Raw genomic sequence first — 56766 nt, forward strand, 5'->3', positions numbered from 1 at the left:
GAGGTCACAGGGCTAAGCGCTGGAGATACAAGAGAACAGAGAGATTCCCCTGGAAGGGAACTCATGGGAAGCAATCGTACAGCTGAGGAGCCTGTGTCAGGTTTGACATGCGTTCCAGGATGCCTGCCTGGGCTGGCTGAAGGACTGCTAGGGAAGGCCTCTGCTAGGCCTTGCGCCCAACACAGCCAAGGAGGGGACGGGGCCTGTATCCAGGCAGGCGCTCAGGCCCAGCCTTTGGGAGGGAGCCTGGGGACTGAGGGCTCTGTCAGGCCGCCCCTCTGGGCTTCTCTTCGGGGCAGGGCCTTGAATCTGGCTGGCACCGCAGCCTCTGAGTGGGAGCGCTCTGAGGAAGCGCTGTCAGGCTGTGCCTCGAGGAAATGGGGGCCGAATGGGCCGGCAGCTCCATCTTGCCACCCCCAGGCAGGGAAGACACACCCAACGGACATTTGCCAGCATCGTTTTAAAAGGCACGGTCTCGAAGAGGCCCCCCTTGAGCCGCGACAGAGGGAAAACAGGAACTTTCTTCTTTAAATTTAGTTTTATTTTTCACTGAATGTTTATTGAGGGTTAAAAACCTTTGAAAGGAGTAAAGTCTCCTGAGTCTCAAGGATGAGGTGAGGGGAGAAAACAGAGAACAGCAGTGGAGATCCTCTCTTTGTGTACTAATCTCACACTGAGGTAATCCACCTTGAGAAAGTGAGAAAGGCGGGCTATACATGACACAAACAAACAGAGGGAATGGCGCCTCTCCTCCAGGCCATGTGGTGGTTTTGGCGGGAAAGCGCCAAAGGGAGGAGGGGCGCACCTAGCCTTCTAGAAGGATCTAGAAACATTCTCTGCAGACGGCCTGGCAGTCTCATTGTGGGACTGCACAGAAGCCACAAAGAGGAACTTTTCTTCTTTAAATGTAGTTTTATTCTTTACTATTGATGATTTTAAAAAATCTTTTAAGAGAAATAATTCGCCTCAGCCTCAGGTTGCCAGCTTCCAGGTGGTGGCTGGAGATCTCCTGGAATTACAACTGATCTCCAGACCACAGAGATCACCTGGAGAAAATGGCTGCTTTGGAGGGTGGACTGTATGGAAACCTTCTCCAGGCTTCACTCCCCCAAATCTCCAGGAATTTCCCAACTTGGAGCTGGCAACCCTACTCAAGGATGAGGTGGGGGGGGGACGGAGACCAGTAATGGAGATCCTCTCTGGCAAAAGGGGAAGAGAGGGAATGGCGCCTCTCTGTATCCTCCCAACAGCATTGTGAGGTAGGCCCAAGGTTAGTGGTTGGCCAGTTAGGTCATCCAGTGTAGTGGTTAGAGCATGGATCCGCAACCATGTTGAGCCTATGGTCACTTTTGGATTTTTGCCATAGGAAGGCAAGAATACTCCTCCTCCATTGGGGGCAACTGTTTCCCAGTGGGTACCATCTGCAGACTCGAACGTGATGCTACCTGGGGACTTCTAAAGCACCCGCTGCTCTGTTTCGGTGCAGGAAAGCAGGACTGGCTCTGTCAGAAAGGTGATTTGGGGAAGTAGCACGTGGGCTTCATTCATGGTGGGGAACTTTGGCTTAAGGTACAGGACAAGGACCCGGGGGACCCGAGTTCAAATCTCCATGCCATGGAAACGCCTTATTTGTGTGTGTGTGTGTGTATGTGTTTTATTTGATTTATATTCCGCCCTCCCTGCATCAGCAGGCTCAGGGCGGATTACAATTTGTACAATAATATAAAATACATGTACCTTTAAAAACCAATAAAACTCCTTAAGTATTTAAAACGCACAACAAAGTAATACAGCAGCAGATTTTAAAAACATATAGCAGCAAGTTTCTCCAGTGACCACCCCCCAACTACCTCCAGAGATATTTGGCAAAGGCTGGGTGATAGATACCCTGTGTAGGGGCACGGCTATCTCTAGGTGGCCGGCAGGGAGGCCCAGGGTGTCAACCATATGCCTAGCAGAACAGCTCTGTCTTACAGGCCTGGCGGAAGGATAGCAAGTCCAGCTGGGCCTTGATCTCTTTAGACAGAGTGTTCCACCAGGTTGGAGCCAGGACCGAGAGGGCCCTGGCTCTGGTTGACTGTGGTGACCTAAACTAATTTACAGGTTTATTGTTATGAGATTAAAGTGGAAGAGGGGAGAACCATGGGGGACAATGAAGGAATGAATGAGCAGGAATTTGAAGTTGGGTGTGACCCACACATGAACCCTTGGCTCTTCAAAGTCTTCAGTGAGCAGCTGCTCCTGCCAAGTTCCCCTCTTGGGTCTGGACATCCCAATTCTCCTTCCTACCTGGTTACTCCTGAGAGAAGAATGATGGAGAAATACAGCAATGTCCAAGTCGGTCTCCTTTTGTGGGTTAGGGCTAAGCACATCCTGGGTCCAACCAGGCAATGGGCTGGCAGTGTGCGGAGAAAGGCGCATAGTCCCTGCAAAAGCCTGCTTGAGAGCAGCCAGGTACGCAGCGTATGCCGTCGTTATGTGCTGGAGAGGCCTCCACTGGAATTTTCCATTGAGCACTTTGATAGATTTTTCTTGGCTTTGCGACGCAGGCTACATTCCAGGGGCGAGTATAACATTTGCGGCAAAGACCGGGATGCCTTCGTGTGAGTCTGGATATCTGCCCCAGAATCAAGGTCTACTAATTGGGACTGCATTCTTTAGTGGAACAGGGTAGAGGCAAAGCAATGTTGCCCTGCTAGTGAAAGTTGTTGTGTATTCCTACAGAAAGGAGAAACACAGACTGATAGGAAGAATCCATGCTTGCCGTCCTTTTACTGCAGTGTTCCAATACAATTTAGACATGGGATGCGTTGCCCAGATCTTGCTTTTTTCTGCCAGAGAACATGTTCATAATGAGTCTCTCTCCTTTAGGCGGGTAGGATTGAGGGATAAGTTTTTACCCAGGTGTCCTTAGTCCCATCTGATGGGCCTCCTCTAAAGGGTGTCGTCTACAAAAGTCACAACTAGCATCTTGCGCAATCACTTCAGAAGAAAGGCAGGAATTTGCTGGGTGCAGCTCAGCCGGAGGTGTACATTTCTATGAATTAATGGCAGGGTCGTATGCTTTGGGGGAATGTGGGTTGTGAATGCTGACCCACACCAGGAGGGCACTCAAGTGAGCATCTGAGGACAGCCATGGTGGTCAGACGAGTGGACCCTTTAAGTTTCATTCTCAGAAACCAAAGGTAACAAAAGAGCTGTCCCAAGGGCACCAAAAAAGCAGAAAATACAAAGAGCCCTTAGGAAAATGCAATCAATAATTATCCCAAATTCATATATTTAAGGTGCTAAAAGTGCTCAGTGCGAGTAAGTCCATCGTATGAATTTTTCCATCATACAATTTGTCATATAACAAATATCAGCGATGGGATGAAATCACAAATTTCCTTTAGACATCAACAGTGGTATACAAGTCACAAAATTTCTACAAGCAGAGTACATGTAAACAGTACATAAGGTACTTGGAAACCCTAATAGTCCCATATAAAGCCAGAGTTTTCCACAAGAATGTAGCTTCCAGGTCGTAGAAGTCTTCTCTTGAGTAATGTACGCTGCCTACGAGGTTCGCCAGCATGCAAAAAGTCCAGCCCCGTTTCGCCCCAAAGTCTTCTTCATAGGCAAGATATCAAGTAACAGTCAATCTCATTCCACCATTGCAATTCCTTCCAGGAATTTCACGTAGAGAAACAGCAGGCCAGGGAGAGGCTAGGCTGGACCCTGCTTCCTAGTTTTGTGTGGTCAGTCTTTTCAGAATTGAAACGCCCCTCTCATCCATCGTTCATTTCCAACAGTGGCTAGCCAGATGCTGCCAGGAGTCCCCTCCAGGTCCTCAGCCCTTTCCCAGCTCTGTTTCCATTATGTTTCTCATTGTCAGTGCTCAGGACCCTTGTGCATAAATGTATGCACAAAGTACCCAACTTATGGTGGTTTTCAAGGTTTTGAGGCAAGAGACAAATGCGGTGGTCTGGCATTGCCTGCCTCTGCGTAGCGGCCCTGGATTTTCTCCATTGTCTCCTATCCAAATAGGAACCAAGGCTGACCCCACCTGCGTTCCAAGAGCTAGTGAGATTAGGCTAGCCAGGGCCTTCATAACCTCCCCCCCCCCAAATTTGAGGATAGTAATATTGAGTTAGCTTGATGATCAGCCAGGATTTTTCCTAAGGCTGCAGCCCTCACCAGGTTCCGGAGGACATGAGCCGGGTCCCAGGAAGTCAGCGGACTTTCAGCCAGATATAACGAAGACTGGGATCAGACTGCAAGAGTGCAACATGCTGGGTTTCCTTTGTGGGGGCACCTGTTATAGGAGAGTTCTTGCTGTGCCCACCTGTACCTTGCCACTCTGTGTGGTGGAAACAGTGCCAGGTTGGAAGGCCTGGATTCAAATCCCATTCAGCCACGAGGCTTGTGGATGGATGTTGGGCCAGTCGGTCTTTCTCAGTCCAGTCTAACTCACAGGATTGTTGTGGGGATAAAATAGACATGGGAAACCATGCACCCTACCCCGAGCTCCTTAGAGGAAGCAGCTCCCCCAAACCCAATCCCCTTGGCTTCTGGTGCCCTCTTTGTCTCCAGAGGGCCCACTTCCACTGGAGACAGCATGAAGGGCCTCTTCCTCCAGTGGGAAAGGAAACTGCCTGCGAGCTCCAGAGAGGAGGGTGCCCAAGGAAGGCCGTCCACCTTTTCTGTACTCAAAATCCACCCCATGGACACAGATAATGTGCCTTCAACATATCACAACATCAACTCAACAGATGACATGTGCCAGCCACCCCTTTCCTGGCATTTCAGGCTGCTGTGCAGGTCTTGGGCACAGCGGTGTCCACAAATACCCCCCTGCACACACCATGCTGGCCAAGGCAGTCACTCACCTGGGCAGCTCTCAGATGACTCCAACCAGGAAGGGAAATCAAAGAGGAGCTTGCATAAGAGCGTCAAAGAGGCTCAACAGGTTTCTGCAGCTCTCAAGGAGGCGGGTGCATGCTCTGCGATGCTTAAAGCAGCCAGCAGCAGCACTTAGGGGAGGGTTGTCCTTGACCTGAGTTCTAATCAGCCACAGCTACACCCCATCTCCTCATCCCTCCAAGAGCAAGCACAGCTGCCAAGTTGGATGGGAGGAAAACTCCAAGGTAATCACCATGCCCTGCTCAGTGAGGGAAAGGAGGATGAGACGGTAAGTCAGCTTTTCCCTGGCACCCAGGGGTGAGGTTTCGGGGTCTCAAGTGATATGCCTTTCCGGTCCCTGCTTTGAGCCCCGAGCCAGGCAGCTGGTTTCTAGCAGGACTCAGAGAGAAGCAGGGAGGAAAGGCGCTGGATTTGAAGGTCCCTGGCAAATCTTCACCCACCTCTTGGTTCAAGTTGTGTGCGCTGTTCAGAATAACACAGGCAGGAGAGGGCTCCTAGCACATTCTTAGCTGTTTCTGTCTCCTCTTTTAACAGCTCTGTGGAAGTGCTAGGTGAGGTCAGCTGTGGATGGGGGGGGGGGTGCAGGACCAGATTACAGTCCACGCCAGCTTCTACTTCTGCTTTCCATCTGTACCAGGAGGGGCAAAGACCTCAGGGAAGGAGTGTTTGAGCTCAGCAACAGGCTGGATGAGAAGGACACAAGGAGGTTCAGTCCAGACCAAAGAGGTCCACTGCAGGGGGTGGGTGGGTCAGCAGGAAAGTGCTAGCTCCAAGACAGTGGGATCTCTCTCCCTCTAAGAAACATATTTATGTGTGTTGGGGGGGGGCGGTTCCTGGAGCCAGTGTTCTGTTGGTAACTGAGGTCAGCAGTGCCCCATCATTTAACATAGGAGCTGTGACCTTTGTGGGAACTAAGGACTAGTCATTCTTACGGTCACTGTCCTAACCACTTCATTTGACTACTGTGAGGCACTTTATTTGGGCTGCCCTTGAAGACAGCCTAGACACTTACGTCTGTCCCTAATGAAGCTGCATGTCTAGCCTGTGGCAGCATGGCACGTTTCTCCTTCATGGCTTCCACCCTGGTAAGCTTCTAGGCTCAGCTCAAGGCGCTGAAATCTCTTTGCAAGGCCTCAGACAACCAGGCTCTGGGATACCCAAAGAATCTGTGGGGATGTGGGGAAGACGGACCTTGTGTTTCCTGCACTGTGCAGTGGGTTGGACTAGATGACCCTGGAGATCCCTTACAATCTGATGATTCTACGATAAGCTCCTTGTCCCAGATAAACCCCTTTGCCCTACAAGCTGAGATGAACAAGGGAGGGGACCTGCTGCTCCAAAGAGGTCTTTATCAGAGGTGGCATACGGCCTTCCCTGTCCAGAATCAATTACCAGAGGCGTTCTATTAACCCTACAACCATCTAATCACCTGCTTGTCTGTTATTTTCCAGCTATGTACGTCTCACAATTAATCATTTTTATGGAGTGGTTTTTATGTGTTCAATGTTTCTTTTTTCTGTTGCAAATAGTTTTCCACAGTGAAAAAGTAGTTTATGAATGTAATAATGAATAAAACGTACAGGCTGCACGAAGCAGCCCTACAGCCCTGAGGAAAGATGCCAGGCCTTCAAAGCAACCATTTTCTCCACTGGAACTGGTCAGCGTAGTCTGGTGTCCAGTAGTAATTCAGGGAGGTCTCCAGGCCCCAGCGATAACATACACACAATTAGCCCAAATAGCCCAGTTCAACACATGTTTGCTCAGAAATAAATCCTACTGATAAGTGTGCACAGAATTAGAGCCTCAGCAACAGCATGGATACAAAGCAAGATGCTTATCAAGTGACCTCTGCATCTTCCAAGTACGGTTATCTCCAGACCACAGAGATCAGTTCCCTTGGAGAAAACGGTTGTGCAGAAGTAGGGTGGGGAGGTGGTGGCAGCTGGCACTTACTTCGTGCCATCCACGTGTGTGTTTTCGCACGTGCGTGTTTGCAGCGCTTGCACAATGGTGTCACTTCTGAAAGTGATGTCTTTATGCTGGCTGCGGGAGGGCTTCCACGCTCCGCACGGGACTGATTCTTTGAGAAGCGGCACATTTGGAACCAAAATCAGCCACAAATGAAGAGTTGTACGTATCCTGCTGCATTGTGAATTTTATCAAGAAGAAAGAACTCAGTTGATTATTCCACTTCTCACTAGGTTTAAGCCTTTGCAATATTTTACGAATTTTAAGACCAAAACTCTGCGGAAATATCTCTTAGAAGACACTCAGAAATCTGTCTCATATGCGGTAGCTAAATTCTGTTCATTTGCAATTCCGAAACAAAAATCCTTGATTGATGGGATTTTGAATTAGTGTGCCCTTTTAAAGATTTCAGACGTATAGTTTGATTTTTTAACCTGTGTCTGTTTTTTTAAAAATGTATTTTAAACTTAAACCTTCGGTGGTTAATTTGTAATTGTTGGTCCTATGACCATAATAAATTGAATTTGAAAAAAAAAAGAGCAGGAACACTCCTGCAGCTGGTGCAACGACATCACTTCCAAAAGTGACATTGTTGCGTCTGCTGGGGGCACATGTGCTGTGCATGTTTTCCAGAGTACATGCCAGTGGCAGGTGATCTCTGGGCAATCCAAAGTCTCCTGCTGGTCACCTGTGACAGGTAGACAAGGGGGCAAACCGCTGCGAGTTTGCCTGCTACTAGTGGGTACCTGGAATCTGTATCTGGAGGGTGGAGCTTCAGCCCCTCTCCAAGCCCCATGCACTCCAGGATCCTTCCCCAAATTTCCAGGAATTTCCCACCCAGATTTGGCAGCCCTAAGTAGCATTACTAGCTTCCGAATGGGGCCTGGAGATCTCACACAACTGCAACTGATCTACCAGCAAAGCTGTTGGGTATTTGTGAAGCCACTGGTTTCCAAGAGACATGAAGTGGCTAGCATGTAGCTGCACACACAGACAACAGAGCATGCCATGGTTGATGCCAGTCCAAGATGGTATGCAGTTCTGCTTTTGACTTATTCCCTTTTCAATTTATGTTCTCTGCAGGAGATTTTTGGCTACAAGACCCATGGCTTCCGGAAGGCTATGTGCATTGCTGGGTACATCCTGTCCTGCGGAGTTCTCCTCCTTGTCTTTTACTGGAAGCCGGCCTGGGACGTGTGGGCAAATTGTGTGCCATGTGATTTGGAAGAGGCGGACATTGTGCTGCTCAGAGCCACAGTATGTTCCTTTCTTTCTCTTAGGCAGGGTCACATCTTTGGGCATTGTGTATTCTGTAGGCCTAGGTTTGGTATGCTGCCTCCTCAGACTCTCCTCAGAGGTGAGAGATCTGGTGTGCTGCTCAGTTTGGGAATCTGAATCTTTGGAATATCCTTTTATTGATTTTTGAATTTCTAAGCCTTCTGGCAACACAGACAATCTTGGAAATATGGACATGACTGAGGGAATGTCAGAAGCAGGAAGAGGCTGATTGGCATGATGTGAGCCACTGTCTTCATGCACAGCTGTGGTCATTGTAGCATAGAGTTTCTTTTATTTTATATTTGTTGCAGAGTACCTAAAGCCAGGGCTGTTACTTTCAGAGTGAAAATAGCTCAAGAAATGTGATTATATAGAACCCCTCTTGCTGAGACTTGACCGGTTGGGAGGACTTTTGAGGAACATCCTAGACGGACAGAGCACCCACCCTTTCCAAGGGCTCTGGGCCCTCTTGCCCCCACCCTTGCCCCCAAAGCAATCTTCTTGTGGTGGAAGGTGGGCTCTTTCTAAACAGCCGTTGAGGGGCGACACCCAGTTGCCCGGGCTCCTCTAAAAATTCACACTGGCTTCTGGTAACTTAAAATATTTTTTCTAAGGCGAGTTTTCTACGCTGGTTGTTGTCTGAATGGCGGCCCCGTTGAGGGAAAGGAGGTCTAGATTCCACCTATACAAAGGAACTGTAACTGACCATGATCAGTTCTAAGCAATCACACCAGGTGCTGAGCTAGCCTCTCCCTCCCTCGGCTCTTCCCAAGGAAGGGACCAGAGAGGCTCCACATCCTCTGGGTGGCAAGGAAGCTCTGGATCAAATATTTGGAAACTCCTATTCCTCCCGAAGGAAGTTTGCACCATCACTGGAAACCAAGGCTCTTGGCTTCATCCAAAGAGTGAGGCAATGTTTTGTGAGGCTCTACAAAATTCTTTGTGTGAAAGCTGAGACCTTGCAGAAAACGACTGTCCCATGACGGGAAAGCCTGGACAGCAATGCCACAAACTGGTTTCTGTCCTTTGCCAGACAAAATATATCCAGGAGCTTCTGCAGTCTGCTGTCTTTCTCCTGGCCACTCAGGAGTCTTTGCAATGCAGCACACCCCAGCTGAAGGGTCAATTGTGCTCTCCTTAATCCTGATTATGGTTGAAATGGAGAGGGGGATCCTAACACAGAAACAGACCATTATTAAGATCTGCATGCCAAGAATGTGAACGTTTCCCCCCAGGATGCGTTTCAAAGATACACTCGGAAGAAGGTGATCTGGATTGACTTGCTGAAACTTTTGGACGCAGATAAGCCGAGTCACATCTTTGGTACTGACAAGGATTGCGTCATATCAAAAGCCATAATGAAGCCACAAATGAGAGTAAGTTCCCAGGTCGGGGTTAGCTGCATGCCATAGGGTGAAGGAAGGAAGATGAAGGGGCCTTTCTCCTGACTCTTTTATGAATGACAAAATGGAGGAGGGTGCAGGGGCAACCACCACTGTTGAGACAGCAGCCTTTGCCAAGAAACAGAGGCCTCAGCTGAGCCCCAGCAGGGCAGCAGGGCATTATCTGAGCCCAGGGAGCCCATAAGTCCTTGTCCCATCTGGAGAGCCCAAATCCAGTCCAGACTGCAGCTGGGGAGGAACTCAACAGCAGCCAGGGATTAGATCTGGTTATTCCTGATGGCTGTTTTGTGCCTCACTCTTGTAGGTGAGATACATCCAGGTACAAAAAATACGCTACGTGTGGAACATCTTTGCAAAACAGTTCCAGAGAATTGGGTGAGTTTTGTCTTGCTGGCGCGAAGCTGTGAATGATCAAAGGTCTCTGGTAGCACTGTCATTTGTCTTGGCTTTCCCCTTTTGTAGGTCTCTGGAGGACAGCAACACCTGTTATGAAATCCATTGCAAGTTTGGTGACGGGCTGACCACGCAAGAACGAGATTTCCGGTAAGTCCCCCAGCAGACAGTCTAGCCAGCTGGTGCCTCAGCTCTGAGTGTTTCCCATGGCCCTCTGTTGCTTCCTTCTGGAAGATCCACTCCTGAGTTCCCCCAGAATATCAGCTTCCCCCGCTCAAATCTCATCTCAGCCCCAGACTCATAAAGTGGCCTCAGGCAAGGGCCATTCTTTCCTAGCCTCTCCCAGCACTGACCCACCCTGACAGTGGAAAGATGAAGCATAGTCCCCAGTTGGTTATCTCAAGGAAGCCTTGGATCATGAACAAAGACAGAGAGACTCCTTCTGCAGTGCTTAGAGAATGTTCATTCAGGAATGAGGGGTGATACTTGGCCACCCACCAACACCTGCCCAGTTGAGTTGGCTGCTTCCCACACATACGTTAATGTCCTCTCTCCCTCCTCTCTCTATCTCAGGAGGTTGGTTTGTGGGCCTAACACCATTGAAGTGGAAATCCGACCCATCTGGAAACTGCTCTTTAAAGAGGTAAGTGACGTCTTCACCCTCCCAACCCTTCTGACCTCCGTAGCTTGGCCAGTACAGGCGTGAGGACCCAGCAGAGTAACAACAAACAAAAGGGTTTATTTACAAGGAGGTCAGTTAATACCAAACAAACAAGCAAACAAGAAGCAAGGTGCATTAGCAACAATAGATGGGTGAAAGCAAAATAAACCAAAGGTCCTAGCGCTGACTGAACTCCCTGCCCCTCTGTCTGCCAGGCCTGCCTTCTCACCCTACCTGGATGAGGGCTTCTCCCCCTAGCAGAGACCCCCTCTGGCCTGCTGCTCCCTGGGAGAAAGAACCCAGGCCTGCCCCCTCTCACTTATATTGCACCAGCCCCGTGTTCTGATTGGCCCCCCAAAGGGCGCCAAAATGGCCCGGGGGCTCCTGGGAATTGTAGGCAGGCCTACTCCCTCTGCTAACAGGCTTCTGAGGCCTTACTAGGCCTTCCTGGCACAGCCAGATCATGACAAATTCTAAAAAAATAATTTTATCTTGTCCAATGTCCTTGCAAATTAATTCATATAAGATCAAGTGTGAGATCAGTGAAAACAAGACTACTGGAGCACAAATCACACTATCAGAAATGAAATCACCGAAGCTTCTATGGTGAGCCATTTTCTGGAGAAGGGGCATTCTAAAGATGAATTATGTTTCTGTGTCATTTTTTATTATTCCCCACACCCTTGTAATAGGGTTGGTGTTCAGAAATTATTAGTGAATTGGGAGACTTACTGGATTCATAAATTAGGAACAAGTATGCCAAATGGATTAAATTTGAATGTTGATTTTTCACCATATATATAAAATGTAAGGATTGGCATATAGACCAACAGCTATTGGTATATTGTGAATGCTTATGAAAATAGATTGGCAACGTGGAACACTGAGGCTAGAATATGAAAGGAAAAGGAAAAAATGGCACGGTCTTCCTAATATGGGTGATCTGTGACTTTAAATATGAGAAAGTAGTTCCATCCATGTGCCATCGAGGAAATTTGCAAAAACGAATCCACACCCGTAGCATGTTTGGTCGCTGGGAAGCGAAAGGCTCTCTTCAAACACCCGGAAGCAAGAGAGTTTGGCACTTTTTTGCACTTATCTTTGGAGTGTTGTACTCTCTCTTGAAAGAATTGTGTAAGAATAACATCTGTAAATAGTATTGAATGGTAGATAAATATTTGGAATTTCTGTCTTAGCACGGTGGCTTTTCTTCTAATTAGTTGCAGAACACCGTGGTCCTGTTTGATTTATTTAGATATCCTCCCACTGAAGCCTGGCATTCTCCAGGAACTACAACTGATCTCCAGACTGTGGAGAGTACAGTTCCCCTGGAGCAAATGGGAGCTTTGGGCGGTGGACTGTATGGAGTCTCGTCCCCACTGAACTCACTCCCCTCCCCTATTTATGTCCCCCCCCCCTAATCTCCAGGAATTTCTCAAGACAGATTTGGCAACCTTCACTTTGGGAAGGAGAGTCAGTTTGTAAGGCTTTTTGTTGTAAGGGGATGATGGGTTCTTGCTCACCAAGAGCCCTCAATAGGGAAGCTCTGAAGCCAAATAAAATGCTATCTGTGTATATTTGCTCAGGATAAGTGCAATCAAACTAGCCCCGCCCCCAGCTGAAAATCAAAGGTTTGGTGGAGGAGAGAGGGAGGGAGGAGTGTGGCAACTGTTGAAGAGACGCATGTGAGGAAATGCAGCTGCAGGGACTGTGAAAATAAACCGACCTGACATCCGGCCACCAAGGGTCCTGCATGTGGCATTGCAGAGCTTCACGGAACCCTGTGTGTCTTGGTAGCTAATGCTGCCATCCCCCTGTTGATATGAGAGAGTGCAAGAGCCCTATGAAAGTACAAAGGCAGGCTAGCAATACACATCAGCTTGAATAGCTGATGGTCTCTCTTCTCTGGGACAGGTTGAGGCATAGGATTCTGGTTGGGTTAGTCCAACTTCAGGAGCCTTCGGTTAACATTCTGGTCTGTAGGCAAGGAACAAACACCAGTTTTCCACAGTGCCTGGATGCAAGCATTACAGGAAACTGAGCGTAGATGGAAGCTTTCTCAGCGCAGGCGGTCTTCAATCTTAGCTCCATGCAAGAAGGCAACAGGGAGGGAGCCTGCAAGCACCAGGATCAACCGGGCTCGGACTCGCGTTGGAGGTCATTGGAGACCTTGCAGTGCAGCTTGATTCTGGTCACAGATCTGGATCCAGAAAGGCTATGAGAACTGTAGATTTGCAGAAATGGCTGCCTGTAGTGGCCATTTCTGGGGCCCTGCTGAAGCCACCATATGCCACCTGAGCCTTCCTGTGACTGTGTGGCTTGTACTGTGTCCACAGATTCTGAACGCTTTCTATGTGTTCCAAGCCTTCACTCTGACACTGTGGATCTCCCAAGGCTACTACGAATACTCGGTTGCCCTCATCATTCTGTCTGTGATCGCCGTTGGCCTCACTGTGTATGACCTTCGGCAGGTACGTCAGCTGATCTCTTGGTCATCTTTGTCCCCTGCAAACTGGTGATGAGGCTGCTCCTGCCTTTGTCCAGAGGGCAAGTTGAAGGCCTCCCCTTTTGACTTGGGGAGCAGTGCCCCTAGGTCTCTGCCAAAGCATGTGGGAATGGGCATCGTCATCGTAACAACAACAACAACAACTGTGCTTATATACCACTCTTCTAGACAGATGAGTGCCCCACTCAGAGAGGTGAAAAAGACAGTGTTATCATTACCCCCACAATGCATCTGGGAGCTGAGGCCAGCTCAAGAGTTCATAGCAGTAGAGAGATTCGAACCGGCAGAGTACTGACTTGCAACCCAACTCCTTAGCCAATGTGCTGCAGGAGCTTGCTTAGTGGACATGGAAGGGCCTTTGGCAGGTGCACAAGAACAGGTCCGTCATCTTTCTCAGTTCGTATGTTCCTGGGCTCAGCCCCTGAGACTGAGAACGGGGGTGGACCCTGATCTTGTCTTGAGTTGTTCCAGAGTCCCAGGGTTTAGTGCTGGCCCTGGGTCTGTGCCAGAGTCCAGAGAGTTTGGGTCCGCAGCATGTTTTTAATGAAACTGATAGAAATTGAGAACAGAGGGGAGGCAGCATGGAAGACTCTGCAGAGGAAGGCAATGGCAAACTATCTCTGCATCAAAATATTCTGATGATCTAAAGAACTGAAAAATATTTTCATAAAAGAAAAAAGACGGTGCTAAAGTGATAAATTTGCATCCAGGGTGGGGGATGGGGGACCTGCTCTCTCAGGTTGCATCTGCAGTGCCTTCTCTGACGACAAGAGGTGGGTTAAATTTCAAATGTTGCCTTTTGGGGTAGGTGGGGTGCTCAAAAGCATTCTTTCTACTCCCTTACACAGCCTGGCATGGACCCGTTCAGGAGGAAGGTTCAGGCACTTTGCATCTCACAGCCCAAGACTGGGTGGCCCAGAGAGGGACCCTGTCATTCCCGCCTTCCCTTGCCTGGAGGGATGCCTTGCCCAGTGAAAGTGAATATTCCTTGTTCATCACTCTCCGTGTGAGGGTCTTCAGCCAAGAATGCAGGGCTGCGGTCAGCACATGGCAAAGTGGGCAGGGCTCATGGTTTCTAGCGGAGCTCACTGCTGCAGTCTCCTGCCTCTCCTCGGGTGCCTGCACGCACACCCTTCCACTCCCTGCCTGTGAATGCTTTGTCATGCTGCTTTCAGCTGCAGATGCTGTCCAGCACAGCTAGGGGCCCCCCAAATCCTGGAACTGGTCCTGTGAGGATGCTCCAAAGTCAAGAATGTGAGGAAGCCCCACTCAGAAAAGGGAAAGGTGGTTACTCTAAACAAGAGCAGGGGGGGGAGGAGGGATTAGAACCAGTCCTCAAAGCACAACTGAAAAGCACCATGCACCTCCCAAGACTACAGCCAGAGCCAGGGAGAAGGCGAGCGCCGCCCTTCTGCACAGGAAAGACAGGGCATGAAGCCGGGTCACCTGGGTGTATCTAAGCGGGCAGGGAGGATCTAAAGCCCAGCATCAACAGCTCTTGAAAAAGGTGAGTGGCTGTTCCTGGCCATGATAGCCAGACACAGCAACCTCCTCGTGCAGCAAGCTTTTCCTCCTGATTCTGTTGCATGGAACCCCCCCACACACCTGAGGTGGGGCCAGGTGCCTTTCCCAAGCCCTGGGCAAGGAAAGAGCAGGTAGGCAGGGCTTGCCCGCTTGCCCGTGACAATCCGATTAAATTTCCCTTTCCTTTGTTCTGCTACTTGGCATTGGCAGCAGAGGGTTTCAAGAGAGCAAAGCCCGTCTCCTGAATGTGCCTCTCTGCCTCTCCTCCACCCCACCCACTCCAGGCTCTCTAGGGAAATACCAGGCCCCATCCAGCACTTAACCTTTTGCTTCCCAATCTGCAGCAGTCCATCAAGTTGCACAACCTGGTGGAAGAGCACAACAACGTGCAAGTCACAGCCTGGATTAAACACGAAGGTGTGTATTGTGGCCCCAACGGCTGCCCTCCCTCTACCTCTCCTCCTGGCACCTCTCAAAGCCAAGGAGGTGGGACAGATTTAGGGAGAAGACTCTATTGGTGACTATCAGCCGTGGCAGGCAAATGGGATCTTTGGGCATTCATCCTCTGTTGGGTGCTGGGGGAGTAGTCAGCAGGGAGGGCCGTGGTCTGGGGCTTGCTTGCAGCGGGTGGTGGGTGGCTGCTCTCAGCTGTTGGAAACAGGATGCTGGAGCAGGTGGGCTCTCCTCAGGGCCACAGCCTAGAAACAAGTCAAGGTGCCTTCTGCACCCCAGAGACACCCTCTGAGCATCTGGGCGCCCTCCTGGCAGTGCCCAGCTGATGAAGACACCAGGGAGAGGCCTTCTTGGGTGTCGCTTCTCAGCTGTGGAGCGCCTCCTGTTGAAGGTCTGTCAGAGACTGAAGTTGGGCCATCACGAAAAGCAGAGAAATCCGTTCTTCTTATCTGGTGCTTTGCAGGGCATCAGAAGGCAGGCCCCGGGTGGCGAGGAGGCTGTGTTTACATTTCCAAGGCTGGGCAGACAGACCACCATTGGTTTTGTTGTGCCTTGGAAACTGAGTCCTCACTACGCTTTTTCTTCCAAGTGGCTATAACCCCCCACTGAGCCTACAGGCAGGGTAGGAGAGTAATCTGGGCTCAGGGTGGGCCATAAACGTCAGCGGCCCCCAAAGTCCCTGAGGCCTCTTTTCAGAGCATCCTTTACCCCTGTTTGGTTTCTCTGTAGGTGGCCGCCAGATGGCATCTTCTTCCCTCGTGCCTGGAGACGTCATCCTCTTAGAAGGCCAGAAGCATTCCTTGCCCTGCGACGCCCTCCTCCTGGAAGGCAGCTGCGTCATCAACGAGGGGATGCTGACAGGTGCAAAGGCCGTTGGGGAGGGAGGCCTTGTGGTTGGGGCTGTGTGGTAGAGGAGGGTCTGAGGCCAGGTCAGGCATTTTGTGAAGGCCCACGACTCCATTGGCCACTCCGCCATACGTGCCATCTTACTGGACAAATATGGGGCTGCCTTTTGTGCATTTTTGTGCCATGCCTTTTATTGTCCAAAGGGGCCTTGTGAACACAGAGCCATGGGAGGGCGCTTGCGCCCAGCTGTCTGGCTTCCAACAGAGGTGTGTTTGTGGGCTTGTGGTGCTTGGTAGTGTGCTGAGTTGTGGCTTTTGTACTCCTCGGATTTTGTTGCCTCCCATGAGCCGGAAGCCCAAAGCAAAGACCTGAATGCTTGAGAAGGGATAGATCCAGGTGGAAGGGTGGCTGGCTGGAGAGGCACACAGACTCCTGCTTTTTGTGAAGAATCCAGGTGTGTGTGGAAAGGGCTACATGTTGTGGGAGGGAGCCACCAACTCTGAACAGACCTCAGGGACTTCCTGTGCCTTGCTGTCTAGAGAGTGGATGCAGGTGGGGAACGACAGCTGTCTCGTGTTGCACTTGTGAATTGGGGGGGGGGGGAAGTTTTGCTCCTCCATTCCCCAAGAGCTCTTTTGTAAGAAGTTCCTCTTCTCTTGCAAGGAGGCCTGTAGAAATCCTTTCCCCCTCCAACAGGACATTCTTGCAGTGCCCCAGTTCTTACCCCAAAGAAACTCCCTGTGGTCCCTTGTCCATGACATGATGCAGAAGGCCCAGCTCTGCTCTCCACTGGCTCTTCAGTCATCTGTCTGACATAAAAGCTGGGTAACACACCCAACTACTTTGTCAGATTGCACAGGGAAGCCACTGGAATTCATAAGCATAAGCACAATTTCAACAGGAAAGAAGAGATGTATTGTCGAAGGCTTTCACGGCCGGAGAACGATGGTTGTTGGGGGTTTTCCGGGCTGTATTGCCGTGGTCTTGGCATTGTAGTTCCTGACGTTTCGCCAGCAGCTGTGGCTGGCATCTTCAGAGGTGTAGCACCAAAAGACAGAGATCTCTCAGTGTCACCACTGAGATCTCTGTCTTTTGGTGCTACACCTCTGAAGATGCCAGCCACAGCTGCTGGCGAAACGTCAGGAACTACAATGCCAAGACCACGGCAATACAGCCCGGAAAACCCCCAACAACCATCAGGAAAGAAGAGAGTTTAAGAATGAATAGGGCCTGGTTTCCACCAGTCCTGAAAAACACCAGACTAACAGAATACTCTACATCTTACACTAACCTTGCAGATAAGATTAGTACATCAAGCACCAATCCATATGCAAAAGAACCTCCTCAAGATACAGTGAAGCTTCCCCCCATTAGCATTCCACATCTGTCTGACAGAAAAGCCATCTGTTCTTTCGCTTGAAAGTGTGCTATAAACAGATGGTTATGGAGCCACATAGAATCCGAGGCTTCAAAGGGATCTTAGAAGCCATCTATCCCAACCCCTCCTCAACGAGGCATTTCCTACACCTTTAAAGGGAGTAGTTATTACACCTCTGCTTAAAAACCCTTCATTGGCCAAGGACGAGGCAGCCAATTACAAACTGGTCTCCAAGTGGCCATTTCTGGAGGAAAGTGATAATGTGTTTCTGGAGGATACACCCGGCCATGGCCCATTTCAGTCTGGTTTCAGGTCTGGCCTCGGAACTGAGCTGGCTTTAGTTGTGGCAGTGGGCAGTCTTTCTTTGAAGTTGGATGGGAGGCCCACAAGATGATGCCAAGCAATTGGTGGAGAGGGATGCCCCTTTGTTAATGGTGTTTCTTGCCTGCCTTTTGGCCGGGGGAGTTAGACTCCCTGGCCTTCCGATCCTGACTGCAACGACCTGTGGGGGTCAGAAGGGCATGCTGAGCCAGGTGGGACATGGGCTGTGTTTCAGGGGAAAGTGTCCCAGTTACCAAGACCCCCTTGCCCCACACGGAGAACACCCTACCCTGGAAGACGCACAGCGTGGAGGACTACCGGCGGCACGTCCTCTTCTGCGGCACGGAAGTCATCCAGACCAAGCGGAGCAGCAAAGGGCCCCCCAGAGCAGTCGTGCTGCAGACAGGTAAGGGGGGGCACTGAAGCAGCTTTGCACCAGGTGGAGCAGAGGAGCTGTCTACTCGGCTATGGAAAGGGAACCGTTACCTATCAAGGTCCCCGTTAAATTGAGGGGCCCCTGCCCCATTCAGCACTCCCAGGAGAAACAAGCAGAGCAGTGGTGGTGGTGGGGCAGGGCTGGCCCTCCACAGAGCGATGCTCAGGGCCTCCAAGAAAGGGAGCGACTCCCTTGCCAAGTTTTGGTAAGTGACAAACTAAAAAGTGTGAACTCGTCAAATGAAGTGGATTTGTATAGAAGTACCCAAAGTATACTTCCACTTTCAAGTGTTGAAAGTTCCAGCCCTGTGAAAAGAATGAGCAGCTTTAGAGGCAGAGTTTCTCTGCAGAACTCTCTGCCAGGAGAGGCGACGGGGAGAAAGGTCACAGCTTCCCACCAGTGGTTACACCAGGCACACGGGGGGTCCGGCAGAGCCCAGCATTTGATGCCAGCACCTCTGTGCATGAAACGCTCTCCCCCCCCTTCCGTGCAGGCCTCTTTCCTGTCCACGGCATTGCTGCTCCGCCTGGCCTTGCCACTGTGCCGCCCGCTCCGCTTTGCCTCCACCCATGACCGTCTTTCCAATGCAGGCTTTAACACCGCCAAGGGAGACCTGGTGAGGTCCATCCTCTACCCGAAGCCCCTGAACTTCAAGATATACAGAGATGCCTTCAAGTTTATCTTGGGCCTGGCCATGGTAGGCGTACTGAGCCTTGTCTACGCAGCTTGTGTGTATGCTAGCAATAAGGTGAGTAGTACTGGAAACCAGGCAGGAGGTTCTGAGCTAGGTTTGCTGGCCTTCAGGTGTTAGCTGGAGATCTCCCAGAACTACAGCTGATCTTCAGCCAACAGAGATTGCTTCCCTTGGAAAAAATGGCAGCTTTGGAAGGCTGGCTCCATGGAATTATACCCTGCTGAGGTCTGCCCCCCCACCTTCTCCAGGGTCCACCCTCAAATCTCCAGGTATTTCCCAAGTATGAGTTGGCAACCCTGAGCTCCCCCTGAACCAGGCAGTGTTGGTGAGGGCTGGGGTGGTGGTAAACTTTCTGCAAGGCCTTTGGCTCAACCTCATGTATTCTTGTGAGATCTTCAGTTTTGTTGATGTTTTTTTTAGCCTTTTAATTATTTATTGTGGATTTTAATGTTTAAGGCTTTGTTTTGAAGGAGCAGTGGTCTAAAAATCTGAAAAATACAATAAAAATAAAAAATGATCAGTTGTGATTGAGTTCTTGATTTGGAAGTGGGGGAAGGAATTGATCGTTCCCCAAGGTTGCTTGCCTGTTGAGTTTGGAGGGCGATCTGTCTATTACACCAATATCCCGTGCACATGTGCACACGCATGCATGCGTGTGTGCATGCACACACACACAGACCAGATCAAAATCTCAATAAACAAAACCAGATGTTAAACTTGAGCATCTATAAAGTTAACTGTAGACTATTTTGTGAACATCTGCATGCTCTCTTCCCACAGCAATCCGTGTCAGACACTGTGGCCATGGCTCTCATTTTCCTAACTATTCCCGTCCCCCCAGCCCTCCCGTCTGCCCTGACCACTGGCATTATTTACGCCCAGAGGAGGCTGAAAAAGAGGAGAATTTTCTGCATCAGCCCGCAGAGGATCAACATCTGCGGGCAACTCAATCTGGTGTGCTTTGACAAGGTGGGTGGGAAGATTCATTCTGGCCGGTGGGGAGGGGAGAGTCTACCCAGGTGCAGCGGAGAGATCAGAGCAGCACCTGGTCTGCCCTGGCAGATAGTGACAGGAGCCTGGCAGGAGTTGGGAAGCCCCTCTTCAAATGTGACCCCCAGCCCTTGGACTAGGCCACTCTCTTTCTTACTTTCAGCAGGCCACTAGCAATATGAGAATCATGGTAGTAGCCCACTTCACAGCCTCCTATTATAAGGGTGGAAAAAAATCGACAGTAATCACTTTAAAGAGTTAGAATCTGCTGCAGATTAGCAACCGGAGGTTAGGCTTGCAGTGATGGGTGTGAGGGAATGAACCCCTCACCCACCGTGTTTTCCATTTCCTCCAGATGTCTGTGTCTCCCCACCCTCACATCAGCCCCAGTCTCCCAACCCCTTATGGCCCCCTGCCTCAGCTGCATTCACTTTTTAAATTTTTTTTATTTTCATAATTTTAATAACATTAACAGCTATCATCAAACTAAACAACAATATACTCAAATTAAAACCAAAGATGGATACAAGTTTGTCAGTATCAATACAAGAAACCATTAATACTTATTTTAAATATGTAACAAACAGAACAATCTTAACAGTAGAGATATTAATAGTAATATAACAATCTGCACAAAAGGTCACCACAAACCCTACATTTCCATATCAATAACTTCTTGGTAAGGTAGCTTTGTCAAAAGTAGATCATTTTTAGAAAGAAATTCGAGGAAAGGCTCCCACTTAACATAAAAATTCGAAGTACCAGAGGGGTTTTTCTGTAGGTATAGCTTTTCTGTTATTTTTTCCATTATTAGAAAATCCCATATCTTGTTGAACCAGGTGTTAATTGTAGGAACTGATTGTGACTTCCAAAATGAAGCAAGTGAGGATTTAGCTGCATGAAATAGTATAGTTATTAAATCCCTTCTAACAGAAGGGATATTTAGATCGTCCCAATTATCCAAAAAAAGAATTTCTGGTTTTAGAGGAATCTTATATGAAGTTATAAGTTCTACTTGATATAAAATCTTTTTCCAGAATTCTTTTACATACTTGCAGTTCCACCAACAATGTATATAATTACCTAGTTCCCCACATTGTTTCCAACATAGGGGGGAACTTTTTGAATAGGTTTTTGACAACTTATAGGGTGTGAGGTACCAGTAATTAATAATTTTGTATGATTGTAAATAAAGATTGATCACATGTGTATTAAATGAATTAGAGACCCAAATTCGTTCCCAATCAGTATTTGAAATAGTGATTTCCCAATCTTTTTGCCATCTGGAATATAGATTAGTATTGGGTGTGCTTGATAAGTGTATTAGTAAATTGTAAATTTTGGAAGTTAAACCTTTTCTTATGAATTCTTGAGTGGCAATAAAATGTTCAAACTCAGTTTTTGGTTTATTCATTATTTCTTTCAGCTTGATATCTTTTGAAAAATAGACTAATTGGAAGTAGGAGAAACAAGGAATTTTCTGTCCCATTTTTTCTTCTAATTTATGCTTTTCTAACAAGCCAGTTTTTGTAGCAATATCAATTAAACGAGGGTTATTGTATTGATCTTTGGTTTTTAAATTGATTATCTTATAATTATATTTTTGGATCTTCTTGGTAGCAAAGCGAGATACCTTGGGGATTAATTAGTTTTTATATCTATCCCATATTTTTAAAATAGCTATTAAAAATGGATTATGATTAATTTCTTTGGGTCTATGATTAGATTTTTTCCAAATTATATCTTGTAACGTAATATTGAGTTGTGGGATACTTATGGTTTTTAGCTGCATTCACTAAAGAAGAACCGAGTTGGTCTTGTGTGAGTGACTGATGGGCCAGGGCCCTTGCCCTTTGACCCTGAAGGTGTTGCGCTGTTTCCTTGAATCTAGACTGGCACCCTGACGGAGGACGGCCTGGACCTCTGGGGCACCATCCCTTGCCAAGGCGGCAGGTAAGAAGCATCGGCCACGAGCCGGGGGGGGGAGTTTTTAAGGAAGGCGGGACTCTTCTGCAGTCTTGAAGTGAAACCAAAGGGGACAGGGGAGTCCACATCTGAACTTTCAGCTTCTGTTATCAAACCTTGTCTTTCAAGATCAGGAAGCAAGACACTTCAGAATGCAAACCTTCATTCCATCCCCAAGGGGCAGGGGTCCAATTCAATAGGGCACACACACTCCCCCTTCCCCACTTTAAAAAATCTAAAGCTGCTGCATGAGAATCTTGGAGTGGGGCAGGGGTGCTTAGCCCTTTCTCCTCGGGCAGTTTCCCTGCTCAGTATACACCCCCTCCCACCCAGCTACGGAATAGTCTTTTGGGCAGAATCTCAAATGCTGATCCTGCTGAGGTGGCTATAAATATGAGGGGGACAGAGGGACAGGCAGCTGCACACAGAGAGGGAATCCTGAGTTGGCCCTGAGTGGACAAGGAAATCTCGCCAGTGAACGATGGGGCGAGAGCAGCCTGCAGTGCTGTGTGGGTCCTGCTTTAGACTGAGTTAGGTGGAAGGCTTCATTCCATGCCTGACCTTGGGAGATGCCACAGCCGGGAGTGAATCGGGCGGGCCTCTGTCTCCAGGATCTTTGGGCGGGCAGGCCTGTTGCAGGGCAGCTTTCCCCAGATCAGAGGTGCAGTAGCGGAGAAAGGGGCACCCTTTGAGGATTTGGCTCAAAAAGTCCTGGGAGACTCTCTGTGTTTTTGGCACAAGGGGGCGGAGAGGAGTGGTGTAGCTGGGCCAAGCCCATCAGAACCTTTTGTGAGATCCTGGCTGGAGCTGCTTGACCCAGGGCTGGGGCAGGAGCTCCAGCAGCAGCAGCCCAGGGCTGAGAGCCGGTGAGGAGCACAGCCACATCCTCTGCAGAGCCAGAACCCAGATGTAGCCCCAGCTCAGCCAGCCTGCAGAATGGGCCTTCGTTCAGCCTGCACACATGAAAGAATTCTGCAACAGACACTCAGTATCCCGTGCCTGTTTTCCAGGGAGGCCCCAAACCCTCTTGCTCCTCACCCAGACAGCGAAGCACAGCAAAGACTGTCACAATCTCACAATCCCAATGACTGAGGTGGAAAGCAAAATCAAAGAGTCCAGTAGCACCTTTAAGACTAACCAATTTTATTGTAGCATAAGCTTTCGAGAATCAAGTTCTCTTCGTCAGATGCATGTATCATCTGCATGTATACATTCATGCATGTATACATGCATCTGACAAAGAGAACTTGATTCTCGAAAGCTTATGCTACAATAAAATTGGTTAGTCTTAAAGGTGCTACTGGACTCTTTTTGATTTTGCTACCACAGACTAACATGGCTAACTCCTCTGCATCTATGAGGTGGAAAGGAGAGGGGAGCCCACATGCCTGAAGGTCTGCCACAGGTCAGGGAGAAAATGGCTCTTAAGAAAATGTTATTGCAAAGAGATTTAATTAACGTGGTCCACCCAGCCAGTGGGGCTCAGCCCAGCTCCAGGACAGCCTGCCCGGCCCTGCCACTCCACAAATGTCCACATATCTCTGTGGGCCTGGGTGCATGGCGGAGGTATCAGTTCCTGGACTCATCAAGGAATGGAGCGATTCTGTGCGCCTCCGGAGCAATGTCTCCTCTTTGTAGTGGATGTAGCCCACTGGTTAGCAGCCAGGCCCTGAGCATGGAGTCCCTGTGTGCTGATTAAACTCTTCCCTCTGCCAAGCAACCAAGGGCAGCTCCTCCTCTTTGTATCAGCTTCCAGAATGTCCACAGCTTCTCCTCCGGCTCGCCACTGCCCTGGGGTCCGCTCTGCATCGCCATGGCCACCTGCCATTCCCTGCTGGTTCTGGAGGGGAAGATTCAGGGAGATCCGCTGGACCTGAAGATGTTTGAGGGCACCGGCTGGGTGAGTCCTCTGACCTGGTAGCTGTACAGGCAGAAGAAGTCAGTTGACCCAGAAGGGAAGGAGCTGCAAATGAAGGCTGTCTCTCTTCCTGGCCTTTCCGTTTGCTGGCAGGTGGGGTGGGCCGTGGGATAGGGTGGATTGCCAGTCTCCAGGGAGTGGCTGGAGATCTCCTGGAATTACAACAGATCTCCAGGCAACAGTTTACCTGGAGAAAATGGCTGCTTTGGAGGGTAGACTCTATGGCATTATACCATTCTGAGGCCCCACCCCTCTGCAAACCCTGCCCTCTCCAGGCTCTACCCCCCCCCCCAAATCTCCAGGAATTTTCCAGCCTGGACCTGGCAACGCTAGGTAAGAGGGACAGGGTTAAGGTTGGTGTTGGAGTGTGTGGCAGATGCCGCCAAGCCTCCTTTCAGCCTTGCTGTGGTGGGTGCTGCCAAGCAGGTGCTTGTGAGGGTCACAGGGCAATGGTAGCAGCAGCTGGGAGCAGAACTGCACTTCCCCAGCTGCCTCCAGTTCCAGGTGGGGGGCTGGGGAGGCTGCAATAGAGACACATCCTGGAGGGGACACAGGGGTATCTGTGCATGCCCCAAGGACACCCGCTTTGAGTGGATCCTCTCGCAAGGTGCCCAGAGTGGGCCAGCAGCTCAATCCCAAAGCTGCTTGGAGCCATGCCTCAGGAGGATGGGTGTGCTGGGGTTATTGGCTGGCGGCATTTGGATCTCAGGCCAGAGCTGAGAGGCAGGCGTTGCAAGTCCCTTGAGCTGCAGCAGGGAAGCCCCGTTTCTTTCAGACCGTGGATGGAGTTGGCAGGTGAGAGGGTGGCAGCCTGGCAGGGTGTCGGAATCCTGAGGCTGTGGTTTGCACTTGCTGTGACACGCCTGGGCCTCCAACTGAAAGGACTCGTGGGGACAGTCGGAAGCCAACTGGATGCTCCCGTAATACTCAAGGGGTGGGGGCACTGCCCGGTTTTCAGAAAGTGCTTCAGTATGCTGCCCTGTTCTGCCTTGAATTTCAGCCTGAAGCCTGCTGGCAGGCAACCCCCTGACTAGAAGCAGAGTTACTGGAAAGCATCCAGGATTCCTGCCCTGATCCCTGTGCCTTTTTTGACGACAGGAAATGGAAGAGGCCAGTGCCGAGCCCAGTAAAACCAGCACAGCAGATTCCTGTACAGTTATTAAGCCGGGACCAGCCGCTTCCCAGGTACGCGCTGAATCTTTCACTGGGAAGCCACTGCCTGCCATCAGATCCCATGCTGGAAGGGGGACTGAGAGCCAAGCAGGTCCAGCTAGCCTTCGGGAAAGAAAGGGCAAGCCCACGGGGAATACAATGAAACAATGCTTCACAAAGTGTTCAACTTTTAAAGTGCCAGTGCTGTATAATTTAAACATTCATACAAATTTGTGCAGTTCTTACAGGAACAAGAATGAATCCAATATACAGAAAGTGCATTCAAAATTATTGCAACATGTCCGGGTTTGCTCTGTGCATGGAAAGGACACCAGAAAGAAGGAAAGAGACTAATGCAAGGATTTAAATTTATACAAACTTTATTACACCCGGACATGTTGCAATAATTTTGAATGCACTTTCTGTATATTGGATTCATTCTTGTTCCTGTAAGAACTGCACATATTTGTATGAATGTTTAAATTATACATCACTGGCACTTTAAAAATTGAACACTTTGTGAAGCATTGTTTCATTGTATTCCCCGTGGGCTTGCCCTTTCTTTCATACCAGATTGTTACGGGGTTTGCCATCCCTCCCCTTTTCGGCCTTCGGGAAAGGGCAGGTTATGATTTTCTGGGGAGGGGAGAAGAAAACAGTGGTAAAGATAGAATGGAGACCTTAGAGGGATGTGCACTCATGAAGATGGGTGGATGGGAGCAAGAACAAGGAATGATGCTTCTTCCCCAGGGCAGGGTAAATATTTTAGTGCAGGCTGGCTTTTGAATGATGTCCCCGTGGAACTCTGGGGGCTGCAGGTGTCTGATGCTTCACAGCAGTGCAATTCCTAGGATTTCTTGCTGGGAGATAAACCATCTTTTAAAAAGGGATAGATGTGGCCTCTGCTGCTGTGAGCCTGTTCTGCGAATGGCACCACGGTTTGCAGAAGAGATCAGTGGGTCCAACCCAGTATGTCTCCCTCCCACTTGCCTGCAGACCCCTGACTAAGCTCTCCCTGTCCCCCCCACCCCACTTTTGCAGGCCTCCGTGGAAGGAATCGCGATCTTGCGCCAGTTTCCTTTTTCCTCCTCTCTCCAGAGGATGTCTGTCATTGTGCAGGAACTCGGGAAGGGCTCCTACGACCTCTACATGAAAGGAGCCCCGGAGATGGTGGCCAGCTTTTGCACAGCAGAGACTGGTACGGGCAGAGAGAGCCCCAAAGGCTGGGAGGGCGGGCAGCTCTGAGGGTCCCTTCTGGCTCCAGGCAAGGGCAGCTCTGCCCACTAGGTGGGCAACACCACGGTCACGAGGGTCGGGACACAGCAGGGAGGAGGGAGTACACATTTCCAGTCATGTTTCTGATGAACACGAGTGCTGGGAGATGCCTGAACATTTGCTGTGAGGTGTAGGAGTGAGCCGTGATGTCACTGCCATGCGATTCCTACACAACGGTAACGTGTACAGGAGCCCTTTGCTCACATGCCATTTCTTTGACTTTCAGTGAGGCAATTGTGATGTTTGCTTTGGATGCTTGGAGCTTGTCCCACAATCTTCTTTATTGTTTTCGGTGAGAGGCAGGGCTGGCAAATTAGGGAGGAAATCACGAAAGAGACCCACTTGGTGTTAAATAATAAACCACAGCTATGAAGCTCTGCTGGATCCCAGATTAATTAGCCATGGGAGGGCACAGTTGGGTGCTTGCCTACTTGTGGTGACTGAAGGGCGAAGAGGACTTCCTGCTGGCAGCTTTCCAGCCACACTGAAGTGGGCATTTGTTCACAAAAGAGGCACCAGACAGCAAGCACATGGGTGTGCCCTTCCAGGTTGCTCTGCCAGCTGCAATGAGCCTCCTGCTGAATTTGGGCAACCAGTGGTTCCAGCGGTGCTAGATCTGTCCCTGACGGGTTATTTGTTTGCTTTGGGCCTCTTTAGTGCCACCTCATTAGAGAGCTGCTTGAGGCGGCTTACAGATGAAGCACAACGCCATCAAATCGTCCTAAATTACAGATATAAATCCTGGATGTTCTGCAGGTTGGCTTGTTGTGCCAGGCAGTCCTAGCTCTCTTTCCAGGAAGTTCCCCAGAAATAGACCTCAATGCTGGCCAAGCTATGGCAGAGGCGCACCTTCCACCAAGTGAGAGACGTCAGCTGGTTTCAGCCTGACTCATGTTACTCTCCATGATGGTAGGGCTGGGCTGGGCTGGGCTGGGCTTGCTAAAGCAAAGCAACCCACATGCCCTCTTGCAACCATTGCCAGTTCATTTGGATGAGATTTTCCCCCGGCTTGGTTGTGTCAGGATGTTAATTTAGTTAGCCAGAGTAACGCCATCTTGGTGTTGATGTTTCTCAGTGTTTAACCTTTCTCAGGTTTCAGTGTTTCTCTCCTGCAGATTCAGCTGCTTTCCCAGATGGTTGTTATCTACCCAGACTAGACAACAACCTTGGGAGTCCTGCTCCTTCCCAGGCCTCCGCAGACGAGCCACAAGGAGGGAGGCAGGGAAGGGATGTTTGTTGTATTGCTACTTCTAACTAACCCGTCATTCTCAACAAAGCTTTTGTTCAGTCCGAAGCTATCCTGCTTCTGGAATACTCATGGACACCTGTACTCTGAATATAATCTTTCAATAAAACCTTTGAGCCAAGAAAACTTGACATTCTTGTAATCAAGGGGTGGGAGATGAAATCAAAGTAACTGGACTTTCATGATCTGACAGGTTGATCAGAAGCCACAGGCTACTTGGCCAGGCTTCAGGCAGTTCCACATCTTCTAAGCCACTCGTTTGCTAGCAAGCCCACCATGAGATGTCCAGATGAGAAGACTGTTGTAAGGAGGGTTAGCCACCCATTTCCCTCTCCTGGCTTGTGAAAGGGGTGCAGAGAGACAGGGAGAGAGAGCAGAGGCAGGGGGTGCCTTTGGGTATCCTCTGACTGGACAGTCTGAGAGCGTATGTGGGCCCCCGCTTCCTTAGCCATATTTCGTGGAGAAAGAGTCCCTGGCACAGCTGTTCCCACACCGCATGGGGACTCGACTGGGGCAGTGCCCCTTGGGTACAAGCGTGCCTCAAGGACGGATGCTGTGTGACCGTGAGACGGAGTGGCGCCATGATCCTCAGTCCAGGCTCCACATCCTGTGCGCTTCTCTCTCTAGTGGGAATTTCTTCCTCTTCCCCTCGACAGTTCCAAGGAATTTCGTAAAGGAGCTCAAAGTCTACACATCACAAGGCTTCCGAGTCATTGCGCTGGCACAGAAGGCACTGGCCATGGGCGAGGGTGCAGATCTGGACGGCTTGGAAAGGTGAGGCCTGCTGGGATTCTCCTGTAGCCAAGGGGGAGGCTGTCCGGGGCAGGGTCACAGGAAGCAGCAGCTCTGCTCATGGGCAGAGTGGCCCTTAGGCCCTGCCGAGTTTTTAGTGCATTCAATCAAGACAAGTTAGAGTATGTAGACCTGAGCCCCCAGACCTACTTCCTGCAATGTGTCCTCCACCCTTTCTCCAAGGACCTGATGTGCCCGTGCAACCAGCCTTTTCTTCGGCGCCTGATTCACAGGACACCAGCCTGTGGCTCTGACTGGACAGCCAGCTGGGGGAGGAGGGGAGGATCTGGGTGGGGCTGTGGGTCCGGCCCTGGGGGAGTGAACTTCTTGCCCATTATTCTGTCCCCACCCCCGTGCCATATGAGTTCACACAGGGAAGCTTGTCTTTCTTCCTTGTGAAAGTGACCCTCCCCTCGTTCCCTTTGACCTGCCCAAGGGAGGAGGTGGAGTCTGGCCTGACCTTCCTGGGCCTTCTGGTCATGGAGAACCGGCTGAAGAGCGAGACCAAACCCGTCCTGGAGGAACTCACGGGTGCCCGCATCCGGAGCGTGATGGTCACAGGTAAGGATGGATGCGTTTCAGAAATTTGGAAGGTATTAAAGGAAAAACACTCCTAGGTTTTTTGGGGAGGGTGGGAATGGACATTTGGGGAAAAATTGAAATATATCCCCTATATTAGCTGCTTGCTTTCCTATCAACCCTAAGCTTATTTGTTGATTTGGCTATATAAAATGCATCACTTAAATGGCATAAACAATTGTACTTAATGGCTTATGTATAGAATATATAAGTACATGTGCATTACTTTTCTATAAGCAAAACTGCAAATATGCACAGTACATAAGAGAGAGCATCAAACTGCTAGACCCCGTTACCTTAACACATTATCTTAATTTTTGCCATCTAAGAGGTAGGAAAAATAAACCTTGAAATTAGCAAAGGAGGAGTATAATTTGGTTAGAAACAGTCTCCTATAATAACAATTGTTGGACCACCAGCGTATTTAGATATCAAATTAAAATGTGTAACATTGAAAACACTGATCTCTTAATTAGCATCAATCACATTATTTCATAGTAATCGTTGCCATGGTGATTCACATTTAAGCAATAAACACAATTTTGAAAACATGTTGTATATGCCTATTCTCGAATCCCATTGCTCCCAATATACTCCTGGGCTCAGTTCCGGGTGCTGATGTTGAACTTTAAAGACCTATACAGCTTGGGGGCCAGCATATCTGAAGGACTCTTGTGCTCCCAAATGAACCTACCCGCCACTCTGGTCATCTTTGGAAACTCTGCCTGGTATACACACACCCAATAGTCTTAGCTTACATGAGTGGAAGCCCAAGGAAGGGCCTTTTTGGTTGTGGCACCAAAATTATGAATTTCCATCCCAGAGAGCTTCTTCTATTCCTCTTGATCCTCGTCTTCTGCCAGCAGGTGAACACTTGTCTGTTTTGTTTGGCCTTCCCGCACTGACCCTCCCTGTTTATCTTGTGAAGGGAGGGTTTGCAAGCCTCATCCCCTCAGGACTAGATATGGGTATGAACAGAAAAAAACCCTGACATGGTGTTCGTTGCCATCCACAAACAACGAACATTGACGAACATGATCCTGTTCACGAACATGTTGGTTGTCCGTGAGGGCCAGCAGGCTCTCCTCCTGCCATCAAGATCCCTACCACACTGCTCCCAGAAACCCTACTCGAGCAGGCAGCAAGAAATATACCAATAATAAATAATAGCTTGGTCCCAGAGCCTGGCACCAGCCCTGGAACCTGAAGGAGTAGAAGAAAATTCAAGCTCCAATGCACTCACCCTGTCTCTCTAACAGCAGCTGTCTCTCCTTGAAAGCCAGACCTGGGAGCCCCCCTCCCTCCTGGTCTTTGTTCCCTTCTTATAACAAATCTGGAGCTCCAGTTCACACTTGGAAGGAAGACCTGCCTATCAAGCTAAATTGGGCTTAGATTGGGGTTTCCAGGGCAACAGCAGGAGTTCAGAGTTCAGTCAATCCCTGCCTAAGTTGCCAAGGGAATTGATTGCAGGTGCCAGACTGTCTGGCTTGACAAACAGCAACAAACAAGGCTTGCAACGACCACCTGTTCATTTAGAATGGGGCCTCATGAAAAGCTTGTTTGCGAACAGCAGATTGGGCTGTTCGTGGGTTTTTTAGTTCGTATTGCTGTTCGTGCCCTTCTCTACTTGGGACCCAGGAGACGGGAAAAGTCCCCGCTGTCATCTTGGGCCTCCGCTTAGCCTTGCAACCATTTCTTTTGCTTCCAGGGGTTTACCAATCACTCTTTGGATAGTAACCACCACCACCAAGAAATAGGCAACTATATCTCCCGTTAGACAGATTTGCACATCTAGTACTCTGTGTCTGCATTCCCATTTAAAGACACCACATAACTGCTGTGTCTCCTGCTTCACTCGTATTAGCTGGTACAGGGATGATCTATCACACGTTTGTGTTTTAGGGATGGTAAGCTCAACCACTGAACCTCCCCATGGCTACTTTCTGGAAAGCAGACTGTGGTTACAATGATTAGGTTTCCAGCACTGAAAATATAAGATGGTTTTCCCTCTCGAGTCCAGCCTTCTGTTTTTGTGAGTCCATCTTGGTGCTTACCCCTCACAGGCCTCCCTGCATCTCTCCCCCTCCCAGTGCTGCGTAGCCCACTCTTACTTTGCTCCAACCCATTATACTGCATGACTTTATCTCCTGTGGCCCAGCCAGGATCCGTCTCACGCCCCTTTCAGCAGCCTCTAGCTGGGTACTATGACCTCCATTGGCCTTTGGCTGACTACGGCATCAGGATTTTCCTCATCACTCTGAGGGCTAAGAACAGGCCACAAATGAGCTTTCAAGTTTACAGGAGAGTTTAGCTCTCTCTCTCTCTCTCTCTTTTTGATATGGCTGATTTTGGCCAGCAAAGATTGGAAAGACCTGGACTTTTTTAGTTCTGAGATACAGACCAATGGGTCAATGAAAACATAGTTGAAACCTACCCTGCTGCTTCTTTCCAGGTGACAATCTGCAGACGGCCATCACCATCGCTAAGAATTCTGGGATGATTTCCAGCAGCAGCAGAGTGATCCTCGTGGAAGCAAGTGAGCCAGAGGGATCCATCCCAGCATCCATTAGCTGGCAGCTAGTGGAAGACATGCATCAGCACTCTGGGGAAAAGAAAGTAAGTTAGGGAATCCAGGAGGGTGTTGATAGCTCTGTGCAATTCTCTGGGATGCAGTAAACTTGGGGGCTGAAGGGCAGCTTGTCCTCCTGAGTCCCTGGCCCTCACTTGCTGCATACCAGGTCCATGAACCTCCCCTCCCCTGCTGAATTGGGCCCTGGGAGTTTTGCCCCTCCCTGTCACCAGATCCTCCACAGGAGGTGGTCAAAATCCCAAAGGAGAATGATTAGGAGTAAAAAAAAATTCCAGGCTCCCAAGGGCATTCTGTTTTTCTACCGTCTCTGGAAAAGAGGCATACAGTGTCATGCCTGAGATGTGGTGGATAGATGCATTTTGTCACGCAGCACTGGGCAGGAATGCTGATTGACAGTTTGGTGCAAACAAGGAAACTTGAGATGAAGCCTGAAGAGTGGGGCCCTGGGTCCCCTCCCTGATGCCAGCCATAGGGGGCTGGCCGTGGCCTCAGCAAAGCTTTAAGAAAAGCCTCGCCTCACCCTCTTCACATCTTCCTTAGTCTTGTTTTGAATCCAGCCCTACAGATTTTGGAGGGAGGGAGGTGAGAAGCAGGCTTCAGTGACGGGACTGCTAAGAATGACCAGGGAGATTCTCTCTGTTCCCCTCACACCACCCAGACCAACCCAAAAATGAGAGGAAAGCCAAGGGCATGACTTTCCCAGCTCCATGGGGCACCAGAGTGGCCAGAGTCCCTGAGGGTAGAGCAGGGAGAGTCGGAGACAGCAGCAACAATGTCGAAGGCCCAGGATCAGGCCCTCTGACAATGGCAGCTGCCCACAGAGCGCCCGTTCCCAGGTTCACAGGCATGCCCTCTGTGGCGGAACGGGCGCTGGCTCTCAGTCCGGGCAACTGAGCCGCCATCAATGGCCTGCTAGCCCCACTATCTGCCTCCCACCGTCCCTGGTGGGCATGGCTCATACTCTCCGTCGCTGCCACCACTCACTGGTTTGTACACTGCCTGACTGAGGGGCAGTGAGACCCCTCTGGCTGAATTTCCGTGCTGGGAAGTGAATTCCCCAATCTTTGGGTGGGCCCTGGAGAATTGGCAACCCACCAAGGTCTGGCCTGATCAGTTCTCCTGGGCTCCCTCCCTCCTGGTAACGTGCCAAGTGGGGGAGCTTACGTAGTCAGAGCACCACAAGGTCCTTTATATTCCAAAAAAGTATAATTTAATAACTATATACAGAACACTGTATACAAAGCAGGTAAAGGCACCACACATAGGGGGGTAGACCCCCCCTTTTCAGAACCCCACAGGGCAGAAAATCAAACAGAGGAGGACCACCGCCTGCTTTCCCTGCCACACTGTTCCCTGCTCTGCCTTAAGGGGGTGGGGTGGGGGTCTCAGGGAAGAAGGTCCCCCCCTTTCTTTCCTTTCTGCTGCCTCCCAGCCCCCACCCCCACCCCCACCCCCATTTAGGGCCTAGGCACCCAGGTCTCACCCAGCAGCAGGAGCCTCTCCTTCTCCAACCAAGAAGGTGACTAACTTTTCCCTCAGGATCTGCTGAGTCTTTCTGTGGAGGCTGCTCCGCCCCTTATTTTTCCCGCCCTTTCTTGGCCCCGGGGGCAGCTGGGAGTTGTAGTCCAGGAAGAAGAGCATCCCAGGCCAAGACACCTGCAGGCCCCTCCCTGGCCCCACAGCCCATCAAACCTCATGGGGAACATTTCCCTTTTCTTAAGACAGATCAACTGCAACCAGCACTCCTCTCACCCTTGGTATCCATTTTGTTACACCCTCTGTAACAGATTCTAGCAATTAAAGGGCCCTGAATCCTTTTGTAAAAGGAGAAGGCGATTGCCCAGCCAGATGAACAAGGAGAAAAACCCCACTTCAGGAGGAAAGGCGGGAGATGGGTGCGGATTTCCCCAGAAACTGGCTACGTGCTTGTTACTTGAGGGGAGACCTGAGCTGCAGTCAGGCCCGGAACAGCCCCCCTCCTGCTCTATTTCCCACTTGCACCGGTGCGCAGGGCGGGGATTGCCCCTTGGAGTAATCCTCCCCCGATTTCCAGGATCTGGGCATTTCCATTGAGGACACGGCTGTTCCCAGGGAGTTCCATTTTGCCTTGAATGGGAAGTCCTACCAGGTCCTCCTGAAACACTTCAGCGGTTTGGTGCCAAAGGTAAGCTGTGGGGGGCAACCGGCTGCGGGAGAGTCAGCCCCGGGCTCCCCCTTCCCTCTTCCCCATCCCTTTGGGAAGAAGGCAGGCGGGGCTCTCTTGCCGCTCAACGCACTTCGGGGCTGTGAGCGGCACGTTTGCCTTTCGACAGGTCCTTCTGAACGGGACCGTGTTTGCCAGGATGTCTCCAGGGCAGAAGTCCAGCCTGGTGGAAGAGTTCCAGAAGCTAGAGTAGGTTCCTTGCTGTAATGGGGACTGTGTGTGTGGGAGAGGGAGAGTGAAGCCCTGGGTCCCTGCGCGTCACTTGGTGCTCCTCCTCTGTCTCTCAATCCACTTGGGCTGGGGAGGCTGGCCTAGGGGTGATGAGAAAGTCTCCCTGCACTGGCAGGGTGATCACTGCCGTGTTTTCTGCCCATTTCTGTGGGTCGGTTTTATGGGCTGTTCAGTGTTGAAGGACTGGCCCTCTGCACTTGCTCAGAGGAGCTCTCCTCTTTACCATTAGTTCTCCTGTTCCATGGACAAGCCACTCAGGTAAGGAAAGCTGTTCCTATTTGGAGCTCCACCTGGCAAGTAAAAAACACCTCCAAGATGTTATACCCAAGTGTTTTAAAATATTGTTCTTCTTTGAGGCCACAGATGAGTAACCTAGGTTCATGGAAGTTGTTGGCCTTTTTGTGGGCTACTAGCTTGAGTGACCTTGTTGGCCTGGTTGAGCTCAACTTTTGGCTTCAGGTGAAGCCCTCTCCTTTGTCCCCCTCCCAGTCCACACTCGCCTGCTTTTCTTTTCATTCCCAGTTTGCCTCAAAGCGTGTCTGCTGGAGCCCCCTGCCAAAATTTGTTTGTTTATGCCGTTTATAGCCTGCCTTTCTCACTGAGAGTCCCTCTGCATGAGACTTCTGACATGTAAAGATCATGTGCCAGGAGATGGAATGTGAGCCTGGAAGGGCAGTTTGAAAAGGCAGAGCCGGCAGCAGGGCAAAGGCTGTACTGTACACTGGAGCTGTGTGAAGGGGCTGTGAAATGCCAGAAGGGAAACTTCAGCCCATTAGAACCTTTCCAGGTCCAAGACCAGCTCTGGAAGGCAGCTCCAGCCCATTTCCATTCCTTGCTGCCCTCTGGTTGCGGTTCCTCACAGTTCTAGACTGGAGAGATGGAATTGACAGAGCCTTCTGGAGGCAAAAATGAAATTAACGAACCCTCTGAGGAGTGATCTCAGCTGTCTTTTAAACTACGCGTCCCAGCTAACATTGTGTCTCCCTACACTTGGCAAACACGCTCTGAGGTGTCTTGTATAGAGAAATTCTGTGACCCAAGGTGATAACACAGTGTGAGATTAGCACAGTCAATATCAAGGACATTTCAATAAACAAGGCCATAGGGTAAATAAACACAAGTTTACAAAGACATAGCGTTAGAAAGAATCCAATACAGAGTTAAAGAAATGCTGAAACAGAACATGAGCAATTCTAGGGACTGACAGTAGACAACATAGAAGGATCCTGTCTAGAGCAACAGGCAGTACATAGTGGTGGAGTTTGGCAGGAGAGAGAGAGGCGGCTGATTCTGCAGCTTCCAGTCTTCTTGGGCCAGGGGGGGAAGGGATGCCACGGGGTGGACTTTGGGCTGCCCTTGGTCTCTGGCTGGCAGCCTTCTTGACAGCACAGGCTCCAGAGGTGAGCAGGTGGTGTTGCCTGGTTCCTTATGGCTCCTGGGTCACTCCAGGCAACACCAGCATACCTCCAAAGGAGGGCTAGCCCAGCCCTGGACATTAAGATCTCCATGAGGGAATTGAAGAAGCCTCTCTTCTGCCTTCAGGAAGGCGAGAGATTCACTGTATAACACCCCACTGCCCCTCCCAGCTCCAAGGCTCAGTCACGTGAAGGGCTCGACCAGGGTGCCAGCAGGCCCTTAGCTACCATTGGCAGCTGCTGGCATTCCAGGGATCCCAGGGAAACCAGTCACTCCTCACCATGAGCACCCAAGAGGTGGAGATGCCCCCTCTCCTGGCATCGCTGGCAGGCCCTGCAGGGCTGTTGGTGTGTGCTGGGGTGGCAAAATAGGGGTGTGTGAGTGTGCGTGTGCACACTTCTCCGATTTGGGTGAATTTTGTGTTTGGGTGAAAATTTGTGTTCTTTCCTCTCTTCCAGTTACTATGTGGGGATGTGTGGAGACGGAGCCAACGACTGTGGGGTAGGTTGCCCTCCAATGGCCCTCTCTTTGGCTTATAAATATTGTTGCCCCTCCATGATGGGCAAAGAGAATGAAATTGTTTTGAAAAATTGGAGTGGGGAGAAAAGATTTGGGGGCATCATTTTTTTAAAAGTTAGTTTATGTATGTAATGTATTGTCTACTAGCAACAAAGCCTGTTGTGTTGAACAATACAGTGGGCTCTAGCGGGGCCTCGTGTGGGGGCATGCACCGCCCCAACAGTGTTCCTGCACTTTGCAGTGGACCAATTTCAGCCTCAAATGGGTGGAAATTGGGCTGGTGCAGAGCCCAGGAACACGCTAGGGCCTGGTGCCAGGATAAAAAATGAATCGTCGGGAACACAGCTCACCTTTTATGTAGTAAGATTAAGTCATCTGTTAGCACATCTGTTTATTTACCATAGTGTGTTTGTCAAAAGCTAAACCACAGATGCAGGTCTGAGTGTGCAGCTGAAAAGGATGTTTGTGTTGGAAGGAGGTGGAGGGTATATTTCTTTTTCAGAGGGTATCGTGGATTAATTACTCAGGATTTGAAAATGTACTTGTTCCCACCAAGATGAGCTTCCTGAGGTGGCCGCCTCTAAACTTAATGTTGGAGGTTCAGAGGTCAGCCCTTGTTTTGCACAAAATAATGTTAACCTTTTTGCATATTTGTGCAGTGCAATGGCTCAATTGCAGCTTAGACATGGTGAATTCCAGATCAGATATGATGCCATCTACAAAATTTGAGGTTTCTGGTTGAAGCCCTAATTCTGAGACTGTAAAAGTGTAAAGTGTTATTTATTTATGTATTCATTTGGCCTGGAAAAATGCCCTGCCCTTTGTGACTGAGCAGCCCCACTGACCCACGGGCCCTGCTGTGTCTTATTCACTGAGGTGCGTGGGCACCAACGGGCACCCAAGTCTTCACCTGGCATATGCCACCCACCTGGCTTTCCTGACCCTCAGGGAGGCCGTTCTCTCCCTCTTCCAATACCCCCCAGCCATCTTGGTAGGAATCACCCACGGAGAGGGCCAAGGCTCCCAGCTCTCCAGCACTGACTTGCCCTTCTCAGCCCCTGCCTTGTGCCCAGCTCTCCCTCTGCCCAGGACTTGGTGACCAGGGGTTGCTTCCTGCACTTGTGCACAACTGGGAATCAGCACTTTCCCAACAGATCACACCCTTCTCCTCGTGCCCATTTCAAATAGCGTGTTTGAGTGGCGGCAGTCTATGTGGTATAGAGGAGCCGCTATCAGCATTAAAAATTAGAAAGCATTTATTAAAAACAACATGTTCCCAGGAGTACCTTCAAGTACAACCACAGATTGAGGAAGGGATTCCAAAAAGCAGGTCTTCTCGTGTCCTAGCAAAATGGAATACATCCCAAATTGCATGCCCCCCTCCCAACCCTAGACTCCTTTTCTGACTTCCACTCCACAAGTGGTTCTCTGGGGAGGCAGCCTGGCCCTGGCCTGAGATCCAGGGCTTCCAGCCCACACATCGAGCTCAACCAAGGCACCCGCATCCTACCTGGAGACACAAGAGGGCTGGCTGCCTCCGGGTCTTTCCTTCTCCGCTTCCTCTTCTTCCAGGCTCTGAAAATGGCCCATGCCGGGATTTCCCTTTCTGAGCAGGAGGCCTCGGTGGCTTCGCCCTTCACTTCCCAGACTGCCAACATCCAGTGCGTGCCGGAACTGATAAGGTACGCGTTCCCTCCTTCTACCGAGTTGGTGGTGGCGGTGGTGGTGTGGCTCCTGAAGGGAGATGGCGGAGCCAGCAGGTCCTGGGACCGGCTTCAATTCGGAGGGCCAAACGGTCAAAGGGGCCAGGGGCCAGAAAGTCTGAGAAGGGAGCTTTTCTCTAGAAATCAGGTTTATCGGGGCCTCCCTCACATTGGGATTGCCATGCCAGATATTTGGGGAAGGTTCAGCCCTTTATTTATTTTATTTATTTATGTCATTTATAGTCCGCCTTTATCACTGAGACTCAAGGCAGATTACACAGTATGAGATTAGTACAATCAGTACTAGGGTAAATAGATACACGTTTAAAAGACATAGTATTAGCAAGACTCCAATACAGAGTAGAAAAAATACCGAAGCAGAACGTAATCAATTCTAGGACTAACATTAGACAACGTGGAGCACTGGTGGTACATAGGAGTACATATGGTCCCTAACTCATTAGCGAAGCATCTGAGACCCCCTCCCTACAATACAGCACTCCTATCTGAGTTAAAAGCCTTTTTAAATAGTTTGGCTTTGCATCGTTTATGAAAAGCAAGGAGAGCCACCTCGCAGGGTGGTTGTATGAGGATAAAATGGAGGAGGGCAGAACACAGCTTCTTGGAGGACAGGTGTGGCAAGCATGCCGTGGACAGGGAGAGAGTTGGCGTGGCAGGCTTACTCCTCCTGGTCCCATTGTTCTTGGCTGTTGGCATCCCAGGCCAGGGGCCGCTTTGTCTGTCGCAGAATGGCCAGAGCTGGGACACAGGGCATATGCCATGGAAGGAGCCCCTTGACCTTCTCCAGAGAGCGAGGAAGGCCTCAGAAGGACCACAGATATTCCCAGGGCTGGCTTGTTTGCTCTCAGTGCCCCATCTTGTGTGTGGTCAGAGCAGCTCCTGCAGGCCTCTAACAGGCTGTCCATTTCTCCTCCAACCCCCACAGAGAAGGCCGTGCCTCCCTTGTGGCCTCCTTTGCGGTGTTCAAATATGTGGTCCTCTTTGCCTTGATTCAATTAGTGGCGACATCTCTCCTTTTGTGGGTAAGTCCCTTGTCTTGTCCAGAGAGCAGCTCCCAGTTAAGACTGTAATCCTTGGCTGAAGGAACACAGTGTTTTCCAGGCAACTGGAAGGTGGGATGAGAAAGGGCATAGCATCTTGTGGGGTTGCTCTCTTGTCTCTGGCAAACGGATTTGGAGGAGGGGGTGGGGTTCGAGTGCCACAAAGACCAGCGGCCTGCTTTCCCGCCAGAGTACTTTAAGGCAATCAACAATCAAGCCGTCCGTCTCAGGACATGATTTGGCCCATTCAGAGCATTCCCGTCCAGCCATTTCTTTCTTCTTTTTTTTTAAAGATTTTATTGAATGGGTTAACATACAATGCAATACACAATACATACTCATTCACCCTTATTGTTAGAGTATATGCCCCCCATCCCTTCCCCCTCCCCCTTTTCCCTTTTTGACTTCCAACAGCACTAAAACCCCTTAATTTCTTATCGTTATCTCTAATTTCTATGTAGTCCGTATTATCAAAGGTAAAGCCCATGTTCATTCTCATAGCTCATATCACTTAATAACTATTTAAAGTCCACAGCTGTCCTCTCACATCCCATTTATTTTCCACATAGTCCTTAAGTTTCTTCCAATCTGTTAAAAATTCATTCGGATTCTGCTCTCTCAATTTCCTTGTCAGTTTGTCCATTTCCGCCACGTGCAACAGCTTTTGGGTCCATTCCTCAACTTCTGGTATGTCTCCTTGTTTCCATCATTGTGCGTACAAAATTCTTGCTGCAACAGTCATATAATATAACAGAGTTCTGTCCCTCATCTTAACTTCTTGCATATTCAGTCCTAGCAACAGCATTTCCAGGCTCTTCAACAAATTACATTTTATAATTAACAGCATTTCTCCATAAATCTTAGACCAAAACATTTTGGCCTTTTCACATGTCCACCACATGATAAAAAGAGCCCTCATGTTTTTTACATTTCCAACATTTATTTGACATTTCACTGTTTACATTTGCTAATTTTTTCAGTGTTAAATACCATCTATAAATCATCTTATATCCGTTCTCTTTCAGATTATTACATGTGGATGTCTTCAAAGTATTCCTCCATAAAAATTCCCAGCTTTCCATTGTAACTTCTTTATTAAAATTTATTGCCCATTTCACCATCTGAGTTTTAACAACCTCATCTTGTGTATACCACGTCAGCAAAATTTTATACATTTTAGAAATCATTTTCACATCTTCACCAAACAAAATCTCTTCTAGTTCTGTATTTTTTATTCTAAAACTTACATTTCTTTTATCAGTTTCAAATACATCTTTAATTTGCCTATATTGTAACCAACCATACTCAAATGGTAACTCATCTTTACCTTTTATCTTGAGGGTGTCTTTCTCTCCACTCAATAATTCCTTATAGGTTAACCAATCTTCCCGTCTATAATACATATTTGGGTTCACCACTTCCGCCAGTACAATCCACATAGGTTTTTTTTCACCCAAAAACTTCTTATATTTTTGCCAAATCATAAAGATATTCCTTCTTACAAAGTAATGTTGAAAGATACCGTCCATTTTATATTTCTCATACCATAAATACGCATGCCAACCAAACAAGTTGTTAAACCCTTCCAAAGCTAATAATTTAAAATTAGATAGTTGTTGGGGGTTTTCCGGGCTGTATTGCCGTGGTCTTGGCATTGTAGTTCCTGACGTTTCGCCAGCAGCTGTGGCTGGCATCTTCAGAGGTGTAGCACCAAAAGACAGAGATCTCTCAGTGTCACTGAGAGATCTCTGTCTTTTGGTGCTACACCTCTGAAGATGCCAGCCACAGCTGCTGGCGAAACGTCAGGAACTACAATGCCAAGACCACGGCAATACAGCCCGGAAAACCCCCAACAACCATCGTTCTCCGGCCGTGAAAGCCTTCGACAATACATTAAAATTATATAGTTTGACCCATTCTTTCAGCCAGACCAAACAAATTGCTTCATAATACAGTCTCAAATTTGGTAACTGCAAGCCTCCCCTTTCTTTTGCGTCACACAGTACCTTCATCTTAATTCTCGGTTTTCTCCCAGCCCAAATAAAATCTGAGATCCTTCTTTGCCATTTATCAAAATGCTTCATTAACAATTGGAATAGTTTGTAACAGAAACATCATTCTCGGTAGTACATTCATTTTAACAACTGAGATACGTCCCAACAGTGACAGATTCAATTTGTTCCATTTCAAGAGGTCTCTCTCTATCTGCGACCACAATTTTTCATAATTGTTTTTAAATAAATCTATATTCTTAGCTGATACTTCTATCCCCAGGTATTTCGTTTTCTGAACCACTTCACACTTTGAAACACTCATTAATTGTTCTTGTTTCTTTTTTGTCATGTTTTTGCAGAGCAGTTTTGACTTTGATCTATTAATAGTAAATCCTGCCAGATCTCCGAACTCTTTAAATTTATATAACAATATTGGTAATGTCTGGATTAGATCTTCTACTATAAACATTACATCGTCTGCAAACGCTCTGAACTTATAAGAAAACCCTTTGAGTTTTGTACCCTTAATATTGTCATCATCTCTTATTTGCCTCAAAAGTATTTCCAACACCATAACAAACAATAACGGTGAAAGTGGACATCCTTGTCTTGTACCTTTTCTTACCTCAAATTTTTCCGTCAAGTCACCATTTACCACTAACGACGCATTTTGTTCAAAATATATAGCTTGTCAGAACTGTGGCTAGATAATGTCCTTACTCCAGACTACCTCCTGCAATCAGACAACAGTCCATTGTTTCCAAAAGGCTTTTACTGGAAAAATAGTCCATTATAGTCCACTAGCCTGAATGCAATATTCAGGATGGTACATGTGCATTGTTACCAATGAAGAGCAAAGCATGAGGTACAAAGTAACAGATCACAGTAGGCCCAGCCTCCCCCCATAGTTCTCAAAACAACCCCTTTGAAGTCAGGATAGCGAAAGTTTCCCAAGGCCGGTTCTTGGTGGAACATCGGTAGCCAAAACAATCCTCTTCTGTGAGATAGCTGCCTGGGAACCTTGGCACCTGTGAAGAGAGCACTTAAACACTGAAAGGATTAAAAATGGAGTCGGTTAAGCAAAGCAGTACAATACAGCATTCTGAACCTGACATTCTGCCCCCTCTAAGATGCCCCCCCCAGGTTTATGTGGGTAACGGGAGTGAAATGTTTTAACTAATCTAGGAGCATGGACATGTACAGAATTCACCCACTCATCGAACCCAGAGTCAAAGTCCTTCCATCTGATGAGGTAAAACAATTGATTTCGTTTTATTTTAGAGTCCAATATTTGTTGAACTTCATAGTGGGTTTGATCATCAATTAACGTAGGGATGGGAGGGGCACGGGTGTGCCATTGGTTTGCAGAAGGGGCTTTTTTCAATAAACTAACATGGAAGGTATCATGTACGTGGCGTAGATTCTTTGGTAAATCCAAGGCAACGGTCACTTTGTTGATTACTTTGCGAACAGGAAAAGGTCTCAGATACTTTAACGCTAGCTTGCGGCTGGTTACTTTCAAGTTCTTTGTAGAAAGGTAAACGAGATCCCCAGGTTGCAATTCCCATTCCGCCGCACGGTGGTGGTCAGCGTACTTTTTGTAATCCTGTTTGGCTTTGATGAGGTGTTTTCTAATTTGAGTCCATTGTTGGGCTGCCTCCCCCCACCACTCAGTGACGTCTTTGGAAACTGGAATAGGAGGGGGGAGCGCTTCAAATGGAAATGGCTTGAAGTGAAAGCCATAGATGACTTTGAAGGGAGTTTCCCCCATGGAAGCGTGCACGCTGTTTTTATATGAAAACTCTGCTAAGGGGAGCAAGTCAAACCAGCCATCCTGTTGGAAATTAATGTAACAGCGTAGAAATTGTTCTAATATCTGGTTAGTTTTTTCCGACTGACCGTCTGTTTCCGGGTGATGGCTTGAACTCAAACCTTGTTCAATACCCAGCAGTTGTAAAAGCTCCCGCCAGAAGTTGGCAACGAATTGTCCGCTGCGATCCGAGATCACCTTGGATGGAAAAGAATGTATTTTTACAATGTTTTTTATGAAAATGTCGGCCAGCTTTCTAGCAGAGGGAATTGTGGTGCAAGGTATAAAATGAGCTTGCTTGGAGAACAAATCAACCACGACTAAAATACAGGAGTGCCCCTTTGAGGGGGGTAAGTCAGTGATAAAGTCCATAGAGATTATTTCCCACGGTCTACTTGGCGTTTCTAAAGGTTGTAAGAGTTCTGGAGGTTTGCCTTTTCGGGACTTGGCGCTGAGACAAATGGGGCAAGACGCTACATATTGGGAGATGTCTTTGCGCATGCCCGGCCACCAAAATTGGCGTTGCACTAAGTGAAGCGTCTTTAAGTACCCATAGTGCCCCGCCGTGGGAGCATCATGACAACGTTGCAAAACTTCTTTTCTTAAACTTTTGGGTACATAGAAACGATCTCCCCAAAGCCACTCCCCTTGATCGGAACGTTGCAGTCTGTCTTTGGGCACATCCTCCCCCTCCTTCTCCACTTCAGCTTTCAGTTTTTGTCTCCACCCTTGATCGGGTTGAGGGGATAGAGTTGCACGACTGCGTGTGGTCACCACGCCCCCCAACTGCATAGGCGAAAAGACCGTGTCAATTGTCTCCTCCCGTTTGCTCTTGTGTTGGGGCATGCGCAATAGCGCGTCGGCCAAGAAGTTGGTTTTGCCGGGGAGAAAATTTAAAGTGAAATCGAACTTGGAGAAGTATTCTGCCCATCTCAATTGCTTGGTGTTTAATCTGCGAGGGCTGCGTAGGGCCTCTAAATTTTTATGGTCCGTCCAGACCTCGAATGGATGACGGGCTCCTTCTAACCAATGCCTCCAGGTAGTGAGAGCCGCTTTTACAGCAAAGGCCTCTTTTCCCCACACATTCCAATTCCTTTCCGCCTCTGAAAACTTTCTGGATAGGAAGGCACAGGGTCTGAGTTTATCATCCGCCCCCCGCTGTAGCAGCACCCCCCCCCAATTGCAGCGTCGCTGGCGTCGACCTGCACTATGAAGGGGCGATTTTCATCGGGGTGCTGTAGAACGGGCTCTGAAACAAACTGCGTTTTGAGGTGATGGAACGCGGCTTGGCAGTCAGGCGTCCAAGACACTTTTGCACTCGGTTTTTAGCTTGGTCCCCCTTGTCTTTGGTTTTTAACAGTTCGGTTAGGGGGAGCGTGATTTGAGCGAAGTTCGCAATGAACTCTCTATAGAAGTTGGCAAAGCCCAAGAAGGATTGTAATTCTTTGCGGGTCGCGGGGGTTTGCCAATTTAATACAGCCTGTATTTTGCCTGGATCCATTTTCAAGCCCTCCTGGGAAATGCAGTAGCCTAAGTAAGTGAGTTCTGTTTTGTGGAACTCACACTTAGAGAGCTTAATGGGCAGTTTGTTATTCATGAGAGTGGTTAAGACTCTTTTTACAAGGTCCACGTGTTCCTCCTCAGTCTCCGAATAAATTAACACATCATCTAGGTACACTACAACGCCTTTGTAGAGAAATTCATGCAGCACTTCATTGATCATGGACATGAAAACCGAAGGGGCCCCGGCCAGGCCAAATGGCATAACCAAATATTCATATTGGCCGAGGGGCGTGTTAAAAGCGGTTTTCCATTCATCCCCCTCTCGGATACGGACATGGAAGTAAGCGTCTTTTAAGTCTGATTTCGTAAAGACCTTACCTTGAGCCACGACGTTGAGTAGATCTCTGATGAGCGGGATGGGGTAGGCGTTGCTGGAGGAGACCGCGTTGAGACCCCTAAAGTCCGTGCACAGCCTTAGGCCCCCGTCTTTCTTTTTGACGAAAAGCACAGGAGCTGCGTGGGGGCTGTTAGCCGGGCGAATGAATCCTCTTTGAAGGTTTAAGTCTATGAACTTGCGGAGCTCCTCTCTTTTGTTAGGGCTCATGGGATACAGACGGCCCTTGGGCAGCGCGGCGCCCGGTAATATTTCCACGGCACAGTCCGTCCTCCTGTGAGGAGGTAAAGTATTAGCTTCTTCCTCTGTGAAGGCTTGGGTGTATGCTCTGTATTGCTTGGGTATTTGGTTAATTTCTTCCTGGGTGAGGAGAGCAGGCTCAGTTATAGTAGGGTTAATACCCCAGTTTTGATTCCAACGATGATTTTTGCACGATTCATGGGTGAACGTGATGCTTCCCTCTGCCCAGTTGATATACAGGTTATGATCGCATAACCACCGGCTTCCCAGGATCAAGGGGTATTTTGCCGTGGCACTAATGACGAATGATCTTACTTCCCAATGTTGCCCCATGCCGGTTATGACCGGAGTGGTTTCGGTAGTAACTGGATTCATGTTAGTGCCATCCATTTGCTCGAAAATTACGGGTATTTCCAGATCTTTCACAGGAAGCACTAGTCCGTTTACTAGAGCTGGTGCGATAATGTCTCTGGAGCAGCCCGAGTCAATTAGGGCTTGTATGCGAATGTGCATTTTCTTGTCAGGATTCACCAAAGTTACTGGTATGAAGAGAATGGACCCAGGAGGTCGGTTTGGAACCGGAACTGACTGAGGTTTGATCTGCCGTTTGGATCCTTTTACGACAGATCCATTTCGTTTCCCGAGGCGGGGCTCTCTGGATTCTCCCCCCCCCCCGGTTAGGGCTGTCGGATCGTATTCCATAACTTCTTCCAATTCTAGTCCTCTTTCGGGGGGGTTCCTCCTCGACGCTCCCCTACCTCTTGCGGTTCTCGGAGCTGGGGTAGGGCGCGGTGGCGCCGGGTAGGCTGCGGAGGATGGGCGTCTTAGCTGGAGCAGAGGTCTTTGCACAGGCCGATAAGGGCATTGCGCCGCAAAATGACCACCCTGGCCACACTGCAAACACAGCCCTTGTTGCCATCTAGCATCTCTTGCTCCACGAGTAGCATATCCAGCCCCCCTGCTCCCTCGGATAGGAGTGGAGGAGCGTCTTTGGCCCGGAGGTTGTTGGTGTTGTTCCACTAAACGAACTTCTAGCAGGCGGTTTTCTACTTCGCAGGTTAATTGTATCCACCCTAACAGCGTAGGAGGGTTATCCTGCATGAGGGCTCTGTCCAACAATTTAGGGTTTAAACCCTGTTTGTATAAAATAATCTTGGTGGACTCTTCGCACCTTGGGCATTTGGCAGCGAGTTGTCGGAATTTTGTGGCATAGTCTCTAGCCGACATGCTGCCTTGCCTAACAGCCTGCAATTCCGTTCGGGCCCTAGTTTCTTCTAGGGGGTCTTCATATTGGGCTCGAATTGCATCCACTAGCCCTTGGAGTGTATCTAACTCAGGGGCCCCCACGTTATAAAGTCCCACATACCAGTCGGCTGCTTTACCTTGGAGACGTGATCCCAGATGCTCTATTTGACTGGCCTCACTTCCGAAGAGATGCCCCCAACGATTGAAAAATTGTACTACTTGTACCAGAAAGAATCCCAATTTGGAAGGGTCTCCATCAAACGTAGCGTCCAGTTTGACCCATCCCATGGGAAGATCTTGTCTGGGAGCTGGTGCCGGCATTGGGTAGGTGTCGAGCGGAGCGAGTTGTAAAGGAGGCTGTCGCGGCATTGGCGGTAGCTGTGGCGGAGGTTGCTGAGGGTAGGGTTGAGGTTGGTGCGGTAAAGGCGCTCCCGGAATCGGCTGAGGAGGTCCCCTCGGTGCCGGATGCACTGGTGCTGGCCGGAAAGGTGTCGGCTGCCCCCGCGGTAGGCCTCCTGGCACTGGTTGAAGGGGAGTGGGAGCCGGCCGCAACGGAGGCGGGTGAGGAGAGATGGGTTGGAGAGGAACCGTATCCCCTCGCGGCCCCGGTGTCGGTAGAGGCCTACCTGCTCTTGGGACGACCGGTGGTGTGGTTCCTCCCGGTAGGCTTGGGGGCTGGTTCGCTTGTGTCGTGGGTGGTGGGACTATCGGGGAAGCTGGCTCTAGCGGTCGTCCTGGTTCTCCCCCTCCTCCTCCAGTCCCACTACCAGCCGGAGTGATAGGGCGATCGGGACGAGGGTCTTCCGGACACGGTTCTCCACCTCCCCCACCGGCGCTGTCGTCTCCTAATGGAGCCGGTTGCTCGGGACGGGGTTCATCTGGACATGGATCTTCTGGGCAGGGTCCTTCCCCGGTGACAGAATCCTTGTCTCCCGTCTCTGGTGGCTGTTGCGGCCACAGTTGATTTTGCAGGTTAGCCAAACTTTGGCTGATGTCAGGTAGACCAGCTGGCGGATCACGGCCTCTGTCCCCCGCTACTAGCACTGAAAGCAGGTGGACGGCATTGGCCAAACTTTCTTCCATATTTACGAGTCTGTTCTCCAACAGCTGCACTCTATCTGTAGTTTCCACCTCCCGTAGTTCCGTGTACTCGCTAGCTCCAGCAGACTGCGAGATCGGCATGGTTTCGGGCGGCGGTCCCGTGGTTAGCGTCTGCTGCCACGGCAAGTGTGTTTCTAGCCCTTGTTCCTCTTGGGATCTCGCGGCTAAAACTCCTTTTGTCAGGCCAGTGATTGCTGATATTCCTGAATCAATGGCAATCGTTCGGCTCTGGAGCTGCACCCATTGGTGCTCACTTACATCTTGTTGCCCCGACCACAGGGTGACTTCCACATAATCCCAACTCAGGGCGCCACGGCGGGACGTTTCCCATTCCGTTTGTTCAGTCGTCCTGTTCCAGAACAGCCACGGTCGGCCTCCGGTTTGTTCGGGTATGGATTCCAAACTGCGTCGACTATCCAGCTGCAACTGCGTGAACATCGCGCTGGCCCTCCGGTCCCTCATTTCCCTTGGTCTTGCACCCCACTGCGTCGGGGTGGGCAAGGAGAAAAGTGGTGCGGCTGTGGCTCTAGGCCGTGTATCAGCGCTGCTGGGAGCGAGGGTATAAATCGTTGTAACCGAGGAGCCGTCTCCTCTCGGTACAGGTTCTTGAGCTTCCAAGCCTTGAGAGCCGGGAGAGGCATACGGGTCAAACAAAGGATCCCTGACTGGGACAGCTTTGGAGTCCGTTTGATCCGGCTTAGGCATTGGAAGAGGTGATTGGTAACAAAATGTCAGAACTGTGGCTAGATAATGTCCTTACTCCAGACTACCTCCTGCAATCAGACAACAGTCCATTGTTTCCAAAAGGCTTTTACTGAAGAAATAGTCCATTATAGTCCACTAGCCTGAATGCAATATTCAGGATGGTACATGTGCATTGTTACCAATGAAGAGCAAAGCATGAGGTACAAAGTAACAGATCACAGTAGGCCCAGCCTCCCCCCATAGTTCTCAAAACAACCCCTTTGAAGTCAGGATAGCGAAAGTTTCCCAAGGCCGGTTCTTGGTGGAACATCGGTAGCCAAAACAATCCTCTTCTGTGAGATAGCTGCCTGGGAACCTTGGCACCTGTGAAGAGAGCACTTAAACACTGAAAGGATTAAAAATGGAGTCGGTTAAGCAAAGCAGTACAATACAGCATTCTGAACCTGACATAGCTTTCACTGCATGAATAAAATCTTGCCCCATATCCATCTTTTCCATCGTCACAAACATAAAGTCCCAATTTAAATTGTCAAAGGCTTTCTCAGCATCAGCAAAAAACAGGCCTACTTCTTTTTCTGGATGCTTATCATAATAATCAATGGCATCCAACACCACTCTCAGATTATCCCTAATTTGTTTATTCAGTAAAAATCCGGTCTGCTCCTCCCCCACAAATTCCATTAAAAATCTCTTGAGCCTTTCCGCTGTAATTCTTGCAAAAATTTTGTAGTCATTATTCAATAAAGATATCGGCCTGTAACTTTTAACATTTAATAAATCTTGTGACTCTTTTGGAATCAGTGAAATATTTGCTTCATTCCAAGTCTTCGGGAGATTTTTCTTCTTGATAATTTCATTCATCAACTTTTGTAGAGGTTGCACCAAGTTTTCTTTCATTACTTTATAAAATTTTGCTGAAATTCCATCCGGTCCTGGTGCTTTCCCTATTTTAGTTGATTCTATAGCATCTAAAATTTCTCCTTCTGTTACTGGAACATTCAAAATCTCTCTCATTATCCTTGAAATCTTTGGTAGTTTTGCTCTTTCCAAATATGCTTCTATTTTATCGTTTGCAATAATTTAGCATAATATTTATAAAAAGCTCTTTTTATCCCTTGATGGTCCATTATTTCTGTTCCTTCTTCTGTTATCTTCCCTATAACTCTTTTTTCCCTTTTCTTTTTCAATTGCTCGGCTAGATATTTCCCTGGCTTGTTGGCCCCCTCAAAGGATTTTTGCTGCAGAGATTTTAAATGCCATTCTAACTCTGTTTGCAAAAGCTTTGAATTGTTCTTGTAGTATCTTTATTTCCTGAATTATTGATTTCTTCCCCGGTCTTTTCTGTAAATCTTTCTCTTTTTTGGAAATTTTCTCTTGTATCTCCTAAAGTTGCTTTTCTTTTCTTTTCCCTGCTGTTCAATGTAACCAGGATCCCTCTCATCACAGCTTTATAAGCATCCCACACCGTGTGTGTTGGGACTTCCTGACTAGCATTCAGTTAAAAAAAGTCTTTTGTCTCTTTTTGAACTGTTTCAATATTCTCTTGACTCTGTAAAAGAGCTTCATTTAATCTCCATCTAAATTTCCTAACTCCTGTCGCAATTGCCCACATCATTGGGTTATGATCCGAACTCACCCTGGGCATTATTTCTACTTTTTTTTGTAAGCAAATTTAAGTCCTTTGTCGCCCAAATCATATCAATTCTTAAAAACGACTGGTGTCTTGTCGAATAAAATGTAAAGTCTTTTATTTTAGGATTCCACTTTCTCCAAGTATCTTCTAGGTTTTCCTGTCCAACCAGTTCAAAAAAAGATTTTGGTAACTTCCCAGCCTTTTTGTACTATAATTTGGATTTCCTGTCTAACTGTAAATTAACCACCCCATTGAAATCCCCAGTCATTATAATTTGCTCATACGAATACTGATCCATTTTCTGAGTTAGTTCCTTATAAAAATCTTCTTTGGCTCCATTTGGTGCATATATGCCTAAGATCAGGGTCTTCTTGAAATTCACAGTAGTCTCTACTGCCAGATATCTTCCCTCTTTATCCTTAAAAATTAATTTAGGGTCCAATTCTTGTTTTATATAAATCACAATCCCTCTTTTCTTCTGTTTAGCAGATGCCCAGAACTCTTGTCCTAATTGTCCATTTTTTAAATACTTACAATCTTGCTCTTTAATGTGGGTTTCTTGTAAACATATTATATTACAATTTTGCTTCTTAACCCAATGAAAAATCATTTTGCGTTTTTGGGGTGAATTCAAACCATTAACATTCCAAGATATTAATTTGTACTCCATATTCCTACTTTTTCAGCACTCCTGGAAAGTCTTTTTCGTTATCCACCAAAAACACAATCATCTCATGCTTTGACTTAATGGTCACTCTCGCAGAATTAAACATAAAGCTCAAACCTTCAGGTATTTCCCATCTATACCTGTTTTTCTCTCTCAATTTCCCAGTTAACTCTTGGTATTTTTTGCGCTCTTGCAAAATTTTCTTTGGTAATTCCTTCATGATTCTGACTCTACTCCCTTCCAATTCCAGTGGGTTTTGAAAGTGCCTACTTAAAATCTCTTCCTTCATTCTTTTGGTTGTGAGTTGTAAAATTATATCCCTAGGTAAATTTTTCTGCTGTGCATAGCTGGAATTTATTCTGTAGGCCAAATCCATATTGCCTTGAATTTCTTCTGACTGTTTTTCCAAATAATCTGACAATATTTCAGTCATTTGTTCCTGTGTATTTTGAGTCAAGGACTCCGGGACTCCTCGAAATCTTAATTGATTTTCCATAATTCTGCGTTCCATCACCACCATCCGCTCCTTTAATGCTTGATTTTCTGTTTTTAAACCAGAGGTCGTCTGCTCCACCTCCTTTACTGTTTGATTCCTCGTTTGAAGCTCCGTTTTAACATCTTCTATACTCTTAGCCAAGTCAGAGACCTCTGCTTTTATTAGGTCTTTTAAATTTATTTAACAAGCTCTCCTCCATTCGTTGTATTGAATGAGACAGCTCCTTGTTACCATCTGTCACTTTTTTTTTCCAGCGCCTCCATAGCCGCTTGCAATTCTTTCTCACATTTCTTCATCGTGCCTGGGCTAGCTTTCGCGCCACCCCAAGTATCTGCTCTCTTTCTTAGCTCCGGTTTTAGTGATCACGTCTGCTTCCCTTAATTTCCAGGTCTTACTTTAAAAGTTTACTTTTTGTCTCAAATTAATATTTTAGATCTTACCAAAATGTTGTTGCCCAGCCATTTCTTGAAACCCTCGCCCCCAGAACTGATAAACAGAGAAGGACCAAAGATTTCACTACTATTCTTATAAGTATGATCCTATGTTGTTTAATATATCAGTCATGGAATTTGCTTATGCTTTGTTTCAACATTGTTAAATCTTTCTTTCTCTTTAAATCTTTGGGAATTGCCAAAGCAGAGGGGCAGTGTGTGTGTTTGGGGGAGGGGGCCTCTCTGGCTGCAGTTTCCTAGTTGCCTTTTCCACAGTCCTAGGAATCTTGGGACATTGGGCTTTTTTGAATTTCTTTGCATGGACCGGCACAGGAAAGACTTGGCTGAACTGTTTTTCTCCTTGTAGCAACTCCAGCTCCTGGGGAATTACCAGTACCTCCTCCAAGACCTCTGGATTACCCTCGTCGCCTGCCTAACAAGTAAGCAAGCCAACTTGCCCTCTGACTCATCCTCACTGAACAATCTCTTGGGCTCGATCTGAGGGGCCTGGAGTGGGCCTGATGAGTCGATGACCCATTCTGGGACTGGATTGCTAGTCCAGATAGTTGATCATTAAAAGGAGGAGCAGAGATGAATCCGAGCTGTGTCATTGTGGAATGGGAGAGGTCGACTCTGCCCTGGCCCACTTCCCCAGTCAAGAAAGCCTCCCCACACGGCGCTTGAAGCCCAGATAGGGAAAGAAAAGGTTTAAAATAGGGATGGGGAGCATTTCCAGTGGGAGAGAGAGCATGTGTGTGTGAGAGAAACCTCCCCCTTCCGTATCGGTATGATCCTAATCCACCCCTCACTCCTGGAGGCCTGCTTTTGAGAGCAGTTAACATGTCTGGAATTCGAATCATTGAGCCCCAGAGTCCCACTCTGTTAGCCTGCCAGGTGTCCATTTGGCTAGAATCATAGACTCATAGGGTTGGAAGGGATCTCCAGGGTCATCTAGTCCAACTCCTTGTCAGGCAAGCTAGGAGTGGCTAAAACTGATTGTTGGATTTCCGGTGGCTGATTATTCCCTCCTCCCACTATGCTGAACAAGCAGCATGGTTCAAAAGTCCCATGTTCAACTTGTGTAGGGGAGAGGGGGGTCCCCCAGCTGTTGTCTTTGCAGACAGAATCCAGTACCCAGGTTAAGGAGGCCTGCCCCACCAAGCAGGCGGGTTCCCCTCTGCTCATCAGTTCAGTGAAAGCTGAACCTCTGTCTGCTTGGCTGCCGCTTGAGAATGCTTTGTAGGGCCTGTGCTAGAAGATTGTAGAGTGGAAAGAAGGATCTCATTTCCCCAGTGTGGGCAGGGGATCTCCTGCTTTCATCCTCTGCCCCCCGCCTCCACATACCAGGCCACTGACAGGAGCACTCCTGTGCTTCGCTGCGGGCCGATTGGGACCCCAAATGGGCCAAATTGGACCTGTTTGAGACCCAAATGGGAGTGCTGTGAAGTGGGCATGCCCTGTGCCTGCGTGGTGACATCACCCAAAGTGATATCACTGCACGGCCATGGGGCCGCATGCGCTCTGCGTGCACAAGGAAAGAAAAAAGAAGGGAAGAAAGGAGGTAGGAGCCAGGTCTCCCCCTGCTCCCACCGGGAAGGTACCTGGCAACCCTCGGTGGGAGGAGGGAGGAGAGCTCTGCCTGAGCACCCCCAGCTCCCTGGACTGTCCTTTTCCTTTCTTTCCACAGTGAGCTTGACCCAGGCCTATCCCAAGCTGGCCCCCTACCGCCCGCCCGGGCAGCTCCTCTCTCCGCCGCTGCTGCTTTCCGTGGTCCTCAACGTTTGCTTCACCCTCATTGTGCAAGTCTGTGCTTTCCTGCTCGTGAGGCAGCAGCCCTGGTACTCGGTGGTGCGCAGCCACAGGTAACCGCCTTATCTGCAGAGGGGGACTGGAGGGCAAGGGGGGCCTTTAGCTGGGGGTTGTAACTGGACAGTTCCCCTTAGGGGCATTCTGGGCCAGGGTGCTGCTGACTCTCCCGGAGCACTAGCACAGGAGGGGCAGGCGGAAATGGAGATGAGCAGGACAGAAGCAGAGGAAACTGTTCTTGGGGGTTCTCTTGCAGAGGGTGTCCTTCAGCCAATGAGCCCCTGTTCCCAGGCCTCGGAAATGGGACAGCCAACTCCACAGTCCAGCACCACCGTATCATGAGCTATGAGGGCACCACTCTCTACCACTTGGCAGCCTTCAACTGCCTGATCCTGACTTTCGTCCTTTCCAAGGGGAAGCCTTTCCGGAGACCCATCTACACCAACTGTGAGCATTGCTCTTTCTTCCATTCTGGCACAGGGCCCCCCTGAGCCACACACCCCTTGGTGTGAGGAGCCGGCCAGCTGTGTTCACACCTGCCAGGGCTGGGAAAAGATACCATCACAGAGTGCCAATGGGGCGTTCTTCTTGCGATGCTCCAAAAGATTTACATGTGTTATTCCAGCCCTATAAGACAAGCCAGTGTTACTTTCCCAGCATCACAGACAGGGACTGAGGCTGAAGGACAGGGGTCGCTTGAGGCCTGCTGGGATTTGAACCAGGGACTTCCTCTTCTTTTTGAGAAGCCAACCACACAAAAGGCAGATCACGCCAGTGCTATGGCGCCTGCAAGTAGCAGCTGCATCACCCACAGAGAGGGAGTCTGGTCCCGTGCTGTGGGCAAGAGGGGCTACTGAGCCTCTGTGGCTGTTCCAAATGAAACTAATTCCTCAGAGGGCCGTGAGTTGACTTGACCAGAAACACACACAGAGATTCCCCTCAAGAAACCACACGCCTGGTGTCTGCGGCACCACTTGGCTATTGCTGCACTGGCTCTCCCTTGCCAGCCCCCAGGGCCAACTATTCTCCCTGCACTATGCATCGCAGGGCTGTGGCTCAGTAGGAGAGTGTCGTCTTGGCATGCAGAAGGTCCCACGTTCAATCCCAGCCTGGCATCTCTAGTTGAAAGGATCGGGTAGTGCGTGAGGCGAAAGACTTCCTCCTGAGGCCCTGGAGAGCTGCAGCCGGTCTGAGCAGGCAGTACTGACCGTGATGCCTGTGGGCTGCCTGGAGGCACCCGTCGCTCTCCTGTTGGCCAATATGAGCTCCAACTCATACTGACTCTCATTCTGCTAGATCACAGAGGCACCTCCCTTGGGATTCACGCGATGCTGTTTGCCTTTTTGTTCCTCAGATCTCTTCTGCATTATGGCGGCCCTGCAGCTCGGAGTCTGCCTTTTCCTGCTCTTTGTTGACAGTGAGGTGGTATACAGGGGAATGGAGGTAAGTGGGGGGCCTGCAAGTAGCCCCCAGCAGTGCTTTTCGGCCCGCAGCCAAGCTGTTTGCCACATTTGTTGGGAGCATCACCTTGCCAGACTCCCAGCTGAGTGCCGTGGGAGAGTGGGCCACGTCCAGGCCTCTGCCCACTTTGGAGGGCCCGAGGTGGGCGCAGGCCCAGATGTGGCCCACAACCGAGAAGATCTCTCCACAGCATGACTGCGGCGACCAGCCCCAAATTAAATGTGAGGCAGCCTTGGACCAATGTCTGGCTGCAAGGGAGGGCTGACCAGACAGGGGCTGGCAGTGTGCTGTAGTGGATAGCGTTGGACTAGGTGCTGGGAGATGGGATTCAGTTCTCCACTCTGCCTTAAAGAGTCGCTGAGTGACTTTGTGCTGGTCACTCCCTTTCAGCTTGATCTACCTCACAGGGTGGTTGTTACGAGGATAAAAGTGGGGGCGGGGGAGCCAAGTACACTGCCTTGAGTGACTTGGTGGAGAGACGGGATGAAAATGAAACTTAATCAAAATACGGATACCGAGAACAGTTTCTTCCTTCCCAGCTTCTCTGCACTCCAATGATCTGGAGGGTTTATCTCCTGGTAATGCTCTTGGCTTTGTTTGCTGTCTCCTTCTTCGTAGAGGTGAGCAGACCCCTCCCCCCCCCCCCACACCATTCTTGTACCCTGGAAATGATCTCTGCACTTTTCTTCTGAGCAAGGCCACTGTTGCTGAGACACTGGGGGGAGGACATAGAGAAAGAGTCCCCCTTGCACTGCCAGAGCGAGACTCCAAAGACACACACGAGCAGGGCACAGGGCTCATTCTCCCCCCGCCCCACCCCCCGCACACAGATGGTTGGCACTGGCCTTTGGGTCCCCCTCAAAGAGACGATGAAAACCATGTGCTGATGAGCACTAATAAACATGGGCATTTGGTGCTTTACGGGCTCACTGCTACTTGCAGACCCTCCTCCAGCTTCCTGGGTGTAAAATGGGAATAAGAGTGAGACCTCCTGACAGGGATTTGCAGCCTCTTGCATCTGTCTTGCCCCTCCCCTGCCCTCCACAGCTGCCACATGTTGGACCTAAGAATCCAGAACTGGGCACCTGGAATGTGCTGGGACAGTTTGTTTCATTTGCAAGCAGAGTTACGCAGTTAGAAGCATTTTTTCCAGCATGCAGTAATTAATCTTCCGGCAATTAATTGTAGGCAAGGTGAAATTTACCGTTCATCGAGGTAGATCCCATTCACAGCCTTTTCGTGGTGAAGAAAGAAAGAATCCTTTCCCTGTACCGTGGCCAACTAGTTCAGCATCATGGCTGCTTGGGTGTAAGAGGGAAATTCCCCATTGCAGCGGGGAGAGGTGCAGATGTGACCCCTCCCTTTGGAGACCACGAAGCAAGAGAGAGAAACTCTCTTAATGGAGGCAGGAAGAGAGGAGGAGTCAGGAGGCCTTCCCACCTTAGATAAAGAGAAGCCCCTCGCTCATCAGAAAAGTAACACAATACACACAGAGAGACTTGCAGTGCCCTGCAGGCATGCTGAGCCACCTATCACAACAGAATGCAGGCGAAGAAACTCAAGCCACTCCCTTCCTGGGCTGCTTCTGCGTTGCTCTCCTTGATCAACCTCCCTGGTCATGTACAGGGTACGGAGCTTTGTGGTTGGCAAGAAGGCATGGCAGTTTTCTTTACTGTGAGGGGGCTAGAAGCTCAAGTCTGCTTAAAATATATATATATATATATATAGGGTTTTTATAATATATAGGGAGGGATTACAACAGGCCATAAGCATTCATGAGATTCATATACAAGCTTAAGTCCGCTTTTCTTGTGGAAGCTCAAGAGAATTTCAAAACCCCGAACTGCAGACCGTGGCCAGGAGGCACCAGCCAGACTGTGCCTGAGAGGGAGAAGGACCAAGGGGTGGAGGGCCCTTGATGAGGAAAGAGTGCCACCAGAGGTCTTGGCCCGTGTCAGTGTCTTTGCCTGACAGCAGGGCCAGGCCAGGAGCCCTGGAGAGGTGCGTCCCAGTCCAGGACCCGGCACGCTCCTGAAGCTCTCTCTCCCTCCCAGGATGCCGTCTTGCAGAACCGCTGCCTCTGGATGCTGATCAAGGCCGTGTTTCGCTTCCGCTCCTCCAGCCAGTATCGAGCCTGGCAGAGGAAGCTGGCGCAAGATGTCTCCTGGCCTCCAGTGAACGGAAGAGAGTTTGCCGAGCCCAGCAAGGGGGAGGCTTACATCAACCCCGCCTACGAAGACACTGATGAGAAGTAGCCAGCAGGCTGGTGAAGCAGGACTTGCTGACTTCTATGCCTCCGCAGGGCAGGGAGGGAAGTGTCTGTGCAAAGAAGACCCCTGGCCCCTGAGGAGGGGGCTGGGTACGGCTGCACCGTCTTTGGCGCACACCTGACTGTTCTGCTTTTTATTGAAGCGTTTATTCCCCGTTTGCGGACTTGCTTGCTTTTCTCCAGCTCTGTTTTCAACTAAATTGAGGAAGGTCCGGCAGATGTACAGAAGCAAGGACTACCCAATTGTTCTTCAGTAGTTTTGTAGCTGGAAAAAAGACCATTTGTGGAGTCAAAACTATACCTTTAGGGCTCCCGTTGCATGAATGTACAGGGGGGGGGCAGCAAAATCTAAACATCTCCCATGAGTCTGCAGAGCCTGGCAGAAAAAACTTCAGGACAAAAATTCAGGAAAAAATAGCTTTTATTTATTTGCGGGGGGGCAGCCGGAGAAGGCATTTATTCCACAACAGCAGCCAGACTGGGGGAAAGGCCAGCCGTGGATGTCAATAAAGTACCAAGAAGTCCAGAGTGCTGGCTTTGATCCTTCTCAAAAGGTTATGGAGATGAGGTCTATTTGAGCATGTGCAGAGGGGCTGGAAGGATCCAGA

General features: G+C 49.2%; 1 pseudogene; it reads left to right on the forward strand.

The window, feature by feature from the left end:
* Positions 1 to 5107: 5107 nt before the first annotated feature.
* Positions 5108 to 56166, forward strand: LOC129332117 (probable cation-transporting ATPase 13A5; annotated as a pseudogene).
* The last annotated feature ends 600 nt before the right edge of the window (positions 56167 to 56766 follow it).

This window comes from Eublepharis macularius, chromosome 6 (assembly GCF_028583425.1).
Source record: "Eublepharis macularius isolate TG4126 chromosome 6, MPM_Emac_v1.0, whole genome shotgun sequence".
Lineage (NCBI taxonomy): Eukaryota > Metazoa > Chordata > Lepidosauria > Squamata > Eublepharidae > Eublepharis > Eublepharis macularius.